Source organism: Euleptes europaea, chromosome 2 (genome assembly GCF_029931775.1).
Source record: "Euleptes europaea isolate rEulEur1 chromosome 2, rEulEur1.hap1, whole genome shotgun sequence".
In the NCBI taxonomy this organism is placed as follows: Eukaryota; Metazoa; Chordata; class Lepidosauria; order Squamata; family Sphaerodactylidae; genus Euleptes; species Euleptes europaea.
The window spans coordinates 133,098,984-133,170,092 of NC_079313.1; the positions used below are offsets into that span (position 1 = coordinate 133,098,984).

Here is a 71,109-nt window from a genome sequence, read left to right on the forward strand (position 1 = left end):
CATTTTATGAACTAACATCTATTGTTATGTTCTAGTTATATTTGTAACTACGTTTGTGCTTTTTAGGAAGCCTGTATATCAGCCCCTGTGTTTTTAAATACAATTGTGCACAATATATAATAAAAATCGATTTATCGGTTGCTATATTAGATATTGTTTAGCTCAACCCCTTTGCTTTCCCCTAACTTTTAGGTTGAGTTTCTTAGTTCCCCTTTTTTATGTATTAACATCAATTGTTATGTGCTGGTTATATTTGTAACTATGTTTGTGCTTTTTAGGAAGCCTGTATATCAGGCCCTGTGTTTTTAAATACAACTGTGCACAATATATAATAAAAATATATTTATTGGTTGCCGTATTAGATATTGTTTAGCTCAACCCCCTTTGGTTTCCCCTGACTTTTAGGTTGAGTTTCTTTGTTCCCCTTTTTTTTTAGTTGCCCTACATTGGGGGATCCCAGTTCTGGAGACTCCACAGGGATCCCCCTCCCCACACCGCTTGAAAAACCACAAGAATCTAAGCCAACCCGATGCTGCATTGATACTCAGACACACAGAGAGGGAGACCGCCAAAACGTTTTCACTGTGGATGTTGTACCGGTTTTATTGGTAAAATTTTACACAAAGCCTCACGAACGCTGGGACATGCTTTTCCTTTTAAAGAATTTCCACTGGACCTTAATGGTGAGCATCCAGTCGTTGACGTACAAACTCTTACAAGCGGATGTGCACACATGCGCCTCGGGGAGAAGGTGGCGGCATCCTGGTCGCGGGGACGCTCTCTGGGCGAGGCACGGACCGCCGACGATTCATTTCCCAGCCTTCTGAGCCTTTTGTGCGGACTTGGTGACCTTGCCGGCACCCCCGCTCTTCTTCTCCACATTCTTGATGACGCCCACTGCCACGGTCTGCCGCATGTCGCGCACGGCAAAACGCCCTGCGGTGGGGAAAACACAACGGAGGAGAGACTGAAAGGCAGGTTTTGGCAGAACGACGTTGTCAGCCGGGACAGACCATTCCTTTCCTACTGTTCTAGAGTCTTGCTGGGCACAGGAACGCCTGAATCTGCCTTATACTGAATCAGACCTTTGGTCCGTCGTAAAGAGTATGATCTTGCCTGAGAGAAATGATCCCAGTATAGGCTCCCAAATTTATTATTATCTATTATATCTTAATCTGTCATTAAATTTCAGCACTCCCTTTTTGAGCCATCAACAGCTCCCGACATGTTTTGGTTGCTAATCTCAGAGGCCGTTTATGCAAGGTCAGTTTTGATGCTTGCTCAAAGCTCTTTTTTTAAAATGCGACCTTTAAAATGCCTGTTCACGGTTCCAATGGAAAAGGAGAAATTCTACCCCCCCACTCGCCTGCTCCTTTGCTTGCATAGCCATTGGCAATGGTCGTTTGCATAGCTAAGCCACATTTGTGATTTTTCACAGTTCTAAATGCTTCGGTGCGGGGGCAGAGCAAACAGAAAAGGCTGCGTTAAAGGGGCTCTTAAGAAATGCGGAGCAGGCATGCACCGGCTTCACAGTCACTTCCTGACTGATGGTTCAGCGTGAAAAACTAAAAAAAATATGCGGGGCATTTCAGCCTGGAACGCGCTTGCTAATTACCAAGCATAAATGGCCAGATATCTCTGTGTCAACCTGGACTATTAGGTTAGACAAAAGATTTTCCCTTCCAATAAAGCGAGTGAAAGCTGCAAGGAATAGTACTCGGAAAGCAAGCTGTAAAAAACTACAAAATACGATCTTAAATGAGGATTGGTCGTTAGTGTTTAAGGACGCAGATCGCAAATGTTCACCTCACTTCTTCCAGATACCCTCCAACAGAACTTTTTCCTTGCCAGACTATTTCTGCTGGTTAGAAATCCATACGTTAAGACGAGTTTTCTGATTGGTGAGATGTAATGCCTTAGACTGAGTAGAGACACAAGGCTGATACAATAAAATTACTGCAGAAAAACGAAAATGCCCATTTTGGCCTGATCACTTCAACTCCCTTGGCCTCATTGTTTTAGCATGTCCGCATAATAATATTGCACGAAATAAATTATCATTCCCTGGATAAAACAGCTAAAGACGCTTTCTGGGAAGCGGATACTGCATTATCTGCTGTCTCAAGTAGATCGGTCAATTGTGTGAGAGATGTGGCAACTGTTCTCTTTATAGTGTCATGGTAAAATTAAAATTCATTTCCCCTTTTTAAAGTGTGAAATGGTTGATGAATAAGCCAATGGCTGTTAAATTTAGAGGATTACAGTATACATCCCAGAGTGGATGCAAGAGATAGTAGCAAAGTTATTGGTTGATACTAATCCAAAAGTAACCCTCACCATGGCAAAATTGTTATCTATGGTTTTTAAAGATACCTTCTTCTAACTGTATATTCTGGATTTTGTACTTCTGTATGTTTAATTATCTCTGTATTACCGAGCTTACTGAATTTGTTTTGATCATGACCTGTTGGTCCGCGAGCATAAAGGACAGAAATAAAGGAAAGGTTGGTCCATCAAAGTCAGTATTGTCGACTCAGACTGGCAGCAGCTCTCCAGGGTTTCAGCAGAGGTCTTTCCCATCACTTACTACCTGATCCTTTTAACTGGAAATGTCGGGGATTGAACCTGGGACTGTCTGTGTGCCAAGCAGATGCTCTAATATTGAGCCACAGCCCCCTCCCCACACGTGTAGCTGCTGTATGCTGAATCAGACCCTTGGTCCACTGAGGTCAGGATTGTCAACTCAGACTGGCAGGAGTTCTGCAGGGTCTCAGGCAGGAGGGCTTTCACATCCCGTTACCCAGTCCTTTCAACTGGAGATACTGGGGATTGAACCTGGGACCTTCTGCATGCCAAGCAGACGCTCTGCCACTGAGCCACAGCCCCTCCCAAACAGAGGTGGTTTGCCATTGCCTGCTTCTGCATAGCAGCCCTGGACATCACTGGTGGTCTCCTTTTCAAATACTAACCAGGGCTTACTAACCTGCTTAGCTTATGAGATCTGATGAGATTGGTCTCGCCTGGACCATCCAGGTCAGGGCAAATGAATAGAGGTGGTTGGCCATTGCCTGCCTCTGCATACTGACCCTGGACTTCCTTGGTGGTCTCCCATCCAAATACAAACCAGGGCTGACCCTGCTAAGCTTCTGAGTTCTGATAGCATCAGGCTAGCCTGGGCCATCCAGGTCAGGACCCCTTCTTCCTGTAAGGGTTTTTTTTTGTTTGTTTGTTTTTGCCATGGCTGTTATTCTTTCCTGGTCTGCCACTGAATAGGAGCAAGGTGAAAATTTGCAATTTATGAATGCCAGAACTCAGTGCTGGCTAGCTCTAATCTTAAGGCGCTTGCCTCATAAACCCAGACGCGATGGATGGCCTGCAGTTCCTTAGCGGAGACCCCTCTGTGCATGCTCAGGAACAATTTTAGTTAATGTGGTGACTTCATGCATTGTAGAAATTAGACGTGGCACTGAAAACAGGTATGCTTGCCAGATTCCCCCTGGATACTGGCAGGGGATGGAGGGGGATAGTGTTGCCAGATTCAGGTTTGCACATGCAGCACCGTCAAATGTGTGGTGGGTGGTGGAAAGTGCTGTCAAGTCACAGCTGACTTCCTGCGACTGCACAGGATGTGCAAGGCAAGAGACACTCAAGAGATGCTTTGCCACTGCCTGCCTCTGTGGAGTGACCCTGGACTTCCTCGGTGGTCTCCCATCCAAGTACAAACCAGGGCCGACCCTGCTTAGCTTCTGAGATCGGAGTAGCCCCGGGCCAGCCAGGTCAGGGCACGATCCTGTTAGGCGCACAATATAAAGCAGCAATTCTCACCCAGGGGTGGGTACTGGGAGAAGCTCTCCACACACATGGGCTTGCCCGGGATCATCTCCACAATCGCGGCATCCCCGGATTTCAAGGATTTGGGGTTATCCTCCAGCTTCTTGCCGGAACGTCGGTCGATCTTCTCCTTCAGCTCGGCAAACTTGCAAGCGATGTGGGCGGTGTGGCAGTCGATGACAGGCGAGTATCCGGCGCTGATCTGACCAGGGTGGTTCAAGATAATCACCTGTTGAGCACAAAGCAAAACAGAAGTCTGATAGGGGAAGGTATTTGGAAAGATGGAAGGATGCGGTGGATTTTCCCCCAAGCTGACACAGGAAGCTCAACATGGGTAAGCAATACTGCCCTCCTGTGGAAGTCAACTGAAAACCCGCTGCTTCTAACATGTCTTTTACAACAAGAAGATCCCGACTAATATACTGTGGTCTTTTATGCATGGCTCTTTCACTCGCCGTCACCCCTCCAACGACTTTGTGTCTTTGTTTGGATTATGCATGCCGTTTTCGACTGTCAGAGGTCACCTCGGCCCCCCCACCCCGCGTTTCCGCGTGTTTTGCGGGACCTGTTTTATCTCGAATTTGAAAACGCGGAGGAAACGTGGGGAAACGCAGGAGAAGAGCGAGGCAACCTCTGACGGTGGAAAACAGCATGCATAATCCAAACAAAGCCCCGAAGTCATCGGAGGGGTGATGGTGAGTGAAAGAGCCATGCATAAAAAAACAAATTCTGTTCTCAGCACTGCAATGAATCGTGAGATCTAATGAGCGCTAGAGATGATTCAGGGAGCTGCAGATTTTCCGGTTTTCAGAGCCTTGCTTGCATCTCTAGCCCAACAGATGTCCACACAGAATATCACATGAGACTCGATCTTCCATCGCCAACTGAAGACAGGGCATACCACGCCTAAGGCAGAGAAACATGAAAGCTCGCATACACTCTCAGCTGGTCCTAATAATGAGGTTGCCGAGGCCCAAATCTGGTAAGAAGGGTCCATCCCCCTGCCCCACCGTGCAGTAGGGCTGAGGTGCAGAGAAAGGGGGAAGCCAAGATGAGGGACGAGAAGAGATGTAGGTGCAGGAAAGGGTGAGCCAAGGGCAGGAGGGATTTGTTTGTTTTATTTGGCAAAACGGAGATCCCTCCTTTCTGCCCTCGAAAGGTCCACCACCTTGAATTTCCCTCATTGGCAGGAACGACTCAGGTGACTTCAGGCGAGAGTGAAAGAGAGCCTCCAATCTCAATGAAAGTCATTCCAAATCAATAAATAAGGAAGCGAGGATTTAAAAATGGCCTTTCTTCTCCTTCCTCCAGAGACTACTTCAGAGACTGCAGGTGGCGAGGATCGGACTCAGCCAGCAGGTAAGGAGAGAGGGAGGAGGGGGGGAATGGTGGCATAGGCAAAACGGCCTGAATAATGCCAAGACGCAGCTCCAACGACCAAAGTGACCCAAACAGGCTGCTTCTCAAAACGGCTGCCGCCAACTCCTGGCTGACCTGAGAAGTGAACTGGGCCGCCTCTTGAGGCGGGTCGGACTTGCTGTCCCCGCAGACGTTGCCGCGGCGGATATCCTTCACGGAGACGTTCTTCACATTGAAGCCCACGTTGTCCCCGGGCATGGCCTCGCTCAGGGCCTCGTGGTGCATCTCCACCGACTTGACCTCTGTGGTGATGTTGACGGGGGCAAAGGTGACCACCATGCCGGGCCTCAGGATCCCCGTCTCCACGCGGCCCACGGGGACCGTCCCGATACCTGCGAAGGAACGCAAGAGGAGATGAGATCAGAGTCGCAGATAGTACCTGCAGGTACTAGCTGGAGATCTCCTGCTATTACAACTAATCTCCAGCCAATAGGGATCAGTTCCCCTGGAGAAAAATGGCTGCTTTGGCAATTGGACTCTGTGGCATTGAAGTCCTTTCCCTTCCCTCCCCAAACCCCACTCTCCTCAGGCTCTACCCCTAAAACCTCCCATTGTTGGCAAAGAGGGACCTGGCAACCCTAAATCGTGGCCAACTTATGGCAACCCAGTAGGATTTTCAAGGGAAGAGACTAACAGAGGTGGCTTGCCATGGCTTTCCTCTGCATAGCAACCCTGGACTTCCTTGGTGGTCTCCCATCCATGTACTAACCAGGGCCACTCCTGCTTAGCTTCTGAGATCTGACGAGATCAGGCTAGGCTGGACCATGTAGGTCAGGGCTTTTTAGTATTAGCCAGTCATATTGCATATTACACAGAGCTCCGACCAACTCACTCCCACCACAGTTAGAATGTTTGTGAGCATTCCATAACGTCGCATGATTAAGTAAAGCTGAAACTATAACTTAGTAAAGAGGGGTCGAGGTACATTTGTGCTTACTAGAAAACTAGAATAGCAACATAAAGATAATAAACTCAATGGATATATGATATAGCTTCATATGAAATGGTAAACAGAGATTATGCCCTGACCTGGATGGCCCAGGCTAGCCTGATCTCATCAGATCTCAGAAGCTAAGCAGGGTCAGCCCTGGTTAGTGTTTGGATGGGAGACCACCAAGGAATACCAGGGTTGCTGTGCAGAGGAAGGCACTGGCAAACCACCTCTGTTAGTCTCTTGCCGTGAAAACCCCAAAAGGGTTCGCCATAGGTTGGCTACGACTTGACGGCACTTTACACACACACAAACAGAGATTATAAGGTAAGTAAAGATCAAAAGAAATGGTAAAAATAACCAATATAATTTTTTTGTAAAACAATCTAAGATTAAGCAGTGCTTTGATAGACAGCTGAACTGGCTTTTGCTTTTCCCCCCTTTCTTGTTAGTTTAAATTGATAAATTTAAAACAAAACAAATTTAAAACAAAGTTTGACTACACTGTTATGTATGGGAATGGTTGAGTTGTTACATGTGTTCTTTTCTTTTTTGAAATTTTCAATAAGATATATATATATATATATATATTTAAAAGAACATTCTGTAACGTTGCGGCAGCTCTTCTGCACCTCGGGACAGACTTTTCATGGAGCGCTCGCTCTCAAGCATACCTTCAAACATGAATCGTTTGAATTAATTCTGGCAAGATCTGTGACATGTGGGCCTAGACATTGTAAGAGCTGGAAAAGCAGAAAGGAGGAGGGTGTTTCCCTCAACGTGCCTTATCACCCATCTTCTTTCTCATCACAGTTTCAAAACGGTCCTTACAAGCAGCAAGGACTATGAACTTACTTTAAATAATCACTGCTCTGGATTCAGGTAGGCCACATATGTTAATCTTAAATTACTGCCCCAGCCTGCCTCCGAGGAGACTGGGACAGCATCCATCGTCCTCCTGGCCTGCATTTTATCTTAACAACAACCCTGCGAGGCACAGTATTCTTTGACAGGATGATTGTCCTTGGGTCAACCAAAGATAGGGTTGTCAAAATGTCAATCTCCAGGAGGTGGCTGGAGGTCTCCCACTATGACAACTGATCTCCAGGCGGCAGAGATCAGTTCCCCTGGAGAAAATGGCCGCTTTGGCAATTGGACTCTATGGCAACTGGACTCTATGAAGTCCCTCCCCAAACCCTGCCCTCCTCAGGTTCCACCCCCCAAAATATCCAGGTATTTCCCAACCTGGAGCTGGCAATCTAACCAAAGAGCTTCCTGGTAGCATTACAATTTGAACCTAGATCTCCCCAGTCCTATCCCACCACGCCAAATTGTACACCACACTGACTCTACAAGGTGCCCAGTAACAGCTCTCCTGGCACCTGCTGAGTGTTTTTAGAAAATGGATGGAGCCAGGTGGGGCTTTTTGCCCAGCAGGACTTCTGATTGGCTGTGCAGATTCAAAGGCATCCGGTTGAACAGTGTTTTTTCCCCGTAAGGTGGAAGAATTACTGTCAGAGTGACGCATAACCTCGCTCCCTGACACGTTGCGGTTGGGTCCACCTCCTGCAGCAGCCGTTCGGTGCTTGGCTGCACCTCCTGCGGCAGCCACTTTGTTGTTGTGCCCGCAACCCAGATTTCCAGGCGTGCCTGTAGGCTCAGAACTGTTGGGGACCCTTGCTCTGCAACCACGCATTGTCTGTTCACGGGCTCTGATGGTGTAGACCAGTGGTTCTCAACCTTTTTTTGACCAGGGGCCATTAGGACTTTTTTGTTCGGTGCAGGGATCCCAAGGTTCAAAATAAAAATTCCGAGAATTTGAAAATAAACTTTAATCATAACTCTTAGTTAAACATTAAACATAGAATAATATTTGAATGTATATTTTTATAACAGAGAACTTTTAATTGAAAATATTAATTTATTATGGGTTTATAACTTTGTTTCGCGGACCTTAATTTAGTTCTCGCGGACCCCTGGGTGTCCACGGACCCCCGGTTGGGAACCAGTGGTGTAGACACATACTTCAAAGTTTGTACCAAGAAATACAACTCCTGGGCGGGGGACACAGAAGATTTCCACCCAGAAAACTGTAAAAACGCAGGCCAGGTTTTTGGCTTACCTCCAATCTTGTAGACGTCCTGAAGGGGCAGGCGCAGCGGCTTATCTGTGGGGCGGGTGGGGGGCAAGATCGTATCCAGGGCTTCCAGCAGGGACACGCCGCTGGCGTTCCCTTCCTTGCGTTCCACCTTCCAGCCTTTGAACCATGGCATCTGCAAGACAAAATGATATCCAGAAAAAATGTCAGCGAGGGACTAAAGTTTACTTTTATGGCATGTTTTCATTCCACCCTTCCCAGTGCAGGGTGTCACGCACAGTTCTCCCTTCCCCATTTTATCCTCACCACAGCAACCCTGCAAGGTAGGGCAGCCGAACAGAAACTAGGTAGACCAGGTCACCCAGGGAGCTTCGCAGCAGAGCAGGGAACTACGTCTGGTATCCCAGGGCCTAGCTGGCCACTCTAACCACTCCACCACACTGCCTCTCAAGAGACCATGGAGAGCAGATGCCACATGTCACACTGGCAGGGGCGCAGACGTCTCAATTTCCTGGAGGGGCGGGGGGCATGAGGCCGAACCCTCCCAGGCCCAGCATGGTGTGGTGGTTAAGAGCGGTGGTTTGGAGCAGCGGACTTTAATCTAGAGAACCGGGTTTGAGCGGCGGACGCCACTCTGGTGAACCGGGTTGGTTTCCCCACTCCTGCACATGAAGCCAGCTGGGTGACCTTGGGCTAGTCACAGTTCTCTTAGAGGTCTCTCAGCTCCATCTACCTCACAGGGTTTCTGTTGTGGGGAAGGTGATTGTGAGCCGGTTTGGTTCTCCCTTAAGTGGCAGAAAAAGTCGGCATATAAAAACCAATTCTTATTCTTCTTCATTACATTAAATTTAACCGTGGATTCTGAGATGCATTTGGAGATTCGTACTGAGCATCCAGTAGGTAAGCACTGTAGTTGTTAGTGTTGGTCTATGATTGGGAAGACACGAGTTCAAGAGAAAGAGTTGCTCCCCTTAAATTCCTTAAGAAATAGCACCGCCTGGTGGCCAGCTCCCCCCATAGCTGCCTTATCAGTATTTTTGGTTGAGATGTATTTCAACTACGGACATACTCAATAAATGACAGGCAGCTGATCTCATCACTGCCTGAGGTGCAAGAGCCCCAGAGGGGTCAGGAAACCCTCTGCACAGCAGAGAAACTATGGGCTGCTCTCTATCATTATGTGTGTGTTAAGTGCCGTCAAGTTGCTTCTGACTCATGGCGACCCTATGAATGAAAGTCCTCCAAAATGTCCTGTCTTTGACAGCCCTGCTCAGATCCTGCAAATTGAAGGCCGTGGCTTCCTTTATTGAGTCAATCCATCTCTTGTTGGGTCTTCCTCTTTTCCTGCTGCCCTCAACTTTTCCTAGGAGTCCAGTACCACCTTAAAAACTAACAAAATTTCTGGCTGGGTATGAGCTTTCGTGAGCCACAGCTCACTTCTTCAGATGCAGCTAGAATGTGAGTCCATCTATCCTTAAGTGTGTGTGTGTGTGTGTGTGTGTGTTAAGTGCCATCAAGTTGCTTCCGATTCATGGTGACCCTATGAATCAAAGTCTTCCAAAATGTCCTATCTTTGACAGCCTTGCTCAGATCTTGCAAATTGAAGGCTGTGGCTTCCTTTATTGAGTCAATCCATCTCTTGTTGGGTCTTCCTCTTTTCCTGCTGCCCTCAACTTTTCCTAGCATGACTGTCTATCATTGTCTATCATGAATGACTATCATTATAACCCCCCATTATTATTGTTGTTGTTGTTGTTACGATTTACAGCTTTTGCCAGAACACAGAATACAACTACAGTCTTTAAAAGGATTTTAAAAGGGTAGGTATCAAATCAAAAGTTATTTCCATAGCTTAACATAAATATATTAAAATGCTAAAATGGTTTAAAAAAAAAACTCTGGCTTGGGGAAACTCCTGGAGATTTGGGGGTGGGGCCTGGGGAAGGGAAAGAGCTCAGTGGAGAAGTAACACCACAGAGTCCACCCTCCAAAGCTGCCATTTCTTCGAGAGGAACTGATCTCTGTAGTCTGGAGGTCAGCTGTAGCTCCGGGAGAACTAGCAGCCACCGCCGCTCTGCACTTAAGGCTATGGGGGAGGTTATGGGGCTGTGTTTGGGATTGCATGCGCGTCCCTTCCAGTTTACAACTGGAAGTGCCGCCCCGCAAGGGACCTTTTCCTCTTAGTTTGAGTGGTAAAGCGGCCCGTGCACATTTGCCCGCCAACCCTCAGGTGGTCGGCGGGCAGAGGGGCAAATTGCCAGGGGTTTGCCCGCCACCACCAGGCACCTGGCAACCCTATCTGCACTCCTCCACCCCGCCGTCCCCCGGGTAGAGTTGAGGGGAAGCTGGCAGCGGGTGGAGGCACGGGAGGGGGGGGAGAGGAAGCAGGGTCTGGGGGGAAAGTGCTGCCGCGGCTGCTGCCACAGAAGCCAGGCAGTCTCCCGGCGAGGAGTCGACCCGGGCGCTGGAACAACCAGCAAACTCTTGGAACTGCCGCGAAACTGTCTTTTAAATCGGCACAAGGCAGCAACTGGAAAACCAGGGAAAGTTGCAAAGAAGACCTGGTTTTTATATGCCGACTTTCTCTACCACTCAAGGGAGACTCAAACCGGCTTACAGTCACCTTCCCTTCCCCTCCCCACAACAGACACCCTGTGAGGTGGGTGGGGCTGAGAGTGTGTGACTAGCCCAAGGTCACCCAGCTGGCTTCATGTGGAGGCGTGGGGAAATAAAATCCAGTTCACCAGGTTAGCCTCCACTGCTCACGTGAAGGAGAGGGGAATCAAACCCGGTTCTGCAGATCAGAGTCCATCGCTCTTAACCACTACACCACCCAGGAGGAGGGTTGATCACGCGCACGGTAGACGGGCATGCGTGTCGACTTCGGAGATTCACAACATTCACGGGAGAATCGCTGGACTAAACGGCCGTGCGTTTTCGGCCTAAGTGTCCATAACGAAACTAAGCAGGGTCGACCCTGGTTAGTACTTGGATGAGTGGGCTCCAAGGAAGCCTAGGGGTGCTCCACAGAGGTCAATTATGGCCAACCACCTCAGTTTGTCTCTGCCCTGACCTAGATGGCCCAGGCTAGCCAGATGGCATCTGATCTCAGAGCTCAGCAAGGTCGGCCCTGGTTAGGACTTGGATGGGAGCCCACCAAGGAAATCCAGGGTCGCTACGCAGGCAATGGCAAACCCACCTCTGCTAGTCTCTTGCCTTGAAAACCCTATGGGGTCACCATAAATCAGCTGTGACTTGACAGCCCTTTATACTAGGGTTGCCAGATACCCACTGGTGGCGGGCAAACCTCTGGTAATGTGCCCCTCTGCCTTAGACCACTCAAACTCTTAGTTTGAGTAGTAAAGGGTTTGAGTGGTCTAAGGCTCCTTGCGAGGCAGCACTTCTGGTTGTAAACCGGAAGTGCTGTGTTGGCGAGCGCACGCACACACACAAGATCAGAAACTAAACCTCCTGCCGAAGGTGAGTGGGGACCTGGAAACCCTACTTTATACACACACATGCATGCTAACAGCCTAATAGCTGGCGAAGCATGGCGGGTTCATATCTGTATCACAAATGCAGGCGGTGGCCTTATGCTGGCCTCTGTCTTCCTCTCTAGTTCAGGGCTTACCTTCCAGGGCTGTTGTTACAGAATACTGTGATAATGCACCGGAAGTGCTTTGAACACTGGAAGTGCTGTATTAAAGGAAATATTTTCATACCTTTTAAATATTGCTATCCTGCCCTTCCCAAAACCTCAGGCTAACATTAAAAAAAAATACTATGTTAATAACATATAGGCTGTTATTGCACTAGGTATTCCCAGCAATGTATCAAGAGTTTGGAAATATTATAAAAAATACTGTTCGCACTTTGTTTGGCCCCTTTAGCTGTGAAGATGTCTTCCAACCATTTTTTAGCCGTGGCATCCAAAAACCCTTTTAAAGCGATGTTTTTTATAACATTTTCAAACTCTTAATACATCGCTGGGAATACCTAGTGCGGTAACAGCCATAAACTAATATAATCTATTTTAATGCTCATAGATTCTAACATTATAATTTAATTAGGGATTGCTCCCAATTCAAGAGATCATGGTTGATTGGTTATATTATTAAATTTGCATACAATTGCATCTAAAGTGCATGAAGTTGCCTTCACTGGACCCTTGGTCCCTCGAGGTTAGTATTGTCTACTCAGACTGGTAGCAGCTCTCCGGAGTCTCAGATGGAAGTCTTTCCCATCACCTACTTCCTGGTCCTTTAAACTGGAAATGTTGGGAATTGAACCTGTGACCTTCTGCATGCCAAGCAGATGCTCTACCACTAAGCCATGATGACCCCTACCCAGCAGATCTAGAGGAAACAATAACTGGTTTTCTGATGGTGTATAGCAAGAAGTATCTCAGAGAGCATTGCCAACAGGCCTGGAGAAAACCGTCCTGTCCCTTCCGTGGTGGAAAATGCCGTCAAGCCACAGCTGGAGTACGGCGACCCTGTAGGGTTTTCAAGGCTAGAGACATTCGGAAGTGGTTTGCCATTGCCTGCCTCCGGGTGGGCTGAGAGACTTCGGAGAGAACTGTGAGTGGCCCAAGGTCACCCAGCAGGCTTCATGTGGAGGAGTGGGGAATCGAACCCAGTTCTCCAGATTAGAGTCCACCACTCTTAACCACTACACCATGCTGGCTCTGGCTCTTTATTAGAGGCCTAATGTGTGAGCCCTGTGGCGCACAGTGGTAAACTGCAGTACTGCAGTCCAAGCTCTGCTCACGACCTGTACCCAGCTTGTTGGGGGTAAAGGGAAGGCACTGGCAAACCACCCCGTAAACAAAGTCGGCCTCGTAAACGTCGGGATGAGACGTCACCCCGTGGGTCAGGAATGATCCAGTGCTTGCACAGGGGACCTTTACCTTTTTAATGTGTGGAAATGGGCAGTTGAAGCTTTTCATGGCATGGAGGTACACAACAGCAAGCAGTAACAAACCCATTAAGTTTCTAGAGCCAGCATGGTGTAGTGGTTAAGAGCAGTGGTTTGGAGCAGTGGACTTTGATCTGGAGAACCAGGTTTGATTCCCCACTCCTCCATATACCGTATTTTTCGCTCCATAAGACGCACTTTTTTCCTCCTCAAAAGTGAGGGGAAATGTCTGTGCGTCTTATGGAGTGAATGCCGGCTAGGTGCGTGTGCGTCGGGACGGCGCAAGCCGGCGTTCCCCGCCCCGATGGCCAGCTGGGAGGCGGGCGGGGCGCAGAGAGCCGGCTGGGCACGTGCGCCGGCTCGCGCCGTCCCGACGTGCACGTGCCCAGCTGGCTCTGTGCGGCCCCGCCCACTTCCCAGCTGGCCGTCGGGGCGGGGAACGTCCCGACGCACACGCGCCCAGCTGGCATTCACTCCATAAGACAAGTTTTTAGAGGAGGAAAACAAGATTTTTTCTTGTTTTCCTCCTCTAAAAACTAGGTGCATCTTATGGTTAGGTGCGTCCTATGGAGCAGAAAATACGGTAAGCGGTGGGGGCTAATCTGGAGAACTGCTCCAGATTAACCCCCACTCTTACACATTAGTTTCCCCACTCCTACACATAAGGCCAGCTGGGTGACCTTGGGCTAGTCACCGTTCTCTCAGAGCGCTCTCAGCCCCACCTGCCTCATAGGGTGTCTGTTATGGGCAGGGGAGAGGAAGGTGATTCTAAGCCTTCTTGATGCTTCCTTAAGTGGTAGAGAAAGTCAGCACATAAAAACCAACTCTTCTTCTTCTATTAAATGGACAGATTTTTCTCCTGGCCAGCTGCAAACCCGAGGAAGAGAAGAAGGCACCTGTTCCCCTAGGAAGGGCATCTAATAAAAATAATGTGTATGTTTGCTTTGCTTTTCTCTTTTTACAAAAGATCTGCTGCTAATAAATCAGGGCCAGCTTTTTAATCAATCAAAAAATTTTGAATCAATCAGTCGATTGACTGGACATCATAACTCTAAATGTAGAAACTTTTCTAAGGCCATTCATGCATGGTGGTTTCCTCGCGGTCACCCTGCCGACTACTTCAGGGCTTTGCTTTAGTTATGCATGCCTTTTCCGACTGTCAGAGTTCGCCTCGCACTCCCCGCGCATTCCCCCCACGTTTTCTGGATGCTGGCTAAACACAAATCCAGAAAATGCGAGCAAAAAGCGCGGGGAGAGCAAGGCGACCTCTGACAGTGGGAAAATGCAAGCATAACCAAAGCGAAGCCCCGAACTGGTAGGCAGGGTGAGCGCGAGGAAATAGCCATGCATAAATGGCCTAAATGGGAGCCAACATGGTGCAGTGGTGGTTAAGAGCGGTGGTTTGGAGCAGTGGAGTCTGATCTGGAGAACCGGGTTTGACTCCCCACTCCTCCACATGAGCGGCGGAGGCTGACCTGGTGAACTGGATGTTTCCCTGCTCCTCCACATGAAGCCAGCTGGGTGACCTTGGGCTAGTCACAGCTCTCTCAGCCCCACCTACCTCCCAGGGTGTCTGTTGTGAAGGGAAGGTGATTGTAAGCCGATTTGAGTCTCCCTTAAGTGGTAGAGAAAGTCAGCGTATAAAAACCAACTCTTCTTCGTCTTCTAAAAAATCCTAACATGCGCAACCGTGTGTCTTTCCATTTCGGAGAGAGACACGGCACTGCACATTTCCTAAATCGGTAAGTATCGCTTCCTTCTGAACCCACCCTGGCCCACCCCATCGCCTCGTCTTCCTGGCCCCGGAGAATCTCCCTTTTGCATTCAATCCATGTCCTATTTTCCTGGAAGGAGGTCACACACAACGCAGGCTGTCAGAGTCCGGGGAGGGGAGCGGGGAGACATCTGCCCATGCCAGTCAAGAGGATTCGCTGATTCTAATCTCTGCCGAGACACCATCGCTGACCTGTTTTTCGAGGCGGTCACGTGACACGCCTCAGAGCGGTCACCTGACTTTCTCGTGGCTTAAAGAAGACCGGCCGGAAAATGTGAGCAGGATGGCAAAGATATAGGGAGGGTCAAAGAAGAGAAAGACGAACCGGGCGCCGTCCTTGAATACTTGTTTCTGAAGAAACAAAAAGGCATTCAGCAAACAGGCCGGCTCTGGCTGACCGCCCCAGAATGAGGAGGCTGATACCCTGAGGCCTGGTCGGACTTTACACTAAATGGACTTTACGCTAAAGAAAAAGAACATGGAAATTCTGCACCAAGAGAGAGCCCAGATTCTGCACCACCAACAAACAAAAAAACTCCAAATCTTCAATGTGCATAATTTTTACTAATGAAGCCAAGATGTATATATGACCCAGTTAGGCTTGCCAACCTCCAGGTGGTGGATGGAGATCTCCCACTATTACAACTGATCTCCAGGCGACAGAGATCAGTTCCCCTGGGGGGGAAAGTGGCTGCTTTGGCAATTGGACTCTATGGCATTGAAGTCCCTCCCCTCCCTTTTTTAAAATTTATCAAGAGAAAATGAGAATATAACAATAAAAGGAAATGGAAATATGATATTACTAAAATACTCGTAATACCAATGCTTGAAAAGAAACCCAAACCGTGCTGCTAATATAACTGAAATATCCATAACAGTGAACCAAGCAATACTCTATCTAAAATCCACACGGTAGCCTTTAAGCAGAGGCTGGATGAACACTTGTCAGGGATGCTCTAGGCTGATCCTGCATTAAGCAGGGGGTTGGACTAGATGGCCTCTACGACCCCTACTCAACTCTATGATTTTATAATCTGCTTGCGATGCTGGGAATCAGTGTTCAGATCCCCCGATGAGTATCGGAGTGGCAGAAAGTAGCCGAGAGGAGACCAGGTGTGGACAGGAACCACCATCATCCTGAAGGGAAGGGGGGCAGGAAGTTAATTCTTCTCCAGTCAGAAGCAGCATTTCTCCAGTCAGGAAAAGCTTCCCTAGATGGCCTTAATCCAAGAGAAGAGAAAAAAAGACATTGTGCTTGTCTTTTCCCCCTTAGCTTAAAGCAGTCTGAAGAAGGGAGAGATTTCCAGTGGGAGAAACAGCATGGGGGGAAGTTAACCCCCTCCTTCCCATGGCCCTCATCCATGTGCTCCTTCGTTCCCAGCTGCTGTTCTTTGGAGCTCGCATGGACACCCAGGGATCCACTCACAGCTTCCTGGAATCCAGTGAAGTTTGGCCCCCAAAATGGGGAGGTGCGAGAAGCCACGCAAGCAGTCTCCTTAGAACTGGGCAAGGGTGGAAAGGCCCTCGCTAATATGCAAATTCCTTTGAAATGTGGGGTTGGAGGAGAGTGTAACGGATACTGTGGATTGACAAAAAACAACAACAACAAATCAGTGGGTTCTAGATCAGATCAAGCCTGAACTGACCCTAGAAGCTAAAAATGAATCAACTGAGGCTGTTGTACTTTGGTCACATCATGAGAAGAGTCATCAGAAAAGACAATCGTGCTAGGAAAAGTTGAAGGCGGCAGGAAAAGAGGAAGACCCAACAAGAGATGGATCGACTCTATAAAGGAAGCCAAGTCCCTCAATTTTCAAAGCCCAATCCCAACACATGAGGACTGAGAGGTGGAAAGTGATACTCATATCAGGAGAGGAGAAGACAGACCACACAAAACTGGGTGGGGGCAAGAGAGGGAGGAGCTGTGGCTCAGTGGAAGAGCCTCTGCTTGGCATGCAGAAGGTCCCAGGTTCAAGCCTCAGCATCTCCAGGCAAAAGGACCAGGCACTAGGTGATATGAAAGACCTCAGCCTGAGACCCTGGACTGGAGCTGCTGCCAGTCTGAGCAGGCAATACTGATTCTGATGGTCCAATGGTCTGATTCAGACAGAGAGCCAGTGAAGCAATCTGGGTCCGAGGGTCACATGACAAGAGAGGGGGATTGCTAATGGCCGGAACCACCCCATCTCAGTCAATAAGAAGAAGAAGAGCTGGTTTTTATATGCTGACTTTATCTACCTTTTAAGGAGAATCAAACCGGTTTACAACCTCCTTCCCTTCTTCTCCCCACAACAGACACCTTGTGAGGTAGGTGGGGCTGAGAAAGTTCAGAGAGAACTGCGACTGGCCCAAGGTCACCCAGCAGGCTTCATGTGGAGGAGCAGATGATACTAAATTGGGAGTGGTAGCAAATACAGTAGAAGACAGAGCCAGGATACAGAATTATCTTGACAGGCTGGAGAATTGGGCTAAAACCAATAACGTGCATTTCAACATAGATAAATGTAAAGTTCTGCATTTAGGAAGGAAAATCAAATGCATAATTATAGGATGGGGGAAACTTGTCTTAGCAGTAGTGTGTGCGAAAAGGATCTTGGGGTCGCAGTAGACCAAACACTGAACATGAGTCAGCAGTGTGATGCGGTAGCTAAAATGGCAAATGCGATCTTGGGCTGCATCAACAGAAGTATAATGTCCAGATCGTGCAAAGTAATGGCATCGCTTTACTCTGCTCTGGTTAGACCTCACCTAGAGTACTGTGTTCAGTTTTGGGCACCAAAATTTAAGAAGGATGTAGACAAGCTGGAACGTGTCCAGAGGAGGGCAACAAAGATGGTGAGGGGTCTGGAGACCAAGTCCTATGAGGAAAGGATGAAGGAGCTGGGTATGTTTAGCCTAAAGAGGAGAAGACTGAGAGGGGATATGATAACCATCTTCAAGTACTTGAAGGGCTGTCATATGGAGGATGGTGCCGAGTTGCTTTTTGTTGCCCCAGAAAGTCAGACCAGAACCAACGGGTTGAAATTAAATCAAAAGAGTTTCCATCTTGACATTAGGAAGAATTTTCTAAGTTAGAGAGGTTCCTCAGTGGAACAGGCTTCCTCAGGAGGTGGTAAGCTCTCCTTCCCTGGAGGTTTTTAAGCAGAGGCTAGATGGCCATCTGTCAGCAATGCTGATTCTATGACCTTGGGCAGTTCATGGGAGGGAGGGCATCTTGGCCATCTTCTAGGGGTCACTGGGGGTGTGGGGGGGGAGGTAGTTGTGAGTTTCCTGCATTGTGCAGGGGGTTGGACTCAATGACCCTGGTGGTCCCTTCCAACTCTTTGATTCTATGAGTGGGGAAACAAACTCGCTTCTCCAGATTAGAGTCCGCCGCTCTTAACCACTACACCACGCTGGCTCTAGTGGAAAGAAAGTTCCAGTAGAATGGCCAGAATGGTATCAGCCGTGGTTAACAGCAGGCATTAGAATCAGCTCTAGTGCCAAACCTGTACGATGTTTGAGAGGGTACGGGTGACAGAGAGGTCGGCAGAGGATCCCTGGGCCCTCCCACCCAGATATTTCACAAAGTAACCTTTGTGACCCAGGTGGTTTGTTCGCACCTTGGCTCTGAACATTGGAAGCAGTTTCTCGTGTGCTGAGTTCCCCGAGCATCTATTCTAGCTATGTATCACTGTGCCCAGAAAATAACAGCCTTGAACCCTTCTCTGCTAGTTTTCACACTCTTTCAATATAGCAGAACGCGTCATGTGCAGGACAAAGCGGTACACCCCAGACACAAATAGACCTCCTCAGGGAGGACTATGATTGCCCCACAAGAAAATTATACTGGACACAACTGGAGTGTTGACGGTAAAGGATGGCTTGCAGTAGCGGATTTCAAACCCTGCCATCAGAGAACCCTTTGTGCACTGATTGGTTTGCTGAGGAACCCCCTCTTCTTGGCCATGAAATATATGCCCACGGCAAAAGATTCTGGGGCACGTTCTAGAGCTCGCATTCAGATCACACGTCAGAATGTGCCAAACTCTCCCAGCTGAGTGTTTGGGCTGATCATATCAGGTACGCTCTCTTTCAGGTATGTTTATAAGGTGCTTTGGGGTAATAAATTGCCTAAATAAATATTTGACCCTACTAGTTAAAATGGATACTAGTCATGATGAATACCTATTCTCTCCAGGATCAGAGGAGCATGCCTATTATATGAGGTGCTGTGGAACACAGGCAGGATGGTGCTGCTGCAATCGTCTTGCTTGTGGGCTTCCTAGAGGCACCTGGTTGGCCACTGTGTGAACAGACTGCTGGACTTGATGGGCCTTGGTCTGATCCAGCACAGCTTTTCTTGTGTTCTTATTACCCTCGGCTCCATCTGACCTGGGAGTTGAATTATCTAATATCCTGAGCCCCCACAAATCCCCAGCTTGACTTAATAACCTTGGACCGGACCAGATCTGAGAACTGCTAACCCCCAAGGGAACGGGTCCCCATCCACTTACGTTGGGAGAGGGTTCTAGCATGTTGTCCCCGTGCCAGCCGGAAATGGGCACAAAGGGGACGGTAGACGGGTTGTAGCCAATCTTCTTGATGTAAGCGCTGACTTCCTTTACGATCTCGTCGTAGCGTTTCTCGCTGTAAGGGGGCTCGGTGGAGTCCATCTTGTTGATGCCCACAATCAGCTGCTTGACGCCCAGGGTGTAGGCCAGGAGCGCGTGCTCGCGGGTCTGCCCGTTCTTGGAGATGCCGGCTTCGAATTCTCCTACGCCGGCCGCCACGATCAAGACAGCACAGTCAGCCTGTGGGTGTGGAAGCCGAAAAACAAGGAAGACCCGGTTTACGAGACCCCGCAGCAGATCAAAACCCTAAACACCAAGGCTGAGGTTTTGATCTTTTATGCGTGGCTGTTGGCTGTGGTAGAGCATCCGCTTGGCATGCAGAAGGTCCCAGGTTCAATCCCCAGCATCTCCAGTTAAAGGCACTAGGCAAGTAGGTGATGTGAAAGACCCTTGCCTGAGACCCTGGAGAGCCGCTGCCGGTCTGAGTAGACAATACTGACTTCGATGGATCAAGGGTCTGATTCAGTATAAGGCAGCTTCATGTGTTCATGTGTTTCACTCACGGTCACCCCTCCGACAACTTTGGATCTTTGTTTGGATTATGCATACTGTTTCCAACCATCAGAACATATGAAGCTGCCTTATACGGAATCAGACCCTTGGTCCATCAAAGTCAGTATTGTCTACTCAGACTGGCAGCGTCTCTCCAGGGTCTCAGGCAGGGGTCTTTCACATCACCTATTTGCCTAGTCCCTTTAACTGGAGATGCCAGGGATTGAACCTGGGACCTTCTGCATGTCAAGCAGAGATTCTACCACTGAGCCAACAGCCTCACTCTCCTTCTGCGTTTCCCTGCCTTTTGCCTGCGTTTTCAAATTCCCTGAAAACACAGGCAAAATGCACAGAAACAAGCAGGGACAGCGAGGTGACCTCTGATAGTCCGAAACGGCATGCATAATCAAAACAAAGACCCGAAGCTGTTGGAGGGGTGACAGGGAGGGAAACAGCCATGCATAAAAGACCTTAGACACATCATTTTGCATACCATTCGAGACAGTTACAGGAGGGTTGTCTATATAGAAACATGTGGGGCTGAAGAGGAGAGAAATGTGTTATGATTGACGCTTGAGTTTCAAACCCTACTCAAGTTCGAACTGGAGATCAACATGACCATTGCCGTTATAAATATGAATAGTACACACACGTGGGATTTTATTTTTGTCACCAATGATTTAGATTTGAATAAGGGCCTGGGATTCCTCGGTCATTACAGGTGTTACGCATAGTTAAATTGTGGAACTCCCCGCCCCAGGATGTGGCGATGGCTGCCAACTTGGAAGGCTTTAAGAGGGGAGTGGACATGTTCATGGAGGAGAGGGCTATTCATGGCTGCTAGCAAAAATGGATACTAATCATGATGCATGCCTATTCTCTCCAGGATCAGAGGAGCAGGCCTATTATATTAGGCACTGTGGAACACAGGCAGGGCAATGCTGCTGAAGTTTGTGGGCTTCCTGGAGGCACCTGGTTGGCCACTGTGTGAACAGACTGCTGGACTTGATGGACCTTGGTCTGATCCAGCATGGCATTTCTTAATTTCTTATGTTAATTAAGTCCACTCCCCTCTTAAAGCCTTCCAAGTTGGCAGCCATCACCACATCCTGGGGCAGGGAGTTCTACAATTTAACTATGCACTGCGTGAAGAAATACTTCTCACTCTGAGGATCTGAATCTTTCACCCTCCGGCTTCAGCAGATGACCCCACATCCTAGTATTATAAGAAAGGGAGAAAAACTTCTCCCTGTCCACTCTCTCCATACCATGCATAATTTTATAGACCTCGATCATGTCTCCCCTTAACCGCCTTCTTTCCAGACTAAACAGCCCTAAGCGTTTCAACCGCTCCTCACAGGGCCGTTGCTCTTTTCTGCACCTTCTCAACCTCTGCAATATCCTTTTTTAGGTGTGGTGACCAGAAGTGTACCCAGTATTCCAAGTGTGGTCTCACTATAGATTTTATACATTATAGGAAATAAATCTACTTATTTTTCTGGCAGATGATTAGAATGGTTACCCCCTCTGGAATGGAAATGTCAAAAAGGGACACGCAGCCTGTTAAAAAAAGTTCTCTCTAATGAGCCTCATCTGAATTTTCCCAGAAACAAATCAGCCTCATGCTGGGCTCCCGTTAGCTATCTCTCTCTTGATATTTTAATTGAGTCAGTTCTCCGAACGTCGCCTTGACACTCGAAACCTGGCAATGCCATCTGCCCTCTAAAAATAGCTGATGAGCCCTGGAGGATTTTTTCCTCGTCCGCTGGCAAGGAACAGAAAAAGGTCAGCCCGATTGCTGCTTTAACCATTTCCAGGGCTCTTTTAAAAAATACATTTCCCAGGCTCCATCACTCCTCTAGCAAGACCAAGGGTGGAAACTATGCAGATGAAGAGGAGGAGCTATGCACATAGGCTCGACTTGGAACATGAGTCAGCAGCGTGATGCGGTAGCTAAAAAGGCCAATGCGATCTTGGGCTGTATCAACAGATGTATAGTGACCAGATCATGTAAAGTGATGGTTAGACCTCACCTACAGTTTTGGACAGCACAAAAAGAAAGATGTAGACAAGCTGGAACGTGTCCAGAGGAAGACAACAAAGATGGTGAGGGGTCTGGAGGCCAAGTCGTATGAGGAAAGGTTGAAGGAGCTGGGTATGTTTAGCCTGAAGAGAAGACTGAGAGGGGATATGATAACTATCTTCATGTATTTGATTGGCTGTCATATAGAGGATGGTGCCGAGTTGTTTTCTGTTGCCCCAGAAAGTCGCACCAGAACCAACTGGTAGAAATTAAATCAAAAGAGTTTCCGTCTAGACCAGTGGTTCCCAACCTTTTTTTGACCAGGGACCACTAGGACATTTTTGTTCGGTGTAGGGACCCCAAGGTTCGAAATAAAAATTCAGAGAATTTGAAAATAAACTTTAATCATAACTGTTAGTTAAACATTAAACTTAGAATAATATTTGAATATATATATTTTATAATGGAGAACTTTTAATTGAAAATATTAATTTATTATGGATTTATAACTTTGTTTCGCTAACCTTAATTTAGTTCTCGTGGACCCCTGGGGGTCCACGGACCCCTGGTTGGGAACCAGTGGTCTAGACATTAGGAAGAATTTTCTATCAGTTAGAGCGGTTCCTCAGTGGAACAGGCTTCCTCGGGAGGTGGGAAGCTCTCCTTCCCTGGAGGTTTTTAAACAGAGGCTAGATGGCCATCTGTCACCAATGCTGATTCTATGACCTTAAGCAGATGATGGGAGAGAGGGCATCTTGGCCATCTTCTGGGCATGGAGTAGGGGTCCCTGGGGGTGCGGGGGGAGGTACTTGTGAATTTCCTGCATTGTGCAGGGGGTTGGACTAGATGACCCTGGTGGTCCCTTCCAACTCTATGATTCTATCATTCTATGCATATACCTGTTCACGTCCCAGGTGTGCAACATACCCCCTGCAGAGCCCTGGAAGGGCCAGCCTTTCCTTTCTCACCTGTGAGGTCCCTGTGATCATGTTCTTGATGAAGTCCCTGTGGCCGGGAGCATCGATGATGGTAATGTAGTATTTGGTAGTCTCAAACTTCCACAGGGAGATGTCGATGGTGATCCCGCGCTCCCTCTCGGCTTTGAGCTTGTCCAAAACCCAGGCGTACTTGAAGGAGCCCTTCCCCATCTAGCAAAAGAAGGAGGGGGACAAAAAGGAAAAGAGAAACTTGAATCTGATGTGGCACAGAGGGCAGAGACTTAGTTCTCACCGAAATGTTCAATCTATATACGGTTCAGAATGTGGAGGGGGGCTCCCATAATTCAGGGCTCTTCACACACATACAAAAAAGCCAGGCACATAGAAAACTAGGTGTCAAGGAGAGAGTTCTAGTCAAGGCTTTTTCCCTGACATGCTAGTTTTCTGCACTCAGGAATCTTTTTGTTGTGGGTTAAGATAAATATGTAAACCAGAACACCTGAACACCTCAGCCTCTGTTCAGGAGAGCCATGAGCCAGGAAATCCTCTGTTCAAACATTAGAACGATCAAACCAACCGCCCAGGTTAACCCATATTTTTAATAAACACCAGAATACATATATACCAGCATGGTGTAATGAGTAGAGTGTGAGACTAGGATCTGGGACTAGGCACGGATACAAATCCCCCCTCTGCCATGGCAACTTGGTGTGCGACCTTGGGGCCGGTCTCACAATCACAGCCTAACCTAGGGTTGCCAGGTCCGTCTTCGCCACAGATGGGAGATGGGGGGGGCAGAGCCTGAGGAGTGCGGGGTTTGGGGAGGGGAGGGACTTCGCTGGTGGCGAAGAAGGACCTGGCAACCCTAGCCGTCACACTCATATGGTTTTGTAGGGATGAACTACTCAATAATACAAAAGTATTATTAGCACAGAAATTCGTCCATCCCCTTCTTTTTTGTTTCATTTGGCATTCCCCTCCCTTCTTTTTTGTTTCGTTTGGCATTCCCGCCTGCCTAAACAATATTTTAATTGTTGTTTTTATCTCTTCGTATGAATTTTAGCTCTGTTTTTATTGTTCTGATGATGCATGTTTTTGTAGGGGCGGTTGGTTTAAAAAGGGGTTTTTATTATTTATGTTTTAATTTGTTAGCCGCCTTGCAGGGCCCTTTTGAGGCAGAAAAGAGGGATATAAATTTTGCAAAATAGATATATCATAAAATGTAGCTAGTTAGGTGCCAGATTATCATCTCTCTTTTTCAACTGCCACCAGCAGGCATGTACTGAAGTCTTAGAACAGGGGTCCCCAACCTTTTTGAGCCGGTGGGCACCTGCAGATCTCTGTTCCCCTGGAGAAAATGGCTGCTTTGGAGGGTGGACTCTATGGCATTATAACCTGCGTGGGTGCCCCCCCACTCCAAACCCCGCCCTCCCCAGGCTCCACCCCCCAAATCTCCAGGTATTTCCCAGCCAAGAGCTGGCAACCCTCGTTGGGATGACGGTAAGGTTGCCAGGTCCACCACCCCCAGCCACCGGTGGGGGATGGGAGGGTTGGGTTGCAAGATCCAGGTCAGGAAACCCCTGGAGATTTGGGGGTGGAGCCTGGGGAGGACCAAGGACATCAGTGGGGCACAGGGCCATAAGAGTCCACCCTCCAAAGCATCTCTACCTGAGACCCTGGAGAGCCACTGCCAGTCTGAGTAGACAATACTGACTTTGATGGACCAAGGGTCTGATTCAGCAGAAGGCAGCTTCATGTGTTCATGTGTATGTATCCATTTTCTCCAGGGGAACTCATCTCTCAGTGTGGAGATAAGGTTACCAGCTGCAGTTTGGGAAATACCTGGAGGTTTTGAGGGTGGAGCCTGATGAGGGTGGGGCTTGGAGAGGGAAGGGGCTTCAATGCCATTGAATCCACCCTCCAAAGCATCCCTTTTCTCCAGGGGAGCTGATTTCTGTCACCTGGAGATCAGTTATAATAGAAGATCTCCAGCCACAACCTGGAAGTTGGCCACCCTATCTGGAGATAAGGTGTAACTCTGGAGGATCCCCAGGTCCCACCTGGAGGCTGGCATCCCTAGATGACGGACCTGCATTTGGACTTGGACTTCAAGAGGCGACTATGACAAAGTCCTTGATCCGAACAAAGGACGAAGTAGGATTTTTGTGCCAGAGAAACACCCCCCAGACACGAACAGGCAAAGCGTAATGATGATTAACTACCGAGTTTATCCCATACACACACACACATATTCCACCATTGAGTCACCCCCACCCAAAGAAAAACCCTGCTCTTTTCCAACCCCGCAGGCTGAATTTTGCTGGCTCACGCATCCATCGCTCTGCAGCAAGAAGACAAGGCTCTCCCATTTAGCCAACGGTTCCCATCTCTTGTTCTCTTTTTCAATCGGCTATATTCAATTACTCTGAAACTGTAAAAGGCTTGCGGGGGGGGGGCAGCCTGTATTTACTGGCTTAGCACAGTCACGGCTCTGTCGGCTCTGTCGCAGGGCCTGGTTCTGCCGGACAGAGGGAGCAAACGTCTGGAGGCGATCACAAAGGATGGATTTAAAAAACGCGTCCGCCCAAAAGCCTTCGGGGACCGTCGCCGCCTCTGTTCCCGCAGCCAAGCAACCTCTTCCCGGGGGCCACCCCTTGATTCCCTGAGAGCAGTTGCGTCGTTCTGTATCAGCCTGCGGCCGGCCTCCATTTCCTACCGAGGCAACCGAGTGAAAAGGCATCCCTCGACCGCAGCCCTGCACCAGAAAATGGAGTCGGGAAGCACAGTCAACCGGTTATTAATAGCAGGGTCACGTCCCTCGCCTGTGCCAGGGACGAAGGGGTTTGGAGAGACTGACCGAAACGGCAGCAAGGGACCCGGGGGGTGGGTGGGGGTGTCACTGTACCCCTTTTCCTTGTGCCGACCTAATGCAGGCAGGCCAGACAGACGGATGTAGACTGAGAGTCAAAGGCAGTAGACAGACACGGACAGAGAAGAAGATGGGCCTACGGTGCAATCCTATGCAGTGTTACTCCAGTCTAAACAAGCTGAAATGAATGGGCTAGACTGGTGTAACTCTTCTTAGGATTGCACTGATAAAGTGACACAAAGACAGACATAGATATAGAGTTGCCAACCTCCAGGTACTGCAGGATAGGCTGGTAATAATAATGGACCAACAACATATAAGTATATATACACTCCATATAGTGTGTGTGTGTGTGTGTAGTGTATATATATATATATAGTGTGTGTGTGTGTGTGTGTGTGTATATATATATATATATAGTTTATATATATATAGTGTGTATATATATGTATTATATATACACACACACACACACACACACTCTATATAGTGTATATATACACTCTATATAGTGTATAGAGTGCACAATTGACAAACATAAAGCTATATACACAAACATAAAGCTATATACACAAAAATCTTAGTAGTCCAATCAGGTACAAAATATTTATCAAAATTGTTAGAAAGTATTCTTCATGTAGAAGTTGCTAGGGGAGGAAGACAATCGTTTCTGTTTCTTCCTCCCTAGCAAGAATACTTTCTAACTATTTTGATAATAAGTATTTTGTACCTGATTGGACTACTAAGGTTTTTGTGTATATAGCTTTATGTTTGTCAATTGTGCACTCTATACACTTTTATGTTGTTGGTCCATTATTATTACCAGCCTATCCTGCATTTCCTTCCTTACCTTTGGTAATAGTGCAATGGTGTTTATTTTGGTTGCTCAACCTCCAGATACTAGCAGGAGATCTCCTGCAATTACAACTGATCTCCAGCCAAGAGAGATCAGTTCACCAGGAGGAAATGGCTGCTTTGGCCATTGGACTCTATGGCATTGGAGTCCCTCCCTCCCCAAGCCCCGCCCTCCTCAGGCTCCGCCCCAAAAACCTCCCACCGGTGGCGAAGAGGGACCTGGCAACCCTACATAGATATAACACAGAGAAAGGAAATCACCCAGGATCACATGTTAAGCTTTCAAAACCCCAGCTTTTATTTTGTATTTTTAAGCTATCTAGTCCTCATGAGAGGTAGTCTGAATATTTATTTATTTACGTCATTTATACCCTGCCTTTCTCCCCAGCGGGGAACCAAAGCAGCTTATGCCATTCTCCTCTCCTCCGTGTTACCCTCACGACAACCCCATGAGGTAGGCTAGGCTGAGAGTGTGCAACTGGCCCAAGGTCACCCAGACAGCTTCCATGGCAGAGCGGGGATTTGAACCTGGGTCTCCCAAACCCCTAGTCCGACGCTCTAACCACACAAAAAATTAGATGCCCTCCTCTCGCTGAATAAGTCCCCCACCATAAAAATATATGGATATTTCTATTATTATATATAGATATTTCTATTCCATATATAAAAATATATGGATATTTCTATTATTTATTCAAATGCATAGACTAAACCATAGGGTCACCATGAGTCGGAAGCAACTTGACAGCATTTAACACACACACACACAAACACACACACACACACACGCACCGACTAAACCATACTGAAAGTGTGGGGCGGTGTTAACAGCACAGGTAAATATATTTACCACCTATATGAGTGTTTTACATGTTTACCCCATTTAAATTGTGAAAAACTAAAGCCTTCCGTTCTCAGGTAGCTTAATTTGGGCCCCCGAAGCCAACCCAAATAAGAGGTCTTAAAATTTACTGCACAAGATGCTCTAACGTCGAAAAGCCTTCAAAAAGAATAACCAGAGGCAGTCAGGTATAGCAGTCAGGCTAGAACTGGGAAGACCTGGATTCAAGTCCTCCCTCAGCTATGAAGCTCCCAGGACAACCTTGGGCAATCTCTCCCAGCCTCACCTCCCTCGCAGGGTTGTCGTGCAGAGAAAATGGAGAGGAGAAACATGCATGTGAACTCCTGGTGGGATCAAAAGACATAAACCCCTGGCATGCCATTTTGAGAACAATTCGAGAGACTGCTTAGCCCTCGAGCAAGTATCCTGGGCGTTAAACCAACTGCATTACACAAAAATTAAAGATACGCGAGAAACAAGTTAATTGAATAAACAGGCTGGGAAGCAGAAAATGAAAATGATGTCCTTGTTTGAGAGAGGGGCTGTGGCTCAGTGGTAGAGCATCTGCTTGGCATGCAGAAGGTCCCAGGTTCAATCCCCGGCATCTCCAGTTAAAGGGACCAGGCAAGTAGGTGATGGGAAAGACCCCTGCCTGAGACCCTGGAGAGCCGCTGCCGGTCTGAGTAGACAATACTGGCTTTGATGGACCAAGGGTCTGACTCAGTATAAGGCAGCTCATTCATGTGTTCGTGTGAGAGAAGGACCTTAGTAAAGCCAGAATTTACTGAGGAAAGCGGGACAGAGAAGAAAGAAAAACCACACGGATGGAATAACACCTGAAGATATTATTCCACATGCTCAGAATGGGGGGGGGAGGAGAGAGAGAGAAGCCCCATTTCCTTCCTGGATCTTTGCATTTTCAAAAGCGAAGGCACAGATCCAACAACCCCTAGATCAAAGGCAATTTGCAATTTTGATGTGGCCTTTCAGATACAAGAATCTGTCCTTGCAAATATAATAGATCAGTTGTCTTGGGGGAAGGGGAGAGGAGGGGGGGATTTAAACAAAACACTGGCTGATTCTTCTTCGGAGTCAGGATCTTGGGCCGCGGTTCCGAACAGACGTCACTGTGAAATGGCAGCTCCCTCCTTATGCCTAGAAGGGCGGTTCGGTCTCCTCTGCGCATGCCTAGCAACCACCAGGCAGCAGCAGAGAAATCAGGCCTATTGTTCTGCATGTCTGTATTACGCACTACGCTTCCCGATCAGAAATATTCTGCACGGAAGACAAAAATCAAGAATTAAGGTCGATTGCCAGTGTGGTTGTAGTGGTTAAGAGCGGTGGTTTGGAGCAGTGAACTGTTATCTGGAGAACCGGGTTTGATTCCCCACTCCTCCACTTGAGCGGTGGACTCTAATCTGGTGAACCGGGTTGGTTTCCCCACTCCTACTCATGAAGCCTGCTGGGTGACCTCGGGCTAGTCACAGCTCTCTTAGAGCTCTCTCAGCCCCACCCACCACATGGGATGTCTGTTGTTGGGAAGGGGAGGTGATTGTAAGCTTGTAAGTGATTGTAAGCTTGTAAGTGATTGTAAGCTTGTAAGTGATTGTAAGCTTGTAAGTGATTGTAAGAGACACTGTCCTTCAGTGTTACTCCTCTGAAGATGCCTGCCACAGCTGCTGGCGAAACGTCAGGAAAGAAAATACCAAGACCACGGTCACACAGCCCGGATAACCTACAAGAACCGATGAACTCTGACTGTGAAAGCCTTCGCCAATATTTTGATTGTAAGCTATTCCATCATCGGCAACACATTCAAAATGACATCCAGACCCCTGACGGCGGAGTTGGCTCTGCGTCCCGTCAAGACCTGGTAACTGTAGCCCCCACCCTAGAGAGCCAGCGTGGTGTAGTGGTTAAGACGATGGTTTAGAGTGGTGGACTCTGATCTGGAGAACCGGGTTTGATTCCCCACTCCTCCATGTGAGCGGCGGAGGCTAATCTGGTGAACCAGGTTGGTTTCCCCACTCCTACACATGAAGCCTGCTGGGTGACCTTGGGCTAGTCACAGTTCTATTAAGAGCTCTCTCAGCCCCTCCTACCTCACAGGGTGTCTGGTGTGGGGAGGGGAAGGGAAGGTGATTGTAAGCTGGTTTGATTCTTCCTTGCCCTGCCCCAGGAATTGGTGACAGATGCCACCTTGAAGAGGGGAGGGGACATGTTCATGTAGGAGAGGGCTATCCATGGCTACTAGTTATAATGGATACTAGTCATGATGCATAACTATTCTCTCCAGGATCAGAGGAGCATGCCCATTATATTAGGTGCTGTGGAACACAGGTAGGACGATGCTGCTGCAGTTGTAATGTTTGTGGGATTCCTACAGGCACCTGGTTGGCCACTGTGCGAACAGACCGCTGGACTTGATGGGTCTTGGTCTGATCCAGCCTGGCTTTTCTTATGTTCCTTAAGTGGTAGAGAAAGTCAGCATATAAAAACCAACTCTTCTTCTTTTTAGATGGATTACGTTTCAGCCGGCTCAGTCACAACCACTTTACCACCGCCTCTGGGCAACTAATCAGGGTCGTTGCTGTCGATCTCAACTGGATGTCCGTCAACAGGTAGAGCTGGGTGTCATCCACATACCGGTGACAACCTAGCCCAAAGGTTCTGACTAACTGGGCAAGAGGGCGCATATAAACAATGAAAGGCATCGGGGAGAGGACCGACCCTTGTGGCACCCCACACAGCAGGGGGAGGCGAGACGATACCTTCCCCCTAGAGTCTGTATGTGCTAGGGTTGCCAAACTCCAGGGGGTGACTGGAGATCTCCTGGAATTACAGCTGATCTTCAGGCTGCAGAGATCAGTTCCCCTGGAGAAAATGGGCTGCTTTGTAAGGTGGATTGTATGGCATTATACCCGCTGAGGTATCCTTCCCCTCCCCAAATCCAACCCAGAGCTGACAACCCCATGTCTGCCTGTTTAGCAGCCTTATGGGACAGAAAAAAATGAATGAACAGGTGACTGTTCTGAACAAAGAAGAAAAAGAAGAAAGAAGAGTTGGTTTTTATATGCTGACTTTCTCCACCACTTAAGGAAGAATCAAACCGGCTGACAATCCCCTTCCTTTCCCCTCCCCACAACAGACACCCTGTGAGGTAAGTGGGGCTGAGAGAGCTCTAAGAGAGCTGTGACTAGCCCAAGGTCACCCAGCTGGCTTCCTGTGTAGGAGTGGGGAAACAAAATCCAGTTCACCAGATTAGCATCTGCGACTCATGTGGAGGGGAATCGAACCCGGTTCTCCAGATTAGAGTCTACTGCTCCAAACCACCACTCTTAACCTCTTAGAAAAGAGCAAGAGTCCAGTAGCACCTTAAAGACTAACAAAATTTCTGGTAGGGTATGAGCTTTCGTGAGTATCTGAAGAAGCGAGCTGTGACTCACGGAAGCTCATACCCTGCCTGAAATTTTGTTAAATCTTTAAGGTGGAAAAAAAAGTCTTTAAGGTGCTACTGGACTCTTGCTCTTTTCTACACAAGCCATTCATGGAGTCTCAGCCTAGCCCACCTCACAGGGTTGTTGTGAGGGTAAAATGAAGGAGAGGAGAACGGTGTAAGAATGAATGCTACACGCAGGCCACTTGGGGAGGGTCTGATCAGTACTTGGCCAATGATGCTTAGTCCATGCATGCCAATCACAGAACCGTTGGGGAGGGTTGCCCTTATCCTGAACCCAGTCCAAGCCTAGCAAATGGCTTGTGGGGGCAGAACAGTGGAGGGTCCTCAGCCAAACCCCTCCCTCAAAGACAAGCACATCCCTCACACCCAACACCATTCATATTTCCCAACAGGCAGTGGGAAAGAAGACGAAAGACTTGTGTTAAGTGCCTTCAAGCTGCTTCCGACTCATGGCGACCCTATGAATCAATGTCCTCCAAAACGCCCTATCTTTAACAGCCTTGCTCAGGTCTTCCAAACTGAGGGCCCTGGCTTCCTTTATACAGCCGATCCATCTCATGTTGGGTCTTCCTCTTTTCCTGCTGCCTTCAACTTTTCCTAGCATGATTGTCTTTTCCAGTGACTCTCGTCTTCTCATAATTGTGACCAAAGTACAACAGCCTCACTTTAGTCATTTTAGCTTCTAGGGTCAGTTCAGGCTTGATTTGATCTATAACCCACTGATTTGTTTTTATGGCAGTCCACGGTATCCATAACACTCTCCTCCGACACCACATTTCAGAGGAATCTACTTTCTTCCTATCAGAAGAAGGAGAGTTGGTTTTTATATGCCGACTTTCTCTACCACTTAATGGAGACTCAAACTGGCTTACAATCGCCTTCCCTTCCCCTCCCTACAACAGACACTCTGTGAGGTAGGTGGGGCTGAGAGAGCTCTTAATAGAACTGTAACTTGCCCAAGGTCACCCAGCTGGCTTCATTAGGAGTGGGGAAACAAGTCCAGTTCACCAGATTGACCTCCGCCGCTCCTGTGGCGGAGCGGGGACTCAAACCCGGTTCTCCAGATCAGAGTCCACCGCTCCAAACCACCGTTCTTAACCACTACACCACATTGGCTCTCAGCTTTCTTCATTGTCCAGCTTTCACACCCATACATAGTAATAGGGAATCCTATGGCATGAATTAACTTGATCTTGGTCACCAGTGACCCATCCTTACATTTAAGAATCTTTTCTAGCTCCATGACTGCATGACGGAAGACTAGAAGATGTTTTCCTTCCTTGGGCTCTGCACCATGGAAAATGCAGGATATGGGCAGGAAAGATCATAGAAGGAAAGGCAGAAGTCAAGGAAGAGTCTTTCCCCCCCTTCTCTGTGCCCCACCTTAGTATATGGAGTGGTTAGAAGCATTTGAATCAGAATTCTCCCTAGAAGCTAAAATGACTCAACTGTGGCTATCATACCTTGGCCACAACATAAGAAAAGAGCCACTGGAAATGACACTAATGTTAGGAAAATAGGATGGCAGCAAGAAAAGAGGAAGGCCCAACATGAGATGGATTGACTCTATAAAGGATGCCTCAGCCCTCAGTTTGCCAGACCTGAGCATGGCTGTTAACAATAGGCGTTTTGGAAGACATTGATTCACAGGGTTGTCCTAAATCAGAAGCGACTTGACGGCATGTAAGACACACAGAGGAATTAGGGCTGGGGATACCCAGGTTCAAATCTCCACTCTCTCGTGACGGTCACTGGGTGATCCCAAACAAGCCATGCTCCGTCGCCTAACCAACTTACCAGGGTGGTCATGAAACCTATCACCCTCCTACCCTGCCCTTCTTCCCAAGAGCCAAGGGCAGTTGTCCAGTTTCATCCTCACAACAACCCTGTGAGGTAGGCTAGGCTCAAAGTGTGACTGGCTCAAAGTCACTCAGCAGGTTTCCATGGCGGAGTGGGGATTCGAACCTGGGACTCCAAGCTCACAGACAGGCACTCAAACCCCTATATCATACTGGTTCTCCAAGGCCACATAATGGCAAAAACTAGACTTGAACATGAGTCTCAGATGATATACCAACTTCCCTGCCAATCCACAAGACAACTCTGATCCCATGGCAAACGTTATCAATCTATCACTCGTGCCAGCAATGATTCCAGATAACGTGGCCATTCTTAAGAGACTTTCCTGGCAATAAGCCCTACTAAATAAAATGGGACTTGCTTCCAAGGAGGCCTGCAAAGGATTGCTCATACAATGGCCTTGCAATCCCTTTGTCCCTGATTTGACTCACATGGTCTCCAAAGCCATGAGCTGAGAGATCGGGCCCTGTATTCCACACACATGTACAATATCAACAAATTAACCAATGTGATTCAAGTCGGACCATCTACCACTGCTCTGATGATGGTGACGTAGCAATGAGCCAATGCGGTATAGTGGTTAAAGCGCTGGACTAGGCCCTGGGAGAACCAAGTTCGAATCCCCATTCGACCACGGAAGCTTGCTGGGTATGTGTGGGTTAAGTGCATTGTGTTAAGTCGCTTCCGACTCATGGAGACCCTATGAATCAGTGTCCTCCAAAACGTCCTGTCATTAACAGCTCAGATCTTGCAAACTGAGGGCTGTGGCTTCCTTCATAGAGTCAATCCATCTCTTGTTGGGTTTTCCTCTTTTCCTGCTGCCTTCGACATTTCCTAGCCTGATTGCTTTTCTAGAGACTCTCGTCTTCTCATAATGTGACCAAAATACAATAGCCTCAGTTGAGTCATTTTAGCTTCAAGGGTCAGTTCAGGCTTGATTTGATGTATAACCCGCTGATTTGTTTTTTTGGCAGTCCACAGTACCCGTAACACTCTCCTCCAACACCCCATTTCAAAGGAATCTACTTTCTTCCTTGACCAGCTTTCACACCCATACATAGTAATAGGGAATACGATGGCATGAATTAACTTGATCTCGGTTGCCAGTGACACATCTTTAAACTTAAGAATCTGTCACAGCTCCTTCATTGATGCCCTTCTTAGTCTCAATCTCCTTCTGATTTCTTGGCTGCAGTCTCCCTTTTGGTTGATGATGGAGCCAAGGAATAGAAAGTCTTGAACCATTTCAGTTTCCTCATTGTCAACGTTAAAGGCAGGACATAAATGTATAAATAGAAGTCTCAAAGAGATGAAGGTGAATCCCGGCACCCACTTCAGGAGACCCCTTAAATGGAAACTGAACCTGGGACCATCCGAATTCAAGCCACTCAACCACCCTCCCACTTGTTAACTGCATATACCTGTCCTAGCTTCACCTTACTCACACCTCAGTCATTCCCTATCCATTCACTCCTTCTGGGATGACCAAGCCACGGCCCCAACCTGAGTCTACAATTCTTCTTGGATAAAGCTTTACATTAGCAGGCCGCATCAGGGGAACAAAAGAAACACAGTTCTTGATTTCCGCTACTGGAAAAAAGTTCCCTTTCTAAACCTGTGACTATGTAGACACAAGGCCTTCGCCACAGAACTGCAGATCATAGAGTTGGAAGGGACCACCAGGGTCATCCAGTCCAACCGCCTGCACAATGCAGGAAATTCACAACTACCTCCCACACACACACACCCAGTGACCCCTACTCCATGCCCAGAAGATGACCAAGGTGCTCTCCCTCTCATCATCAGCCTAAGGTCATAGACTCAGCATTGCGGACAGATGGCCATCTAGTCTCTGCTTAAAAACCTCCAGGGAAGGAGAGCTTACCACCTCCCAAGGAAGCCTGTTCCACTGAGGAACCGCTCTAACTGTTGGAAAATTTTTCATACTGTCTAGATGGAAACCCTTTTGATTTAATTTCAACCCGTTGGTTCTGGTCCGACCTTCTGGGGCAACAGAAAACAATTCGGCACCATCCTCTATATGACGGCCCTTCAAGTATTTGTTCCCAGGGACCGGTGAGAGACGGGTCAACTCGCCCTTAGAAGGCAAGGATCCTGTTCTCACAGGCCCACCTGTCTCAAAGAGCCAGAACTGACTCACCATACACAACAGACCCACAAAACCACAAACACCAATGTTAAAATGCACACGCACACAAGCATGGGTAGCTAACAACAGCAGAGGAAGAGGGGGAGATGACTCACTTGCGGTGGGGTATCTTCCCTTTGTTCTCCCCACCCCATTTGAGTACTGGCTTCTCTTGAACACATGAAGCTGTCTTAGACTGAATCAGACTCTCGGTCCATCCAAGTCAGTATTGTCTTCTCAGACCGGCAGGGGCTCTCCACGGTCTCAGGCAGGGATCTTTCACATCACCTACTTGCCTAGTCCCTTTAACTGGAGATGCTGGGGATTGAACCTGGGACCTTCTGCATGCCAAGCAGAGGCTCTGCCACTGAGCCATGGCCCCTTTTCTCTCTCTTTCTTTTTTAAGGCCAAGAAATACAAAAACAAAGAGAAATGGCTGACGAAGAATGGCAGAGGAACAAAGAAAAGGCAGACGCAAATGAGAAGAGAGAAAACACAGCCGAGAATATTCCAGGCAGGGGAGGACGCTGCCCAACTGGCGCATGAGCGCACGACTCATGCGCGACTGTTTTCCATCCCCGGCTGCCCGTGCCCGAGAGCCAGAGAAGGGCAAACACAAAAGTCGAACTGCCCATCCGGGAGCCAACCTTACCTCGGCCGCCTCCTTCTCGAATTTCTCAATGGTCCGCTTGTCGATGCCTCCGCATTTGTAGATGAGATGGCCGGTGGTGGTGGATTTGCCCGAGTCCACGTGCCCAATGACCACGATGTTGATGTGGGTCTTTTCCTTCCCCATCTTTCCGCTCTCGGGGGGGCCGCTCGCTAAGACCTAGAGGATCAGAGGTTCGGGGATCAGAGGCTCCTGCAATGGAGAAGGAGACCGGTGATGTTACCAGGAGCAACAGGAACACAACACAACACTGCCCTGCCGATCCTTCCCAGGCATCTCTCTGAATAGTTAAGCCTGCGCTTCCAGCATTGCCTCTTTCGCCAGCCAGCTGAACGCAGGCCAGACAGAGGGAGGATTCTCCCGTCTGCAGGGTACAAATCTGCCCTAGTTCTCGCCCAGAAAAGGAACCCCGTTTCTCTGCCCCCCTGGCGTCTGCATTACACCTTGCTCGCTGTCCTGACATCCACGTGAACCGCCCCCACCCCTGTCAACCAGACAGATACGTGCGTCACCTCCTTCTTACCCAGAGATGGCATTTTTAGAACGGGTTATCCTCGCATGACTCATTGCCGCCCTAAACCCCATCCTCCAGCCGAAGACAATCACAACAGGAGGGTTGTAAGGGGTTTATTTTGGGGGAAGGGCCTATTTTTCCGTGATGTCTTTATTATATACCTTATGCCATTATTATACCCAAAATGGCTTCCTCCCGTGCAAAATATCTAATAATACAAAGCCTGATCCACAATCGGTTTCCCCACGGTATGCCCTTCCACAGGCATAGAGTTCTTTCCATAAGATATTTGGATTCACCGTAGGAAGGGTTGCGATAAGCTCATTTTTGGGAAGGGACAATATGGTGTCCGCAAAAGGAAGGTGCCAGATATAGCTTCCCATGTGCTTCCCTGAACTGTCTGTTTCGGGGAAGTGGGTGGGTGGGGAGCTCAGCTTCCTCCCCCTTACCAAGTCAAAATATAGGCAAGAAATATACGTTGCAGACGGCCATGTTGGCAGCTGCCGAATGCATTTATTTTTTTGCATGACAGCACCACGTCAAACGGTTCAAGGAAACCTCTCCAATCGAAGCCTGATTGTGTCAATCTTAACCTTAAAGCTCTTCCTTCGTCTCTGTTTACGGTTTTTCAAAAGATGTTGCAGAGAATCGGTCATATATCGATTTCTCCAGCCTTCCACTGGAGCAAAATCGACCCCGCCTGCTTAAGTGGGGGGGGGGGAGAAGAGCAGATGAGCCAGTACAATTTCTAACTGGATGCGCTCACCCCAAAAACAAAAAGGACAAAAACGCAGCTGTTTGCAAATCATGCACCCCCACACACACACACACTATTGCAAATGTATCTCAGATAAATAAGCCATATCTGCTTCCAGAAGCCTCTGTGCATGCAAATGACTCTGGCCATTTATGCATGGAAGGTTTTGCCTTGGATTTGCCACGCTATAGATGCACATTTTCCCCCATCCGAATTCTCAAAACTCTACGTAGCAGCTTATTGCTGAGTTTTAAGGATTTGGATGGGGAAGAATGTGCATCTATAGTGCGGCAAATCCAAGGCAAAACCTTCCATGCACAAATGGCCTCCCTCTCCATCTTTCTTCAGGTTTCCAAAGGGCCAAAATTCATTTTTTGCAATTGGGCAAAGGGGGGGATTCTGATGTATTCGCGGGGGGGGGGGAGGGTTTGTGGAATCTCATGATCCACCGCTGCCCCCAGCCCCCAACCGCCACCCATCGCCTAGGATGATCATCTCCCAAAGTAGGTTCTCCACTCCACCCCCACTCCCTCCATCACAGGCTATTTTTAAAACCTGAATGATCCAACCCAGCCTATCCAGAGCCCCTATATGCGAAACGCTAAATAAATCCCTGGCAGAGCCATCGGGCCCAATGCTGCAAAAACCCAAAGGAAAAATATATGAATATAGATATATAGGTATAGATACATATATATAGATTTATTCCAAGCAGGGGAGGAGCGCAGCATAAAGGAACGCAGCATGAAAAACAGCAAAGGTGATTTAACAGATCTTCTTGGTTTTACGCTCTAACGGATCCTGTTTGCAACAAGGTCAAGCGGGTCCCGGTGGTGCGTGGAAGATTTCGTGCATCGCTTCCCCACCCTCGAAGGATCAGGTTGCGAGGAGGCCCTAGATTTGGATGGGGGGGAGCATGCATGACTTTGCAACATGCGAGGCGCTCAGGAGCAGCCCAAATTGACAGCGAGCCCAGTCTGCGCTAGGCACCGGGATTTATTTTTATTTCAACAAGCCCCATCCACAGGGCCGGTTTGGACCGCCGGACAGCTCCCGGCTGAGCGGCGTTCGGGATCGCGCGCGGCGGTCTCTCCCCCACCTCCCCAAACATCACCTGCGCCGCTTGCACGCCCCCCCCGCCCGAGAAGCCCTTTGCAAAAATCCCTTTGCAAAAAAACCCTTTGCAAAAAATCCCTTTGCAAAAAAAACCTTTGCAAAAAAACCCTTTGCAAAAAAACCCTTTGCAAAAAAACCCTTTGCAAAAAAACCCTTTGCAAAAAAAACCTTTGCAAAAATCTCTTTGCAAAAATCCCTTTGCAAAAAAACCTTTTCCTTTTTGCAAAACAAAAATAAGATTTGCAAAAAAAAAATCCATCCTGCCCTTGTTTTCAAGAGGCCGCCCCCGCCCCCCATGCATCTATTGCAACCCCATCGGAGGAGGTGTCTTGCCCACCCCCCTCCCCGAAAGTCAGGCGTGGGGAGGGGGCGACCCGGAGGTCTAGGGCGAAAGGCGAGAGAGAGAGAGAGCTCTTACCGGCAGCTGTGGTCTCAGACAGCAGAGGCTGCCAGCTTCGGCTCGGGCGGCTTTATTTCCCCGGGAGGGGGTCCACCTATTGACGGTGACGGCGCAATGCAGTCGCCCCCCCTTCCTCCTCCTCCCTCCTCCCCTCCGCACTACGGCATTGCGGTACAGCGCCGGAGAGGGAGGGGAGGGGAGAGCAGGAGGGGGAGAGCAGGAGGGGAGAGCCTGCAGGTGGGAGTAGGAAGGGAAAGGGGGGGGGGTTTGCCTGGCAGCAGGAGGACTCGCAGGGGTTGGGGGGTGCTGCAATAATCTGGAACGATTAGGATGACTAACGGTGCCATCCCTAAAGGAGGGGCAGGGGCTCAGTGGGACAGCATCTGCTTGACATGCAGAAGGGTCCCAGGTTCGATCCCGGGCACCTCCAGTTAAAGGGACCAGGCAGGTGTGTGTGTGTGTGTTAAGTGCCGTCAAGTCGCTTCCAACTCATGGCGACCCCATGAATGAAAGTCCTCCAAAATGTCCTGTCTTTGACAGCCTTGCTCAGATCTTGCAAACTGAAGGCCGTGGCTTCCTTTATTGAGTCCATCCATCTCTTGTTGGGTCTTCCTCTTTTCCTGCTGCCCTCAACTTTTCCTAGCTTGACTGTCTTTTCCAGTGACTCTTGTCGTCTCATGATGTGACCAAAATACGACAGCCTCAGTTTAGTCATTTTAGCTTCTAGGGTCAGTTCAGGCTTGATTTGATCTAGAATCCACTGATTTGTTTTTTGGGCAGTCCAGGGTATCCGTAACCCTCTCCTCCAACACCACATTTCAAAGGAATCTGTTTTCTTCCTATCAGCTTTCTTCACTGTCCAGCTTTCACACCCATCCGTAGTAATAGGGAATACGATGGCATGAATTAACTTGATCTTGGTGGCCAGTGACACATCCTTACACTTCAGAATCTTTTCTAGCTCCTTCATGGCTGCCCTTCCCAGTCTCAATCTCCTTCTAATTTCTTGGCTGTAGTCTCCCTTTGGGTTGATGGTGGAGCCAAGGAATAGAAAGTCTTGAACAATTTCAATTTCCTCATTGTCAACCTTATAATTCTCCTGTAGTCATTACTTTTGGTGATGTGAAAGACCTCCGCCTGAGACCTTGGAGAGCCACTGCCGGTCTGAGCAGACAGTACTGCCTTTGATGGACCAAGGGCCTGATTCAGTACAAGGCAGCTTCACGTGTTCATGTGGAGTTGGCAACCCTACTTTTCGCCCTTCTCCATTCCTTCTTCCACCTGTGGGCTCCCCCCCACTGTCTCCCTCCCCCTTTCCTTTCTCCCTCCCCCCCTCCACCACTATACCACATCATCATCATCATCAAAATGGTCTTTAGATCATAATAGCTTCTGCCACAATAAATTTGGTAATCTTCCGGTTGCCACAAGATTCTTCATCAGTTTGGCTGCAGTGAATTAAAACAGCTATCCATTGGGGATTTACCATCATCTTCATTACCATCACAATCATCATCAACAACAACAACAATATTGACAAAGTGGGCTCTGGATTACAAAAGTATCTGCCACAATAAAAGTGTCACTTTGAAAGGTGCACAAGACGCTTACATTTGCTTAACAGGCTAACAAAGCAATTTCTCTGGAATTTATTATTATTATTATTATTATTATTATTATTATTATTATCAGAAGGAGATGGAGACTGGGAAGGGCAGCCATGAAGGAGCTACAAAAGATTCTGAAGTGTAAGGATGTGTCACTGGCCACCAAGATCAAGTTAATTCATGCCATAGCATTCCCTATTACTACGTATGGGTGTGAAAGCTGGACAATGAAGAAAGCTGCCAGGAAAAAAGTTGATTCCTTTGAAATGTGGTGTTGGAGGAGAGTGTGACTGATACCCTGGACTGCCAAAAAAAAAAAAAAAAAAAACCCAAATCAGTGGGTCTTAGATCAAATCAAGCCTGAACTGACCCTAGAAGCTAAAATGACTCAACTGAGGCTGTTGTACTTTGGACATATTATGAGAAGACAAGAGTCACTGGAAAAGACAATCATGCTAGGAAAAGTGGAAGGCAGCAGGAAAAGAGGAAGACCCAACAAGAGATGGACTGACTCTATAAAGGAAGCCACAGCCCTCAATTTGCAAGATCTGAGCAAGGCTGTTAAGGATAGGACACTTAGGAGGACATTGATTCATACGGTCGCCATGAGTCAGAAATGACTTGACGGCACTTAACACACACACACATTATTATCTTTATTGTTGTTGTTATTGTTATTATGCTTGTGCAACTGAATTTCCATGCATTTCCCAGCTGTTTGCCCTTAACTCTTTCTTTCTGCCCTCTGTCTGTTGTCCACCCTTTTCTGCTGGAAATTACAACTGTAATCTCCCAGGGAGAGGACCTTTTTTTGTGCCTATAAAGAACCAGATGGCCCAGGCTAGCCTGATCTCATCAGATCTCAGAAGCTAAGCAGGGTCAGCCCTGGTTAGTATTTGGATGGGAGACCACCAAGGAATACCAGGGTTGCTATGCAGAGGAAGGCACTGGCAAACCACCTCTGTTAGTCTCTTGCCATGAAAACCCCAAAAAGGGGTCGCCATAAATCAGCTGCGGCACTTCACACACACACACACACACACACACACACACACACACACACACACAAAGAACCAGATACATTGATAGTGCACCAAAAGAATAAATCATGACCCTGGTGGTCCCTTCCAACTCTATGATTCTATGTTATTTATTTAATTCGAAAACACACGTGTTATTTTTAATCGATGAAATTCCCAAAATGGTGTGTTGTCCCTGCTGTCCGGACAGGTTAAATAGGGTTTCCAGCTCTGGGTTGGGGAATTCCTGGAGAATTTGGGGGTAGAGTCGGGAGAGAGACCGTATAATGCCTTAGAGTCCACCCTCCAGGGGAACTGATCTCTCTGGATTTGAGATTAGTAGTAATCCCTGGAAATCTTCAGTCCCCACCCACGGTTAAATGGAAAACCAGCCTAATACTACAAACGGGTTATGTGTGAACTTTTTTTCAAGAAATGAATAACTGGAGACATACCAGCCCACTAGTTCTTAAAGAGACTGTGGGACGTCTGGATTAGATGGGCAACCTTCAATGGCTATAAATCTTCTAAATTTACTAAGGAAGAAATGGTGTCGATATGAAGAAATATAAGGTAAATGAAATGAAATGTGAAATTTTGTTTAAAACATTCTTGAGAGATCGGTTGTAATAGCAGGAGATCTCTAGCTACTTCCTGGAGGTTAGCAACCCTAGGCATAAATGACATATTTATTTTATTTATTCACTTCATTTATTCCTCACTTTTCTCTCCAGTGGGGACCCGAGGCGGCTTACATCATTCTCCTGTTGCCAGTCGCTTTGGGTCCCCATTGCAGAGAAAAGCGAGGTATAAATGAAGTAAATAAAAACATAAATGTTAAATATTAAAGCCTCATCCCTTCCCAGCAAATAAATGTAATGCTTTAAAAAATAAAAAAGGAGTAGGGTGGTACTATGAAAGGTTAGTATCAGTGGGATGCAGATGGCTGCCCTGGCCTGATAAAGCCTCGGGCTGTGCAAAAATGAGTGTGACTCATATGCATGGGATGGATGGAGGCTGGGATACCAGGGGACTCTACGAATCGAAGGTTTTGCCAGTCTGCAGCCTAGGGTTGCCAACCTCCAGGTGGACCCTGGAGAGCCACTGCCGGTCTAAGTAGACAATACTGACTTGGATGGACCAAGGGTCTGACTCAGTATAAGGCAGCTTCATGTGTCCTTGTGACAGAACTTTTGGGGAGGGGCTGTTGCTCAGAGGTAGAGCATCTGCTTGGCATGCAGAAGGTCCCAGGTTCAATTCCCGGCATCTCCAGTTAAGGGACTAGGCAAGTAGGTGATGGGAAAGACCTCTGCCTGAGATCCCGGAGAGCCGCTGCCGGTTTGAGTAGACAATACTGACTTTGATGGACCAAGGGTCTGACTCAGTATAAGGCAGCTTATTCATGTGTCCACCAATTCTTTTCTAGCTTCCAGCAAGCACGCAGTGTGTCGTTGCTAGTAGCACCCAACCGTTAATCAGGGTCCGGATTTACACCGGCGGCTAAGGACCGCTTGCCAGTAAGGAGACGCAGACTCCAAAATGTAACCGATATGAACGAAGCAGCTGATTGAAGCACTATGAATAATACAGCACAAAAGCCTGATCAACTAATACATGATCCATAAATAAATGATGGACGGCAAGGAAACAGGACAAAGAAAAAAAAACCACATATGGCTACCGTGAACGTCATGGGATGTGTGAATAGAAAATAAATGACTAGAGAATGCACCGACTTTTTTCACTTGGGCCGCCATTTCCCTCCTCAACCTGAACTGTCACAGCTCATTTAAAAAACATCTTCTAGCCATCAAAAATCTCCTTCTAAAACAGGGGTTCAATTCAATTCAATTCAAGACCTTTATTGGCATACAATACAATAAGTGATCCATACAAATGATGAATAGCTATAGGAAAACAAGGAATATTGGACACCATCAATCATTAACCTTATCCAATCTGTTTTTGATTACTGAACTCAAAAAAACAGCTACTTTTTCAGTTATGTCGGTTGACAAGTCATTGAGAAGACAATAAACTTTCAGGGCCTCCGAGTGTCCTGACATATTCCGGTATATTCCTATTTCGCTGATGCTTTGTCCATCGGGCTTAAGGTGGCTTGAGCAAAGTATATTTGACTCTACATAAGAAGAAATAATACAAAAATGTGAGACTTAAATATGCTGTACAATCTTAAGAATACTAATATTACTATGTAATTATACCGGAATCCTATTTCGGGCTTAAAATATTCAAAGGAAATTCTCCTTAAAGAAAAGGGCAATTCAGCTCTAATTTTTGTTATAATATACTTTAAACCAAGTTTTGGCTTGAAATTCTTCGGCTACATATAGCCAACATCGATCTGCAACTACCTTTGCCTGCAGTACCTGTTTCATCTGCGGCACGGCATGCCACTAGTGCCGCCCCAGTGAACGGATCGGGAGACCTTACCCGGCGTAATTTTTTTCACTACGGGACTTTGTTTGCTTCTGTTTCACTGTATAAGGTTTGATTTTTATGACTGAATTATAAAAAGTCTAATTGATGTTTCCAGTAGCCATCAGTGCTTGTTATTTTCCTTCAGTACTTGGAGGTTGGCAAGCCTAGTTCAAACCATTACCCGACCTATTTGCAGGGGAAATTCAGTTTCCTGTTTTCTGTGGCTTTCCCCCACCTTTGTAGAAGGCCCATCAAAGCTTATCAAAAGTGAAGATACTTCTAGCTATTTTGAAATTACGTTCCACCAAAGATACTTCACAGAGTACCAAACTCTATTTATTTATTTATCTGTTTATTTATTTAAGGAGGAAGGTGCTTCCATATGAGGGGGGGCATACAATATAGCTCAAAATGTTCTACAGAATAAATAACTAATATTAAACTAAGCATTAGATCTAGAGTGCATGAGAAACTATGGTCATTCCTGCATGGGAGTTTTACCTGAGGTTGGTTGCTGGCTGGACCCACACTTTCCAGGTGGGAATCTCTGCACCACCAGACAGTCTCCAAACTCAAATCAAGTCCCGCCCCTTTAAATGCCACTTTGTAATTGGCTTACTTCGCAGTGCTCACTGTAAGAGAAGATACCGCCTCCCAAAACCCCAATTGCTGCATTAAAATGCATTTTAAGAACAAAAAAAAAAAAAAAAAACGGAGCAATCTGAAAGAAAGGGGAGGGGAAATCCAAGCCTCAGTTTAAAAAAGCCTTTCTTTTGCTCAGAAAGAGCTCAGAGAAAGCAGGCAGTAGGAAGCATTTGAATCCCGGCTTTTTTACACGCTGCTTTGTGATTGGCTGTGAGAGAAAGCAAGCTTCTGTTTCCCCTGCTTTGCCTTCTGCACGGAGATTTCAGCCGGGCTGAACTCAGGGGAGAGGGAAGAGTCGGGTTAACAGAGGAATGGGAAGACCTGGACATTGCGAGGGCTGGCAGCGAGGTCATTTCGAATGGGCGGAAAACTCAAGCAGAACTCCAAGGAACAACCGAGTCAGACGGGGGCAAATGTGACTCCAAGTACCCATGCATAAATGACCTATGAGGGATAATGAATCCAGAAATCCTCCTTCACCCACCCACTGTAGCTCAGTGGCAGAGCCTGGCATGCAGAAGGTCCCAGCCAGGTTCAATCCCTGGCATCTCCAGTTAAAAGGATCAGGCAGAAGGTGATGTGGAAGACACGAGACCCTGGAAAGTCCCTGCCAGTCAGAGGAGACAATACTGACCTTGATGGACTGATAGTCTGGTTCAGTATAAGGCAGCTTGATGTGTACGTGCACCCCAAATTTCCCTCTCCGGGATTCTTTAAGCATTCAAGGGCACAGGATGATTTCTCTCCCCACCACCATTTCCCCCTTTTAATCAACCCTTAGTAGCTCTCAACATTCTTTCTCTTCTGGGATATATTTAGTCCTTATCGGGCCATTTTTTCAGGTTTTTAAAATTCTGGTTAAATTGCAAAGTTGTGATTTTGTTTATATCTGGGGAGTCCCCAGCTTTGTAGAGACGAGTTAGGAGTCCATGGGTAGCCCCATTTTTTTGCTTTCACCATATGCACAAGAATGGGGAGGGGCCGTGGCTCAGTGGTAAAGCATCTGCTTGGCATGCAGAAGGTCCCAGGTTCCATCCCAGGCATCTCCAGTTAAAGGGACCAGGCAAGTAGGTGATGGGAAAGACCTCTACCTGAGACCCTGGAGAGCCGCTGCCAGTCTGAGTAGACAATACTGACTTTGATGGACCAAGTAGGGTTGCCAACTGCCAGGTAGTAGCAGGACATCTCCTGCTAATTCAACTGATCTCCAGCCGATAGAGATCAGATCACCTGGAAAAAAATGGCCGCTTTGGCCATTGGACTGTATGGCATTGAAGTCCCTCCCCTCCAGAAACCCCGCCCTCCTCAGGCTCCACCCCAAAAATCTCCCACCCGTGGCGGGGAGGGACCTGGCAACCCTAGGACCAAGGGTCTGATTCTGTAAAAGGCAGCATCATGTGTTTATGTGTCCATCCATCTACACCTTCTATTATGAAGATCCAATGATTATTCATACATGTACCTGATGGACTTGTTTTAATGAGAATTCCTACAAATATATTAAGAAAACTATATTGCATTGAGACTGCTTCGAACATTGATTGTATATTTTGTATATATTTGTTATAAGTGCTACTTGTGTGCATTCCCACTTGCTTGATTTTGCATGTTTAAACACAATATAGTTGTTGTCATTTTGTACTATACTGTTCCTGTGCTGTTTTCCAAACCTTGCGGTATTGGCACGGAAGTGCTTTGATTTTGGGTTAACCTCCAGGTCTCCTGCTATTACAACTGATCTCCAGCTGATAGAGATCAGTTCCCCTGGAGAAAATAGCTGTTTTGGCAATTGGACTCTATGGCATTAAAGCTCCTCCCCCAAACCCCACCCTTTTCAGGCTCCACCCCCAAAACCTCCCGCTGGTGACGAAGAGGGACCCAGCAACCTTATTCCACTCCCCCCTTCCATAAGTGCATGCACGTGCTTGGCTCCACCTCCTGCAACAGCCATTGTGCGCTGGCGCCCACCTCTGTCTTGCAATATATCAAAGGTGCCCGCAGGCTCAAAAAGTTTAAGGACCCCTCGGTGTAGATTATTAGCCGCTAGCTTTTGTTGACTCAGGCTCACGTTGGTCTTCAGAAATCAAGGCAGGGGAGTCAAATGCATCGAGAAGGGAGAAAGCAGAGAAGGGAACTCTGGAATATTTGGAGTGGTTGACATCTCTATGGTCTGCTGACACCCTCAAACTAGAGTCAGGGGTTTAAAAATAAACTCCACTATGCAACCGGCAGCCAGGAGAACTCCAGCCAGCCCAGGGCTAAATTTAACACCCGTCTTTCTCCTCTGACAGATTTACCAGGTCGTTTCTGAAGAGCGTTTTTTAAAACTGCTGTGCGGTGCAACCTTCATTCAGAGCTAGACCCCGACGTAGCATGGAGCAGGTGCAGGGGAGAGTGACGAGGATGATCCGGGGCCCGGAGACCAAGGCCTACGAGGAAAGGCAGAGGGACTTGGGAATTTTCAGTATGGAGGAAAGAAGATTAAGCGAAGACACGATTGCTCTCTTGGGGTATTTGAAGGGCTGTCACTTTGAGGAGGGCAGGGAGCTGTTCCTGTTGGCAGCAGAGGACAGGACTCGCAATAACGGGCTTAAATTACGGGTGGAAAAGTACCGGTTGGATATCAGGAAAAAATGTTTTGCTGTAATAGTAGTTCAGCCGTAGAATCAGCTGCCTAGGGAGGTGGTGAGCTTCTCTTCACTGGTAGTACTCAAGCAGCAGCTGGACGAACACTTGTCAGGGATGAACACACATGAAGCTGCCTTCTACTGAATCAGACCCTTGGTCCGTCAAAATATTGTCTACTCAGACTGGCAGCGCTCTCCAGAGTTTCAGGCAGAGGTCTTTCACATCATCTACTTGACTAGTCCCTTTAACTGGAGATGCCAGGGATTGAACCTGGGACCTTCTGCATGCCAAGCAGATGCTCTACCACTGAGCTCTAGGCTGATCCTGCATTGAGCAGGGGGGTTGGACTAGATGGCCTCTATGGCCCCTTCCAAATCTATGATTCTATGGTTCTATGTTGTGTTTGTTGCCCTCAGCCCTACCAAGACTCCAGCCTGTAGAGAAGGGAAAAAGAAGAATAAGAGTTGTTTTTTATATGCCGACTTTCTCTACCACTTAAGGAAGAATCAAACTGGCTTACAATCACCTTCCCCTCCCCACAACAGACACCCTGTCAGGTAGGTGAGGCTGAGAGAGCTGTGACTAGCCCAAGGTCACCCAGCTGGCTTCGTGTGAAGAAGTGGGGAAACCAACCCGGTTCACCAGATTAGCCTCCGCCGCTCATGTGGAGGAGTGGGGAATCAAACCCAGTTCTCCAGATCAGAGTCCACCGCTCCAAACCACTGCTCTTAACCACTACACCACCCTGGCTCTCTCTCAGATCAGATCAGCGATCCATCTAGGACACTGGTTCCCAACCAGGGGTCCGTGGACTCCCAGGGGTCCACGAGAACTAAATTAAGGTCCGCGAAACAAAGTTATAAACCCATAATAAATTAATATTTTCATTTAAAAGTTCTCTATTATAAAAATATATATTCAAATATTATTGTAAGTTTAATATTTAACTAACAATTATGATTAAAGTTTATTTTCAAATTCTCGGAATTTTTGTTTTGAACCTTGGGGTCCCTGCACTGAACAAAAAAGTCCTAGTGGTCCCTGGTCAAAAAAAGGTTGGGAACCACTGATCTAGGATGTGGAGTAGGGTAGCCAAATGGCTGGATCTTTTCATTTGCTTGTTTTGATGCTTGCATTTCAAAAACCTTTCATTTGCTTGCATTTAAAAACCAGCGGAGAGCAAGCGGAGAGAAAGGATCCTTTCTAACCGCTCTCCTCCCTCCTGCCCCCAAGCACTCTCTTGCAATCAGATGAAATTCAAATTCTGCTTCCTAACATGATGCAATCTTCCACTCCCCAGACGGGCACCGCAAGAACGCCATAGGTTGGTTTCTGCAAATGGGGGAATGCAGAAGAGCGTTGCCACAGTAACCGGCACCTGCCCTAAGTGACTTTTCCTTGGAGCCGCTGAGCTGTTTCTTGCAGCTGAGTGGGGCAAACTCTTACGAAGACATGAAGCTGCCTTATACCAGATCAGACCTTTGGTCCATCAAGGTCCATTATCCTTAACTCAGACTGGCAGCAGTTCTCCGAAGTATTACACAGATGCCTTTCGCAACACCTAGAAGAAGAAGAGTTGGTTTTTATACGCTGACTTTCTCTTACCTTTTTAAAGGAGAATCAGACTGGCTTACAGTCTCCTTCCCTTCCTCTCCTCAAAACAGCTGCCTTGTGAGGTAGGTGCGTCTGAGAGATTTCAGAGAGAACTGTGACTAGCCCAAGGTCACCCAGCGGGCTTCACCTGGAGGAGCGGGGAATCAAACCCTGTTCTCCGGATTAGAGTCCGCCTCTCATGTGGAGGAGTGGGGAATCAAACCCGGTTCTCTAGATTAGAGTCTAGCGCTCTTAACCGCTACACCATGCTGGCTCCCTACCTACTAAAGGTAAAAAGGTAAAGGGCCCCTGTGCAAGCACCAGGTCATTCCTGAGCCATGGAGAGACGTCACATCCTGACGTTTTCTAGGCAGACTTTGGGCGAAAACGCATGGTCACTTTATCCTCCTTTAATCCCTGTTTCATCCAGGATTCAGCCAGGATCAAACGCATGCGTTTTGCCTAATGTGCGTTCGATCCTGGCTAAAACAGGGATTAAAGGAGGGTAAAGTGACCGTGCGTTTTCGCCATATGTTTGCGGGATGGTTTGCCAGTGCCTTCCCCAGTCATCTTCCCTTTACCCCCAGCAAGCTGGGTACTCGAACTCAGGTTGTGAGCAGAGCTTTTGACTGCAGTACTGCAGCTTAACACTCTGTGCCATGGGGCTCCCTGCCTACTACCTGATCCTTAATTGGAGATGCCAGGGATTGAACCTGGCACCTTCTGCATGCCAAGCAGATGCTCTACCACTGAGCCACTGCCCTTCCCCAAAGGGAACTTATCACAGACAAAGGTCCGTCAGAGGGGAAGCAATTATTTTTTCAATACTGGAATATGTGTTGGTGCTTTCTTGGCCGAAACATGCAAAGGCGCACTGAGAATCTATGTAGTACCATGAAAGCTAAGATGACTCGCACTGAGTACATGAGGAAAGCTCTGTGCTACAAATATTATTCTCACATACGCCCAACTTTCCCCAAGGGTGAGATGTTCTACGTGCCCATTTCCTTCTAGGAGGTTTAGAGGGTAGTTTGAGTGGCACTTAAAGAAAGGGAAGGGAAGCAGAGAGGAGATGGAAAATTGACAGGATTGCCAACTCCAGGTTCAGAAATATCTGGAGAGTTGAGGGTGGAAAATAGGAGAGTGGGATTTGGGGGTGGGGAGGGGACTTGGTAGGCTATAATGCCAGGCAGTCCACCTTCCAAACCAGCCATTTTCTCCAGGAGAAGTGGAATAAATGTTTTAAATAAATAAACAATAAATAAATAAGGGATTGATGTAGTCTGGAGATCAGTGGTCATTCCTGGAGATCTCCAGTCCCCACCTGGAGGTTGGCAACCCTAGAAATTGGCCTGCTGCAGCTGTATCTTGGAGGGGGAGGTTTAGGCCTGGGGAGGATTTCCCAATAATCTATTCCTCCCCAATACACACAGCCCATCCCTTCATAGAAGCATCAAGTTGGAAGGGACCCCCAGGGTCATCTAGTCCAACCCCCTGCACAATGCAGGAAATTCACAACTGCCTCTCCCCCCTCCACGCACACACACCCAGTGACCCCTACTCCCGCTTTTTAAAAAGTTGTCTCTGGTAGTTCCCCGCGTGTCCCACCAGGGGACGATCTCTCCCTGTAGGAAAAAAACAACAACCGCCACAAACAGACCTGTTCTCGGTTCTTCGGTTCCGCCTTGTAAGATATCAACAGCTTTCAAGAAGCCAGACTGGGGTTACCTAAGGTCTCTGTTTTGCTGTTGCGTTGTGCATGGGTGTTCACGGACACACCCTCTGAGCACTTATGCCCCAGTTCCGGAAGAAAGCTTACTAAGCAGTAAACACCACGATTTCAATTCCAGGTAAACACACCTGAGAATAGCTCAATTCGAGTCCGGTGGCGCTTTAGAGATCAGTACGGTTGCCAGCTCTGGCCTGGGAGGTTCCTGGAGATTTGGGGGCGTTGGCTGTGGAGGGGGGAATCTGAGGAGGGATTTCCCCTAGGGTCTGTGGTTTGCCCTCTGAAGTTCCCATTTTCTTCAGAAGAACTTATCTCCGAGTTGTAATTCTGGGAGAACGCCATACCTGACTGGAGGAAGGCAACCCTAGAGGACAAGAAGATTTGGGGGGGGTATAAGTTTTCGAGAGTTATAGCTCCCCTTTGTCAGATACGATGGGAACTTTAACTTGCATATTTAATGAAAGTTTCCTGGGATAGCCCTGCAACAGAACAGCTACTGACGAAGGGAGTTTTGACTTTCGAAAGCTCATACCCCGAAAATCTTGTTCTTCTCTAAGGTGCTACTGGACTCTAATCTAGCTGTCTTATCTGATGAATCACGAGGGGTAGCTGAGTTAGTCTACCTGTAGCAGTAGAAAAGAGCAAGAGTCCAGTGGCACCTTAAAGACTAAGAAAATTTCTGGCAGGATATGAGCTTTCATGAGCCACAGCTCACTTCTTCGGATACAGCTAGCACATGAGTCCATCTATCCTTGTGTAGAGAAGAGTGAATTCACACACCTAATGTCAACAGCATGTAAATATCAATAGCAGGTAAATGACAATGGCAGGCATGATTGGATCAGGTGTGATATGCAGAGGGGTAGTAAAAAAGGTAAAGGTCAAAGTATGGGAAATCCCTGTCATTGACAGCTAAAGGTAAAGGTAGTCCCCTGTGCAAGCACCAGGTCATTCCTGACCCATGGGGTGAGGTCACATCCCAACGTTTACTAGGCAGACTTTGTTTACAGGGTGGTGGAGGGTGACTCGGAGGGTGGTGGAGTTCCCGTCTTTGGAGGTTTTTAAGCAGAGGCTAGATGGCTATCTGTCGGGAGTGCTTCGATTGTGGGATCCTGCATGGCGGGGGGAGGGTTGGGGTCACTGGGGATGTGGGGGAAGGTAGTTGTTAATTTCCGGCATTGTGCGGGGGGTTAGACTAGATGACCCTGGTGGTCCCTTCCAACTCTATGATTCTGTGGTTTGCCAGTGCCTTCCCCAGTCATCTTCCCTTTACCCCCAGCAAGCTGGGTACTCATTTTACCGACCTCGGAAAGATGGAAGGCTGAGTCAACCTGGAGCCAACGACCTGAAACCGACTTCCGTCGGGATCGAACGCAGGTTGTGGTCAGAGCTTGGACTGCAGTACTGCAGCTTATCACTCTGAGCCACGGTGCTCTCTAGAGGGGTAGTAGGCATGGAGAAATCAGCATTGGTAATGAGACAGGAATCCCAGGTCTCTATTCAATCCAGGAGAATGCATTGTCTTGAACTTCATTATTAGTTGTAATTCAGCAGTCTCTCTTTCTAATCTCCCTTTATAAGAGAACTGCTACTCTTAAGTCAGCAACTGAATGCCCTGGAAGGTTAAAATGTCCCCCACTGGTTTTTGAACATTGTGGTTTCTGAGGTCAGACTTATGTCCACTTAATCTTGGTCACAGGGACTGGCCTGTTTGTCCAATGTAGAGGGTAGAAGGGCATTGCTGGTATGTGATGGCATGAATCACATTAGAAGATAAGCAGGAGTGTGAACCTGAAATAGTATGGCTGACATTGCTGGTCCCAGTGATGGTGTGTTGCTAGGATCTATATGAGAGCAAAGTTGTCACCTTGGAAAGGCCAGAATGATACCCAAGCACAACAAGCCAGAAGGAGAAGAAGAAGACGAAGAAGACGAAGAGGAGTTGGTTTTTAGGTGCCGACTTTCTCTACCATCTAAGGGAGACTCAAACCAACTTACAATCACCTTCCCTTCCCCTCCCCACAACAGACACCCTGTGAGGTAGGTGAAGCTGAGAGAATGTGACTTGCCCAAGGTCACCCAGCTGGCTTCATGTGTAGGAGCGGGGAAACAAATCCAGTTCACCAGATTAACCTCCGCCGCTCATGTGGAGTGGGGAAACAAACCTGGTTTGATGGATGACCTTGGGCGAGTCACACTCTTTCAGCCCCACCTGCCTCACAGGGTATCTGTTGTGGGGAGGGGAAGGGAAGGTGATTGTAAGCTGGTTTGAGTCTCTCTTAAGTGGTAGAGAAAGTCGTCATATAAAAACCAACTCTTCTTCTTCGCTTTACTCTGTGGCATGAGAACCCATGCATGCTCCTGGGGTTCAGAGATCCACGGTCTCCACCATTCTTCCTGCACAGGAGAACAGCGCTAGGATCTAATCCAGGTACGGCTGCGATCCTCCAGGTGAGGCCTGGAGATCTCCCTGAATTACAACTGCTCTCCAGACTATAGGCGTAACACCTCCATCTGAGACCCTGGAGAGCCGCTACCAGCCCGAGTAGACAATATTGATCTTGATGGACTGATGGCCTGAATTCAGTAAAAGGCAGCTTCATGTGTTGACGCACGTCTCAAAACTTTATTTTATTTATTTAGAAAATGTATGTGCTGCCTTTCCAAAGACCTGCAGGTGGTGGTGGTGGGAGGAATAGCTTTTGATGTGTTTCCTGGGGATCTAAACAACCCGAAATCACCTTCTGTTTGCATGAGCAATGGATGCCAGAAGCAGCTGTGCATAGGTCCAATGGGAAATTGTGTCCCTTTCAAACGCAATCCATACTGCATCATTTTGATTAATGTATCCGTTCCACGTCCTGACAGGACCCAAAGTATATTCAGTTCTCCGGCTGGGCTGTTTCTTATCCTCTTAAGGAGATTTTGCCAAGCACTTGAAATAGTCCATTCCTTTGATGTTTACCAAACTTACCGATTAGAAAAGGCAGCTGCAAAAGGCAGCTTTGCAGACATGTGACCCAAAGCCCTTTGCAAGAAAGCAGAAAGAAGGAGACGTCTCTGAAGCACAAAGAGATCTGCCCGGAGAAGGAAAACCAAGTCACGTTTTTAAAAGTTTAGTATTTAATCCATATGACTATCATAATGGAGAGCCAGCTTGGTGCAGTGGTTAAGAGCGGTGGTTTGGAGCGGTGGAGTCTGATCTGGAGAACCGGGTTTGATTCCCCACTCCTCCACATGAGCGGCGGATGCTAATCTGGTGAACTGGATGTGTTTCCCCACTCCTACACACGAAACCAGCTGGGTGACCTTGGGCTAGTCACACTCTCTCAGCCCCACCTACCTCACAGGGTATCTGTTGTGGGGAGGGGAAGGGAAGGTGATTGCAAACTGGTTTGATTCTTCCTTAAGTGGTGGAGAAAGTCAGCATATAAAAACCAACTCTTTGTCTTCTTCTTATCAACTACTTATAATAACAAAAAGGGGTACATACAAATCCCAGAAATATAGCTATCCTATCCAAGGAAAAACAATAGACTCTTACGTAGGGATTCCATGTCCCTCTTTGCCACAAGCAGAAGGGTTTTGGGGACGAAGCCTGAGGAGGGCGGGGTTTGGGGAGCAGAGGGACTTCAGTGTCCTAGAGTCCAATTGCCAAAGTTGTCATTTACTCCGGGAGAACTGATCTCTATCGCCTGGAGATCGGTTGTAACAGCAGGAGATCTCCATCTATTCCCTGGAGGTTGGCAACCCTACTCTTACTGGAGTTAGAAGACTAACAAAACAGGTCTGCCATAATTACAGATGAGTAACTATGTTACAACTGAACATTACTATCCCCAATTGCAGATTGGGCGGAAACCAAGTGGTCAACCGAGTTCATGGGTGCCATTTAAAGCACCTTTCTGCCCTCCTCCCACGGTGGATGCGCACTTCGGAAAACGGGGTTCTCAACTAACCACGCTTCCACAGATGCTGAATAATGTACTGTCAATCCACTTTCGATGCACTTTAGTGAACCTTTTCGATGCACTTTAGTGATTTTGCCCTTTCAGAGGCCATTTATGCAGGGTCGATTTTGATGCTCCTTCAAAGCTCCTTTTTTAAATCCGACCTTTCAAATGACTATTCACGGTCCCGAGGCAAAAGGAGAAAGTCAAACAAATTCCACCCCCCACTCGCCTATTCCTTCCTTTGCCTTTCCTGCCAAACTTTGGAACGGCTTGACTGCCAAGTGAGAAAGTGCATTTGACAAACACATGGCCCGACCCGAGATCTGCAACAAATCCCAGTCTTTAGTACCATCCCCCCGTGAGTTCAAGCAATAATAATTATAAAGGAGGAACAAAAAATAATTATAAAGGAGCAACAATAATCATAATTCTAAGCAATAATAGTGGAAAAGTGATAATAATAGGAAAAGTAAGAATGCTAGGAAAAGTTGAGGGCAGCAGGGAAAGAGGAAGACCCAACAAGAGATGGATGGACTCAATAAAGGAAGCCACAGCCTTCAGTTTACAGCACTGGTTCCCAACCAGGGGTCCGTGGACCCCCAGGGGTCCGCGAGAACTAAATTAAGGTCCGCAAAACAAAGTTAGAAACCCATAATAAATTAATATTTTCAATTAAAAGTTCTCTATTATAAATATATATATATTCAAATATTATTCTAAGTTTAATGTTTAACTAAGAGTTATGATTAAAGTTTATTTTCAAATTCTTGGAATTTTTATTTTGAACCTTGGGGTCCCTGCACCGAACAAAAATGTCCTGGTGGTCCCTGGTCAAAAAAAGGTTGGGAACCACTGGATCTGAGCGAGGCTGTCAAAGATAGGACATTTTGGAGGACTTTCATTCATAGGGTCGCCATGAGTCGGAAGCACACAAAAGCAATAATGATTAGAAAGGAGGAACACACACAAAAAAAGCGACTCAGCAGAAACGCCCTCCCTAACCCCCCGCCCTTCTCCCCACCCCCTTGGGGGGCGGGGGGCGTCAGCCGAGGTGACGTCGCCGGAGAGCAGCCCTATATAAGGCCAGCCGCCGCCGCCCGCGCTCCCAAAACCATTCGCGCTTGGGTGTTTCTTTTGTGGACGTGGAGTGTACTCCCAGTATCTCCTTTGCAAATGGGCTCTATAGCCTAGCGTTACCCCCCCTGAGCCAGGTCACCTGTGGTCTCAAGCCGTCGGGATTCTGCTGGGCGCAGCCTTAAGAAGACGTCAAGGTAAGGACCCCCCCCCCAAGCCCTCCCCGGGAGCTGGAGACCCTGGCGCGCGCTGTGCAGTTGCAAAAATCTCCCCGGCGCTTGCAGCGTTGCAAAGAGCTGGTTGCGTAAATTTGCATTGCATTGCATTGCATTGCATTGGGGGGGGGGGTTCTTCTACCCTTGTCCTCCCCCTCCGGTCCATTAAATCTGTCTATTCGGTGGGGTGGGACGAGAGAGTCGCCGGCCCTTTCTAGTGGCCGGTCTCCCTTCGGACAAGGCCGTTCCCACCCCACTCTATTTTTAAGCCTCCCTGCCGAGCGCAAGTTACGCGCCCGGCTTTGCTAAAGCGCGCTGGGCCGGGGGTTCAGTAAGGTGGGGTTTACTTCCGAGGAAGCGGACAAAGGCCATTTATGCCTCGGAGGTTTTGCCTTGGGATTTGCCGCTCTCTGGATGCGCATTTCCCCCCATCCCAATGGGGGAAACTCAACAATAAGCCCCCCCCCCCTCCCCCATGCAGAGTTTTGAGAATTCGGGTAGGGGAAATGGGCATCTCGAGAGCGGCAAACCCGAGGCAAAACATCCCAGGCATAAATGGCCCAATAGGATCGGGGGTTAAACGTGGGGGGGAGTGAATTGTTGGAAAATATCTGTCGGTTGACGCGTGTGGTTTATAGACAGACGTTTGCTGGGTGACACCTTTGTTCCCTTCCATTCTTATATTTTTATTGGGGGGGGGGATAACCAGGCTCGCCTGCCCCCCTTTTCACTCTCACCCCATGCTATCGTTTCTTTCTGACCCCCCCTTTCAAATACGGAGGGTAAAATAGGGGAAAAAACAACAACCCCGCAGATCGTTTCCACTTCAAACGAATCGGTGTCTGAACGTTCCAACCCGAACGTTCTAAGCGGTGTCTCGACGTTCCATTCGGGTTTCCGCTTTTTCCGGCAAACCCTTTGATCCGGGATGGGGGCGGCGGTTCAGATCTGGAGGGGGGGGGTCGTTTGCCATTTTCACATTTTGGGGCACCAATTGACCCCTCTCGGGTCGGACTCGGGGCAGAACTCTCGCTCGGCCAACCGAGCCAATTTGGGCGAAAACGCACGGGAGGGTTTTTGCCTTGGATTTGCTGCTCTCCAAAGGCACGTTTCCCCCAGCCAAATTCTCAAAACTCAACCATAAGCCCCCCCCCCCCCCCTGCAGAGTTTTGGCCTCTAGGAAGCCCACAAACAACTGCAGCAGCGTTATCCTGCCTGTGTTTCACAGCGCCTAATATAATAGGCATGCTCCTTTGGTACTGGAGAGAATACAGTAGGTATACATCATGACTAGTATCCATTTTGACTAGTAGCAATGGCTAGCCCTCTCGTCCATAAGAAAAGCCATGCTAGACCAGACCAAGGTCCATCAAGTCCAACCGTCTGTTCACACAGGGAGATTTTGCCTTGGATTTGCCGCTCTTTAGATGCACATTTTCCCCATCCGAATTCTCAAAACTCTGCTTAGGGTTGAGTTTTGAGAATTCGGATGGGGAAAATGTGCATCTAGAGAGCGGCAAAACCTCCCATGTGGGAGCAAGCGTGTCTGTCTAATCTGGTTCTTTGGGTTCGGTTGCAGACCCAGTTTGAAATCGCGGCCGTGCGGTTCGAGCCTGGGGTGTAGATCCCATCGCGGTCAGCTGGGCTTCCTTCCAAGTAACCGTGGATCTAGCCGTCTGCACGCTCCAAATCGGCCTCCTGACTTTTCTCTTTTTACCCCCGCCAGGGCAGTCAGTGGCAGAGCGGGGAGGGCCACACGCTTGGTCTGTGTCGGTTGCGGCAGCAACCAGCCGGTTCAGTCCGGATTTTTGCAGTTTGGCTGCTCTTCCGGAAGGCTTTTCTTTCCAGCCCCCACCCCTCAAATGAGAGGCAGGGAAACCAACCTTAGGAAGGGAGACAAAGGAGAAGGAAGGGCTTCCAATCCGGAGTCGAAGGGGTTCAGAGGGTTGTTTTTAAAGTTGTTTTTTTTATAAAGAGGAGGAAAAACAAACACTTTCAAGGAATGTAGGTGGAAGCATGCTCTGTTCCTCTTGCAATGGTCGTAATTGATCATGTGAGCTGTGCCAGGTTGGTGGAGATTTTGCAATCCAAGAGGTTTTCCGCACCAGGAGAAAAACCCAAATGACACCTGGTCCTGGGGTCCTGAATTTGGGACTCCGGACATGTGATTTAGACAACCAGCCTGGTGAGCGCATTTGGGACCGTAACAAGAGATTTACTGGATCAAAGCAATGGACCATCTTCTGCAGTACCCTTCCATAGAGTCAGCTTGGTGTAGTGGTTAAGAACGGTGGTTTGGAATGATGAACTCTGATCGGGAGAACCGGGTTTGATTCCCCACTCTTCCACGTGAGCGGCGGATGCTAATCTGGTGAACTGGATTTGTTTCCTCGCTCCTACACATGAATCCAGCGGGGTGACCTTGGGCTAGTCACAGCTCTCTTTGAGCTCTCTCAGCCTCACCTACCTGACAGGGTGTCTGTTGTGGGGAAGGGAAGGGGATTACAAGCTGGTTTGATTCTCCCTTAAGTGGTAGAGAAAGTTGGCATATAAAAACCAATTCTTCTCCAGTACCAGAGGAGCATGCCGAATATATTAAGTGCTGTGGGGCACAGGCAGGATGGTGCTGCTGCAGTCGTCCTGTTTGTGGGCTTCCTAGAGGCCCCTGGTTGGCCCCTGTGTGAACAGACTGCTGGACTTGATGGGCCTTGGTCTGATCCAGCATTGGCCTTTCTTATGTTCTTTAGTGGTTTTGGCAAGGTCCACAGTAAGGTTGCCAGCTCCAGGTTGAGAAATGGCTGGAGATTTGGGGGGCGGAGCCTGACGAAGGCAGGGTTTGGAAAAGGGAGGGACTTCAGTGGGGTATAATGCCCCAGAGTCCACCTTCCAAAGTGACCGTTTTCTCCAGATTAACTGTTCTCTGTTGCTTGGAGATCAGTTGTAATATTGGGAGATCTCCAGCCACCACCTGGAGGTTTTATTCAATATAGTAAACTCAACTGTAATTATGAGTAGTAGTCAAAGAACACAGTTGTAGGCCAGTAACCTGGAGGTTGGCAATCCTAGTCTACAGTCAAGGGGGCAGAGGCCAAGGCCTTTCTTGAAGTTGCTCCTTGGCACTGGCATTCATAGGGTGGCTGCCTTTGGGTTTGTAGAGGTCTAACCGTCTTGGCTAGTAGCCATTGGTGGAGCTCTCCTCCATGAATCTGCCTACCCCTCTTTTAATGCCATCCTTGCTATTGGCCACAGGCAGTGAGTTATTTGTTCCGTCCGGAGATGTTTACCATAAGAACATAAGAAAGGCTAGAAAAGAGCAAGAGTCCAGTAGCACCTTAAAGACTAACAAAAATATTTTCTGGCAGGGTATGAGCTTTCGTGAGCCACAGCTCACTTCTTCAGAAAGTTCATACCCTGCCAGAAAATATTTTTGTTAGTCTTTAAGATGCTACTGGACTCTTGTTCTTTTCTACTACTGCAGACAGACTAACATGGCTACCCACTGTATAAGAAAGGCTGTGCCCATCAAGTCCAGCAGTCTGTCCACCCAGTGGCCAACCAGATGCCTCCAGGAAGCCCACAAACAAGACGGCTGCAGCAGCATTGTCCTGCCTGTGTTGCAAAGCACCTAATATAATAGGCCTGCTCCTCTGATCCTGGAGAGAACAGGGATGCATCATGACTAGTAGCCATGGATAGCCCTCTCCTCCATGAACATGTCCACTCCCCTCGTAAAGCCTTCCAAGTTGGCAGCCATCACCATGTCCTGGGGCAGGGAGTTCCACAATTTAACTATGTGTTGGTTTAGAGATCCCTTTGAATCATAGAGTTGGAAGGTACCACCAGGGTCATCTAGTCCAACCCCCTGCACAATGCAGGAAATTGTGTGTTATAGCTAGCTAGTGGTCCGGTCTTCACTTTGAAATGAATTGGTATGATTTGGAATTTTTTATCTGGGGTGGGGTATACGCGTGTATGCTCTGTCCTGGATAGACCAGGCTAGCCTGATCTCATCAGCTCTTGGAAGCTACGCAGGGCCAGCCCTGGTTAGTATTTGGATGGAAGACCAGCAATGAAGTCCAGGGTTGCTATGCAGAGACAAGCTACCTCTGTTTGTCATAGAATCATAGAGTTGGAAGGGACTACTAGGGTCATCTAGTCCAACCGCCTGCACAATGCAGGAAATTCACAACTATACACACACACACACACACACAGTGACCCCAGTGTCTCTTGCCTTGAAAAACCTCCAGGGTCAGCTGCAATTTGACAGCAAAAAACCCAGCATATAAAATACTTGTTTGGGTTGAAGGTAATGCATGAAAGTATGAGAGTAATGCTTGCTAAAACTTCTCAAAGCCAGAGATAGCTGGATGGGTATTTCCAATGATCAGAGTGTGTGACTTCATTGCTCTCTACGGCCCCTGACTAGAAAATCCTATGAAGTATATTCTATATAAATTGTGCAAACTTCCATAACTTATATGGAGTTGCTTTTTTTAGTGCAGCGTGCATACAACCCTGAGCATAACCGTGATTGACCACTCCTGCAAACTAAGCATTGCTAGAATGTAGGTCAGGCGCAAAGAGGTAACTTCTGATCCAACTAAGAGCTGTGCGTGGGAAGTAAATTAGGAACTGTCTACCTGTCTTGTAACTCATATCTTGCACTGAATTAGTGGTCCAAGAAGTGAGCTGTGACTCACGAAAGCTCACACCCTAACAGAAATTTTGTTAGTCTTTGTTGGAAGAGTTGCAGTGTCTAGCATGCAAAGGAACTGAGACGAAGACCCAGCAGGGGGTGGGCAAGTGGTCAGCTAGTTAGGGCTGTAAGGTTAGAGACCTTTCCACCCTTTTTCACACTTCTTGTCTGTCCTTAGACTGATGTTCTTAGGGGACAATTTCCTCCTTCTCGGAAGTCATTCTGCCCTCTCTCTCCCTCCTTAGCCTAGATAGGCAGCTAGAGGCTTCTGTCTCTCAGCTTTCCTATCCTAAAATGTAGTTCCCTCGATAAAGGCAACTTTATCTTTAATCAGTGAGTCTGACTCTTCTCTGCGTACTTAAGCATACTCTGCCAACAGTCTTTAAGGTGCTAGTGGACTCTTGCTCTTTTCTACTTACCCTGCTGTTCACTGATCATTTCTTCCCTGTTCCTGTTTTCCGGCAGTGTTTATTTATTAATTAGATTTATAACCCGCCCTCCCCAGCAAGCTGGCTCAGGGCAGGTAACATCATTAAAAGCACAACAACCGATTTATGTAATCCTAATAAAACCAAACAATGAAACTCTAAAGCCCTAACACACTGGTGCACAAATTCTGAATAAGCTGTAGGCACCATACAGGTACCTCAGCAATTAGGCATTCTTGATCAAGAGACCCCTTGGCATTCATCAGTAATAGAAAAGCAAATAAAACTTCATTAAGCTGTCTGGTCATCTCGTTATGAACATATGGTGGTAGAAAGTGTTGTCAAGTCGTAGTTGACATATGACAACCCCTGTAGGGTTTTCAAGGCAAAAGACAAACAGAGGTGGTTTGCCGTTGCCTGCTTCGGCACAGCAACCCTGGACTTCCTTGGTGGTCTCCCATCCAAGTACCAACCTGGGCCGACCTTGCTTAGCTTCCAAACTCTGAAGAGAATGGGCTAGCCTGGGCAATGAACCTGTAGCTCTGCTTTATATTGTCAGACTGTTTATCTCTCTAGCTTACTGTTGTCCACATTAACTGGCAGTAACTCTCCAGGATCTTGGACAGAGAGGCATCTTTTCCCAATATTTGCTATCTGAGATCTTTAGGTGCAGATGTTGGCGTCTGAATTTCGGACCCACATGAACCATGCCCCCCATTTTTGTTAGCCCTTCTATTCCCTGACTCCTCTGCCCTCATTTTAACTTCCTTCCATTTCATTAAGGTTCCTTGAGTTGGCTAGCTTCTCTGCCCCTCTGGTTTCCTGTCTCCTGGGACTTCTTCCTAATAGACATCCCTCATTTGAGACTCCAATCCCATCCAGACTAGCAATGTTCTCATCTGTGGGCTATGCTCGGTTTAGCCTGAAGAGGAGAAGACTGAGAGGGGATATGATAGCCATCTTCAAGTACTTGAGGGGCTGTCATATAGAGGATGGTGCCGAGTTGTTTTCTGTTGCCCCAGAAGGTCGGACCAGAACCAGCTGGTTGAAATTAAATCAAAAGAGTTTCCATCTAGACCACTGGTTCCCAACTGGGGGTCCGTGGACCCCCAGGGGTCCGCGAGAACTAAATTAAGGTCCGCGAAACAAAGTTATAAATACATAACAAATTAATATTTTCAATTAAAAGTTCTCTATTATAAAAATATATATTCAAATATTATTCTAAGTTTAACGTTTAACTGACAGTTATGATTAAAGTTTATTTTCAAATTCTCGAGATTTTTATTTTGAACCTTGGGGTCCCTGCTCCGAACAAAAAAGTCCTAGTGGTCCCTGGTCAAAAAAAGGTTGGGAACCACTGATCTAGACATTAGGAAGAATTTTCTACAGAGCGGTTCCTCAGTGGAACAGGTTTCCTTGGGAGGTGGTGAGCTCTCCTTCCCTGGAGGTTTTTAAGAAGAGGTTAGATGTCCATCTGTCAGCAATGCTGATTCTGTGACCTTAGGCAGATGATGAGAGGGAGGGCACCTTGGCCATCTTCTGGTCACTGGGGGTGTGCGGGGGGAGGTAGTTGTGAATTTAGTGCATTGTTCAGGGGGTTGGACTTGATGACCCTGGTGGTCCCTTCCAACTCTATGATTCTATGAATGTACTCCTCCGTTATTGCATGGTGCTTTAAAAATAACCCAACAGAGAAAATCCTGAGAAACTTAATTTGCTACCATGTTACATACCTTACTTGGCTGAAGGTTTAGGGACTGCTGTGTATAGTTCATACTGCCTGTTGCTGTTAGTCGGATATGACTGTGTAATTTTTGCAGGGTCGTGTTAATACTTGCCCTTTGCTTCAGTTCCGTTCACAGATTTCTGGTTGGTTCCGGATTGCTACAATCCCTATTGCATTCTTTTTTTGGATTTCCCATGTTGATTCTGATTCCTGAGTGATCCGCCTTCACCAACGCATAGTTAAATTGTGGAACTCCCTGCCCCAGGATGTGGTGATGGCTGCCAACTTGGAAAGCTTTAAGAAGGGAGTGGACATGTTCCTGGAGGAGAGGGCTATCCATGGCTGCTAGTAAAAATGGATACTAGTCATGATGCGTACCTATCCTCTCCAGGATCAGAGGAGCAGGCCTATTATTTTGGGTGCGGTGGAACACAGGCAGGATGGTGTTGCTACAGTTGTCTTGTTTGTGGGCTTCCTAGAGGCCCCTGGTTGGCCACTGTGTGAACAGACTGCTGGACTTGATGGGCCTTGGTCTGATCCAGCACGGCCGTTCTTATGTCTCGAGCTCTGTTGATAAATAGATAAATAAATAAATAACACAAATAAATAAAACACTAGGTGGAGTTTGACGCTGCTAGCATGTTAGGTGGGGGGTTGGGTTGTACAGTTCTTTACCGGCAGACGTAGATGAAGCCCGTCATTTAGTATATGCTGGTAGCTAGTAAACTTGCTGCAGCATGCATTTGACCTTGCAAGAAAGCAGTTCAGAAGCGGCTGGCTGCAGCGAAGCAAAGATTGCAGCTCTTCTGTGTGTTCCAGTTTAGGCCCCCTTTCATTCCAGCTGCGGAGCAAACTGCAAACATGGGGTAACAGATACGTGATAAAGTTTCTTTACGGTTTGGCTTTTCCTGGGTTCAGGTGACGGGACACGTGAGGCACCCTTCTGAAAGACCAGGTAGCAGATGTACTTTATGGGCGGCGATGGTCCTTAAACATTTGTGGGTGCCTGTATTCTAACGAGTCGCTCTGGTTTTGTGTCGTAGGGTTTACAACAGCATAAGAACAAAGATCAAGAAACATGGCAGCAATCCCGTCCAGCGGCTCCCTTGTGGCAACCCATGACTACTACCGAAGTAAGGAGGGGGGGCCGGGCCTCAGTGGAAGAGCGCCTGCTTGGAAGGCGGACGTTCTGGCTTCCGTCTCCGCTTCAAGGGCCTGAGGCCATGAGAGCTCGAAAAAGCCTCAGAAGATGCTGCTAGTTGGCCGATGCCAGGCCAGCTGGACCGGTGGTTAACTCCATTTAAAACAGCTTCATATGTTCATTGGCACAGCCTTGAATGTTGGGGAATGTTAATAGATGGAGAGTGTAGCGGCCTGAATACCCCAGACGAGCCTGGAAGCTAAGAAGAAGAGTTGTTTTTTATATGCCGACTTTCTCTTCCACTTAAGGAAGAATCAAACCAGCTTACAATCACCTTCCCTTCCCCTCCCCACAACAGAGACCCTATGAGGTAGGTGGGGCTGAGAGAGCTGTGGCTAGCCCAAGGTCACCCAGCTGGCTTCATGGGTAGGAGTGGGGAAACCAACCCAGTTCACCAGATTAGCGTCCGCCGCTCATGTGGAGGAGCGGGGAATCAAACCTGGTTCTCCAGATTAGAGTCCACTGCTCCAAACCACACCTCTTAACCACTATAAGCAGGGTTGTCTTCAGTACTTAGATGGGAAACTACCAGAGAAGGCCAGGTTTGCTGTGCAGAGGAAAACAAGCAAACCAGGCCAGCGTGGTGTAGTGGTTAAGAGCGGTAGACTATAATCTGGAGAACTGGGTTCGATTCCCCATTCCTCCACATGAAGCCTACTGGGTGACCTTGGGCTAGTCACAGTTCTCATCAAACTCTCAGCCCCACCTACTTCACAATGTGACTGAGGGGAAGGGAAGGCGATTGTAAGCTGGTTTGAGACTCCTTAAAGGTAGAGAAAAGTGGGCTATAACAACCAGCTCTTCTTCTCTGCTCATCTCTTTCCTTGAAAACCCCATGAGGTGTTACCATAGGTTGGTTGCAACTTGGCTTTATTATCGTTCTTGATGTGGGGATGACCCTGACCTTCTCGTAACAAAGGGGAAATGAATGCAGCCTTCCCATTGGGTACATATTCTGATTTTTGCCAGAAGAGGTTTCCAGAGCAGATTGCTGGATGTTCCCCTGCTCTTGTAGGTCCCTCTGATAGGTCAAATCTGTCCCTGGGCGTTCAGGAGGCTGTATAGCGAGAGGGCGAAGGCGTTGCTGGGATCAGACTCCTTAAAAGGCCAGATCCAACAACTTGGCGAAACAAAGGCTGCTTTTAGACACCAGGCAAATGCCGGCTTGCGAGATTTTGTTTGTCTTTCTCTGGGCTCCGGGCCAGTTTTCATCTAAAAGGCGGCAAGCAGCTGGCACAGCCAGCAAAGTAGGGTGGGGGGGAAGGCTGCTGTTCCCACCCCAGTTCTGAGTACCGACTGAGAATAGCCATTGTACTGGAGAGCAGCTGTTAGGTTTACAGCAAAAAGTGTGTGCCTTTCAGGGTTTCTTTAAAACCGTGGATACTAAAACACACTACCATCCTTCTCATCCCTTGTCCGCTGGTGGAAGAAGGTGACTACTTAGAATCGTAGAGTTGGAAGGGTCCCCCATGGTCATCTAGTCCAACCCCCTGCACACAGGAAATTCACAACTATCTTCCCCCCACCCACCCCCAGTGACCCTTACTCCATGCCCAGAAGATGGCAAAGAAGAAGGAGAGTTGGTTTTTATATGCCAACTTTCTCTTCCACGTAAGGAAGAATCAAACTGGCTTACAATCACCTTCCCCTCCCCACAGCAGACAACCTGGGAGGTAGGTGGGGCTGAGAGAGCTGTGACTAGCCCAAGGTCACCCAGCTGTAGGAATGGGGAAACCAACCCGGTTCACCAGATTAGCCTCCGAGGCTCATGTGGAGGAGTGGGGAATCAAACCCGGTTCTCCAGAGCTCTCAAGGGGCCAGATCCAGCCTGTGGGCCTTATGTTTGACACCCCTGCTGTATGGCATTATAGCCCACTGATCTGGGAGACAGCACTTCGAATCCCTACTCTGCCTTGAAAGCTCGCTGGGAGACCGTGGGCCCGTCACACCCTCTTGGCCTAACCCACCTTGCAGGGCTGTTGTGAGGATAAAATAGAGGATAGGAGAAAGATGTAAGCTGCTTTGGGTCTCCTTGGGGGAGGGGGAGGAAGTTATTATAAATGAAATAAGTACAAAATGATTCTGAAGGTCTGCAGAACGCAGAGATAGAGGCAGCTTCAGCTGTGTACAGGCTGTGGTCGTTTTGGATCTGAGCTTGCTTTGCTTAGCGTGTCGCAAGCCACTGCTTGACTCTTCAGCTATCTAAAGACATTCTTTCTAGCTGCATGGGTGTGGCATCTTCCTCCCTAGCCAAGCCAAATAGAAACGGAATCGTTCATAACCTATTTACTTGGTCTTGATCTAGTTGGAGGTTGAAAGAAACTTTACTTCCATTAATAACTGACAATGGCTTCTTTGATGGGAGGAGATTAGGCCATGCCATCGGTCAGGTCTCTCTCGTTTATCCCTTGAAGATGAATGCGCTTTCTCTGGAAGCAGTAGGGTTGCCAGCCGCCAGGTGGTGGCTGGAGATCTCCCACTATTACAGTCGATCTCCAGGCAACAGAGAGCGGTTCCCTTGGAGAAAATAGCCACTTTGGAAGGTGGACTGTATGGTATTACACCCCACTGAAGACCCTCCCTTCCCCAAACCCCATCCCTTTCGGGCTCCACCCCCAAAACCTCCAGGTATTTCCAAACCCAGAGCTGGCAACCCTAAACATACCCTATGACTCAAACCCCATTGAAGTCCTTCCTTCCCCAAACCCCGCCCTCCTCAGGCTCCACCCCCAAAATTTCCAGGTATTTACCAACCTGGAGGTGGCTGAATTACAATTAATGAAGCTCAAGGCAATGCATTCTCTTGGATTGAATAGAGACCTGGGATTCCTGTCCCATTACCAATGCTGATTTCTCCATGCCTGCTACCCCTCTGCATATCACCCCTTCTCCAGTCACGCCTGCTAATCTCATTTACCTCCTATTGACATTTGAATGCTATTGCCACTGGGTGTGTGAATTCACTCTTTCTCTACTTAAGGATAGGTGGACTCACATTTTAGCTGTGTCTGAAGAAGTGAGCTGTGGCTCACGAAAGCTCATACCCTGCCAGAAATTTTGTGAGTCTTTAAGGTGCTACTGGACCCTTGCTCTTTTCTACTGCTACAGACAGACTAACATGGCTACCTGTTGTGATCTGGCAACCCTAGGTAGCAAGCATTGCTTGGGAATGTTGGAAGGCGCATTTGGTCACTATCCTGTGTTAATCCTGCCTGCCTCGGAGTCGGAGGGCCAAATAAACGGCGACGTTTGGTCTAATGGGGGACCTAATATGTCTTGCAGGGCGTCTGGGTTCCACTTCCAGCAACAGCTCCTGCGGAAGTTCTGAGTACTCCGGGGAAGTGATCCCTCACCATCCGAGTAAGTATCCTGGCTCCCTTTCGAGGAAGTGGGAGCTGAAGGTCCCCTGGTTGATGCTGTCTAATTGGAGTGTCTCTTTTTTTAATTCATTTTTATTTTAAAATTATAATTAACAAGTGCTTAACATACAGAATAGGACATAACATACGTCCTACCTACTTAACACATATTACCAAAGGTGCCTTACTTTATCCTAAGTTATCCCGCTATTCAAACAATTTTTATTTCTACCATCTGTCAACATTATTCCTTGTTTTCTCCAGGTTAAACGCTTAAAATAAACCATTAAGACTTACGTTAAAATCTGCATTAAAATATAAAGCACTTCTTACTATAATGTACCTAGGTTTCTTAAACATCTATAGTAAACTACTAATGTTGTTTCTCCATACACCTACCATATTTTTCCGTGTATAAGACGCCCCCATGTATAAGACATAGGAGTCTTATATGTATGTTATGTATAGGAGCCCCGTGGCGCAGAGTGTTAAGCTGCAGTACTGCAGTCAAGAGCTCTGCTCACAACCTGAGTTCGATCCCGACGGAAGTCGGTTTCAGGTAGCCGGCTCAAGGTTGACTCAGCCTTCCATCCTTCCGAGGTCGGTAAAATGAGGATCCGGCTTGCTTGGGGGTAAAGGGAAGATGAGACCCCTATAAGAGACCCCTATTTTTTTGAACCCCAAATTAAGAAATCAGGCCGCCTTAAACATGGAGGCGTGTATGGAAAAATATGGGCCCCGCCTGCTCTCTTCCCCACCCATCAGCTGACAGGCAGAGAAGAGAGCGGGGACCATCCGCAGGCCGGACACCACCGGCCAGGGCAATTGGGCTCTTCCCCGCTGCTCTCTTCCCCGCTGATGGGTGACCGTGCATTCCGAGTATAAAATGACCCCCAATTTTTTACTAATTTTTTAAAGAAAAAAACATTGTCTTATACACAGGAAAATACTGTATATATTTTCTTCAGTAATGCTTATTGATTGGGTTCTCTATCTGTCTGTAGAGACCAATTGTGCACATGGGTCGCTCTGACTTGGCTCAGAACCCCATGGTGAGGGGATTTAACACTTCAGCCCCCTCTTGGTTTTGCTAATTGTTGTTGTTTTTTAATGTATTTTTAATTTCGTTGAAATGTGACCATACATAATCAGAACTGGTATACCGAGAAACGGCACGTCCGGTTCAAATTAAAAACAAATGAAAGAAGAGAAAAGAGGTCTGTCAGTGGCTACCAGCCGTGGTAACTGAATGGAACCTCCACATTCAGAGGCAGTCAACCTCTCAGTGTCTGTGGTAGGAGGTAGCCTTGGCCTCTATGCCCTGTCGTCGGACCTCCTGAAGAACTTGTTGGCCTCTGTGAGACAGGATGATGGATTAGATCCAGCAGGGCTTTTTTATGTTCTTACAAAAATAGGGACAGCTATAGTTACTACTTTATTACCCTTTTTTAACAACCTAATGGCTTTTTTCTAAGCAAGCAGCCAATAGTTGCCAATTTTTGGTCATCTAAAATATTCTTAGGATTTTGAATTGCTGTGAGCTTGACTGTTGATAGCAATTCCCGCATCTTTAAGCACGATTCTAATTTGCCAGGCAACAGCGGTTGTTTCCAATAACATGCAAATACCATCCTTGCTGAGGTTTTAGCTAAAACTCTTCTGGGATCAGGTTAGCTCAGTGAAGCCAATCTGCACTTGCTGTTAGCTTTTTAAAGAAAAATAGCAGCTGTGTTTTTAAAGGAAAATCCCCCCCCCCACATACACCGACACCTTTAAAGCATTTGTACCCGCATGGGAAACTTGGCTTCAGTTAGCAACACCAAGGGAGGTGGAAAGGGGTTAAATCTCCTCTCCCTGATCCATGCCACCCTGATCTGAATTGTTGGGAGCACATGCATTGAGCATTCAGAGGTCTGTGTCCTTCATGACACCTGTGTGTGTCCTAAAAAACCATGGCAGGATGATGGCTAGCTGGCTAGCTTTGTGCCTTTATTTTAAACTTTGAAAAGACTATACTTGGGCTGGGCATTTAACAACTATAAGCATATTTCCTTTCCCTAGATTTAACAGCCACCACCTATCCATCAACCACTTCACACTTTAAAAGGGGGAGATGAAATTTAATTTTTCCTTGACGCTATTGGGAGAAACGTTGCCACATCTCTCATGCGATTGACCGATCTATTTGACAGCAGATAGCTCAGTATCCGCTTCTCAGAAAGCGTCTTTAGCTGTTTTATCCAGGGAGTGATATATTTATTTTGTGCAGTATTATTTTGTGGATGTGCTAAAACAGTGTAGGCTAGGGAGTCTGTTTGATCCGGACAAAATGGGCATTTTTGATCTTTTTTTTTTTACATTTACATGCCTCTTTCCCAGATGGCTCGAGGCCAGTCCTGTATTGCTAAAGCAAGCCTTACGACAGTATTCCATGAATTGTATGCTAAATTCTAACTTCATTGTAATCTGCTGGTGAGGAGGACATCTTTTCCAAGGGAAGCCGTGCTTACACACTTCCGGCTGCTCCATTTAGAGAAGTCTTCCTGTTGGGGATTCTGACGAGCACCTGTCTTCTTCTAGGTCTCCCTAAATCTGACCCGGGGCACTGGTGGGCCAGCTTCTTCTTCGGAAAGCAGACTCATCCGGTCATGACGACAGTGTCTGAATCCCCCGAGAAGTAAGTGGCCTTCTGCTCAAAGTTAGAATGGGTTTCGATGGATCTGTTTCCAGCAGCAAATTTAATTTAGCTTCGTTTATACCCTGCTTTTCTCCCCGGCAGGGACCCAAAACGGCTTACATCAACAACAACACGACACCTTTATTTGCATATGTTTGCCATAAGTACAAAGACTGTAGAGTGCAAAACTATGACTAAACAGAGTCCGAATTTAAATTCTCGGAGCCTCATAGCCAGTTGCAAAAATTTTGCTACCCTGCCTATTATGGCAGGATTTTTTCTGGAAATAAATAGCTGCACCTTGTACTTGTCTGAAGCTCCATTCCAATTAACTAAGAGGGTTAAGGAGTTTGGCTCAAATGACAGCATTAAAAGGGCCATACAGGAAAACGGGCTGTAGTGGTTCTACACCGCTCAGTCTGCAAGGACAGAGTCTTATTTAAGTATGGGGTTTTCTGAAATCTCCCTAATAGCACAGCTGAGGGTAGAACATTAAACCTTGCAAACACAACAGCTCTATGTCGCTGTGAGCTTACAACATTCCTCTAATTTTGGTGGGAAATGAATGAATGAATTAAATAAATAAATAAAAATCTCAAGTAAGTGGAAATTTCACTGGGCGTCCCCAGGGCATGAATTTGTGGTGGGCAAGAAGATATTGAATGGGACTGCCAGTGAGAATGGGAGAGCCAGCGTGGTTTAATAGTTAAGAGCGGCAGACACTAATCTGGAGAACCTCCTCCACATGAAGCCTGCTGGGTGACCTTGGGCCAGTCACAGTTCTCTCCGAACTCTCTCAGCCCCACCTACCTCACAGGGTGCCTGTTGTGGGGAGAGGAAGGGAAGGCGATTGTAAGCCGGTCTGAGACTCCTTAAAGGTAGAGAAAAAGCGGGGTATAAAAATCAGCTCTTTCTGCTGCTGCTCTTAAGTAACACCACTCCTTTTGGACTCTGATCTGGAGAACCAGGTTTGATTTCCCCACTCCTCCAACATGAGCGGCAGAGGGTAATCGGGTGAACTGGGTTGGTTTCCCCACTCCTAGACGTGAAGGCAGCTGGGTGACCTTGGGATAGTCACAGCTCTCTTTGGACTCTCTCAGTCCCACCTACCTCACAGGGTGTCTGTTGTGGGGAAGGGAAGGTGATTGGAAGCCGGTTTGATTCTTAAGTGGCAGAGAAAGCTGGCTTATAAAAACCAGCTGCTCTTCCTGACAACCGCTCTTCTTTTGTCCCCGCAGCTCAGTAACTTTGCAGGTGGCGAACGGCATGATCACATGTGGCCTGGCTCAGGAAGTAATGAGGAAGCGCCACGCCAGCGAACCCAGCAAGCCGAACTCCGGTCCCTCGGCGTGAGGTGGCTGAGGCCCCTCCTGGCAGCTGCTTCTGACTTGAACGCTAGGAGACAGAGCCCATTTTCCACTCCCCCCTCCCTGTAGAGTAGGCAGGCTGCTTTGGGTGTCTAGATGTAGGTTTTTATACAAACAAAAATGGCAACTTAAAAAAAAAACACCTTCTACATCATCCTTTTCTACTTTTTCTGGTCGGTGCAGCTACATCTTAATTTTCTTCCCACGCAGCCTTTAA

The 71,109-nt window shown here is 47.7% G+C and overlaps 2 protein-coding genes across 2 annotated transcripts in view; one reads left to right on the plus strand and one right to left on the minus strand.

The window, feature by feature from the left end:
• Nucleotides 1-576: 576 nt before the first annotated feature.
• Nucleotides 577-35,885, minus strand: EEF1A2 (eukaryotic translation elongation factor 1 alpha 2). Its single transcript, XM_056844637.1, has 7 exons — nucleotides 35,723-35,885; nucleotides 23,067-23,246; nucleotides 19,467-19,763; nucleotides 8,304-8,454; nucleotides 5,326-5,582; nucleotides 3,826-4,060; nucleotides 577-936 (listed from the first exon to the last, which is right to left on the minus strand). Exons 1-7 carry the CDS (start codon nucleotides 35,864-35,866, stop codon nucleotides 809-811), a joined length of 1,392 nt encoding a protein of 463 aa, XP_056700615.1. The 5' UTR covers nucleotides 35,867-35,885; the 3' UTR covers nucleotides 577-808.
• Nucleotides 35,886-55,246: 19,361 nt separating this feature from the next.
• Nucleotides 55,247-71,109, plus strand: part of PPDPF (pancreatic progenitor cell differentiation and proliferation factor) — a 15,915-nt gene continuing 52 nt past the window's right edge. The window contains exons 1-5 of the mRNA XM_056844638.1: nucleotides 55,247-55,414; nucleotides 63,332-63,421; nucleotides 66,772-66,849; nucleotides 69,429-69,525; nucleotides 70,764-71,109. The exon at nucleotides 70,764-71,109 is cut by the window's right edge and continues 52 nt beyond it. Coding sequence (XP_056700616.1) covers nucleotides 63,367-63,421; nucleotides 66,772-66,849; nucleotides 69,429-69,525; nucleotides 70,764-70,878 — 345 coding nt within the window. The 5' untranslated portion in view covers nucleotides 55,247-55,414; nucleotides 63,332-63,366 and the 3' untranslated portion in view covers nucleotides 70,879-71,109. The remainder of the gene's footprint in view (nucleotides 55,415-63,331; nucleotides 63,422-66,771; nucleotides 66,850-69,428; nucleotides 69,526-70,763) is intronic.

What these genes read in the sequence shown, in the direction of transcription:
- EEF1A2 (XM_056844637.1), bottom strand. Translation starts at nt 35,866, where the DNA reads ATGGGGAAGGAAAAGACCCACATCAACATCGTGGTCATTGGGCACGTG. An exon ending in TGATCACAGGGACCTCACAG is followed by an intron (nt 19,764 to 23,066) that starts GTGAGAAAGGAA and finishes CCACACCCACAG; the next exon opens with GCTGACTGTGCTGTCTTGAT. An exon ending in CGGCCCAGTTCACTTCTCAG is followed by an intron (nt 4,061 to 5,325) that starts GTCAGCCAGGAG and finishes TGTGCTCAACAG; the next exon opens with GTGATTATCTTGAACCACCC.